Source organism: Mus musculus, chromosome Y, assembly GCF_000001635.26.
Source record: "Mus musculus strain C57BL/6J chromosome Y, GRCm38.p6 C57BL/6J".
In the NCBI taxonomy this organism is placed as follows: Eukaryota; Metazoa; Chordata; class Mammalia; order Rodentia; family Muridae; genus Mus; species Mus musculus.
This window is the reverse complement of record NC_000087.7, coordinates 83,741,283-83,813,371: the sequence shown is the minus strand read 5'-3', so window position 1 is coordinate 83,813,371 and position 72,089 is coordinate 83,741,283. Positions and strand designations below refer to the sequence as shown.

General features: G+C 37.6%; 1 protein-coding gene across 1 annotated transcript; it reads left to right on the top strand.

Moving 5' to 3' along the window:
• Positions 1-22,805: 22,805 nt before the first annotated feature.
• Gm20862 (predicted gene, 20862) lies at positions 22,806-23,489 on the top strand. The gene has a single exon (XM_017318774.2). It carries the CDS (start codon positions 22,806-22,808, stop codon positions 23,487-23,489), a length of 684 nt encoding a protein of 227 aa, XP_017174263.1.
• Positions 23,490-72,089: the final 48,600 nt, after the last annotated feature.

Here is a 72,089-nt window from a genome sequence, read left to right as displayed (position 1 = left end):
CTTGAAACTAGGTCTCCTTGGCATTTGTCCTTTGCATACTCCAGGCAAGCTAGCCTACAAACTTCAAGGGATAACCCTGTCTCCGTCCTCCTCCCATGTCACAGGAGAAGTGATAGATTGCAGATTCTTATGGTGCTGTGTTTGGCTTCTAATTGAGTTCTGAGCATCCAGACTCACACTTATATGACTAGGACTTTTAATCACTGAGATGTCTCTCCCAGGCTGGAATTGAAAGAGGTAAAAGCTTGTATAAATCAAAAATAAGTTAGAACTCAACTCCTTTCTCAGGAGTCGGGATTCCTTTTTAAAAATGTATTTCATATGTTATTATTATTGGGACAGCTCTGGGTGTGTCAGTCCTCTCCTTCAGCTTTGTGTAGACTCTGGAAATGAACACAGATTGTCAGGCTTCTTGTGCCGGGCCATATCACTGCAGCAGAACACAGAATTTCAAAGTGTTCATTTCTCTCATGTGACTGAGTGATGATGCTTCAGGGATTCTCTGTGAGAACTGCCATGTGTGTAGAAAGCAGAGAGACAGATATGTGAGCACTGGAGCTGCTTCTGGGGGGGGGTGAGAAGTAGCTAGGTTTCTAAGTCATTTTATGTGTACAACAGGACACCGTGCTACTGAGGCTGTTGTCCCCTATCCCAGTGGTGATATTTGAGACAAGTAGTCCATTGACATACTGATGAGCATTCCTGATCTCCTAATGATCTCAGCAGTTAAGTGCAGTGAGCTTTGGTTAGTACTTAGATGAGAGAGTACTGTATCCGTTGCACAGCCATTGTATACAATGGCTCGTGTGCTAGAGTAACTTTTGGCTTGAAAATTTATGTCAGCAAGAACTTAATCACTGATTAATCTGTACTTATGTCTCTATATGTATCAGCACTAGAACATATTCTTCCATGTATTATATGCAAATATGTTTGTGTTTGTCCCCATGTATGCACAAGAATCCTCAGATCTGTGTGCCTTCACATGTTGAAACCATAGGTCAACGCTGATTGTTTTTATCCATTACAAATTGCCTTAATTTTTGAGAGAAGCTCTTCTTCCTACTGAACCTGGAGCTCACCACGTTGGAAAGCTGGATGGCCAGCAAACCTCCAAGGTCCCCCTGTGTGCTGCTTCTCAGAGCTGATGTCACAGATGTGCATGCGCTGCCAAATCTTCCCTTTCATGTGAATGCTGAGAATCCAGATATGGGTCCCAATATCACATGGCAACTACTTTTCCAGTGGAGCCATACCTCCGACCTCTTGCCTCTTCTTTCTAAAGTGCACTTCTTGAATCACTGCTAGATCTTAGTCACATCCTTCCCATTAATACCCATCAGTGATTAAGGACTTTATTATTAATGTGGGGGTCATAGAGTGATGTTGTATTTTTTACCCAGTACTGGTTCACTTAGCAACTCTGCCCCAGAAAGAGAACTGACCCTAAAATAGTGGTACTCAATGAAGGAAGTTTTATTTTGTAGGACACATTTGTCAATGTCCCAAGACATATTTGTTTATTGTATCTCAGATGTTGCGGAGGTCAGCAAAACTGTCAGATAACATCCAATCCACAAGACAGCTCTCAACAGCCCAGGAGAAACCACGGAATCTCCTAAGTGCTGAGATTGAGAGTCCATAGAAGACAGGTATTTGTTTCCAATCAACTTCACTGAAACTCATTAACCTCAATATAAAGCAGAGGTCAGGATTCATTTCACAAGTGTCACTGTGTAGTTATACTCAACAGAAAAACAGTGTTCACACTGAATTGTTGGTTTGGGATATTTTAAAGAAATCACTTTTTTTGATGATGTTTTCAAGTGAGTGTGTGGTCCATTTGATTAGGTTGGCTCTCTCTACAGAAATGACTACATACTGATTATTTTGACAATTTTTAAATATAGGGTATAAGAACACCAGGATGATGCTTATAAATGTTCCTGAAATAGAAACTATGCATTGAGTGTCTGAAAAGTAATCTCTTTGGTGAAGAATCAGATCCTTGAGAATGGTTACAGTAATAACGATGAATTAACGAACCATCTCTAAAAACATGCAATCTCTGTGTAATCGTCTTTCTGCCTGCATATGTGCAAAGGCTCTCAAATAAATGTAATATTATAATTTAATAGTCAACTTTAATAGTATCTCTATTTCTTATGACAATTTCTTTAGTTTCATTTTGCCTAATTAACCATTGTATGCTGTCTTAATTTTTATTTCTAAGTCACATCAAATTTTCTTAGAGATCGTTGACTTATTTTATTTGAAATTGTTTTTAGTTTGTTAAGATTCGTTCAGTGACTATATCATTTTTTACAGAGTACTGACAGGCTGAAAGATCATAAAATATAAACTTAACTGACCTTGCATGTGAAGATAACTTCAACTTGACATGAAAATCAATAAAAGCATGCTAAGCAATGCTAAACAAAGCAGAACAATTACAAAGTACAGGAACATAAAAGTAACCCAAGTATATCTGACTCCTCTTTGTGCAGCAGAGAATCATAAAGGGTCTAGGATAAAGTTGGCTACTGAGTTCTTAATGACTAGGAAAGTCAGAAGACAGAAACCCCAAAGGAGCAGAGTGAAGGAAGAGCAGAATTAACCAGCAGTAGCTAAATTCAGGTTGCACTCGGTGTTTGAGGTCAGCCATCACTGGCATCTTGTTTAAGAATCCAGGCTAAGTCAGGAGCTGTGTGTTTCAATTCTGATTAGTAAAATCCAAGAAATGTGGCGAGCGCTTTAATACAACTTGGAAAGGTTTGTCTCCTTTTTAAATGGAAAAATGATAAGCAAATGAGATCACACCTGATGAATGATATTATAGGAACTTTCTTGCTCTACTGTTAAGACTTTACTTCTCCATTGTATCCTTATACAAACAAACAACCAGCAGAAAGGAAAAACATTTTACTGACAAGACGGTCAGATGTAAATGGAGAATTAATATGCAACAAGTACAGAATCATGTTTAAGGAAGTAATTTTCTTACACAAGGTTCAAAATGCCAATATTCTATAGCTTGCCCTGTGTGTTTATATTAGCATGATGTGATCGTGCACGTTTGCAACCATGCAGCATGAAAAATAATATTTTCTTTTGCCATTGCATCATCTACCCTTATACTGTGGAAAGACACATAGTAAGAGCTAGGTGAATATTTGCTGAAACTATGGAGGAATGAAATGACCCATTGTTATGAATGCTATACAGCTTTTGACCCCTTACTCAACAATCCCTTAGCTTTATGGAAATTAAAGGTCTTTTTCTATTGTGTATGCACCAAACACATTTTGTGTATTTATGTGGAAATATATTCAGCCATTGAAGTGCTAGTAAATTCAGTGATGATGCCTGGGTGGTAGTCATTTGTTAGGGAAAGTGAATTTAAAGGAACCTAGACAGGAGAGCTAGAAGGAGAGAACGCTATTAAGTACTGCAATGGTATGGTGCTGATTCATACATTGCCAAATGAGCAGATTCGACAATGTTGCAATTTATATTTATGTATGTGCCTGCAGTAATGGAGAAGGATCTACCATTTAGATCTGGGCTGTGGACTCCACCTCATCCATCTCTAAATTAGACTCCTGTAGGATTGCTCTGGACATCCTGTGCCTGCTACTCAACATAACCTAACATGCTGACACTGAAGAAAAACTAACACATCCCAAAATGACACATTTTCCTACCGCTTTTCTTTAAACAGTGCAAAACCTACAAAGAGGCAAACATCTATACTTTCAATCAAATGGGAGGATGGCTAATGCTTGTCGTTGGCGGAACTCAGAATTCCTTGTTCAGTATAGTGACTGGAAACCGTGTCATGTCACATTCTTCACTGAATGGCACACACATTCTTTTTTTGCACGCGCAGTCTTTAGTCAAAGCATGTTTTTTTGCTAACTGCACACCAGAATGTTGGTAATTGGGTCATGCAAATTTGTTCTGCAACTAAGAACAAGAGGAGGATTTAGAAGTTATTTTAGTGTAGCAGTACATTTATATTTAAAGTACAATAATATACATGTCACTATCATGTATTATTCATATGCAGTGTTTGAAGTGGAGGCCTTTCCAAATATATTAAGAAACTCCGCTTCACAATAGCCCAATTACTTCTCACACCCTCCCTTTTCTGCTTTGAATAACTGTGAAGCCTTGGGTGGGTGATATCTCAGGTTCTCAACCAGCATCCCCTGGACCAGATCCAGCCAGTGATGCATTTTGTTTGGCCCACACAAAGTTTAATTTAAAAAAATGTATTTTTCAGAATTTGAAAATAGACAGCTAGTGCTAAAAAACAATCAAGATTTTCAGTCTTGGATTTTTTGGGTGTTTTTTTTGTTTGTTTGTTTTGTTTTGTTTTGTTTTTTTCCTAGAAGAGTTAGCAACTATAGTGATAACTGGCTATAGCCAGACAGACCTGCAGGGGGCAAAGATGGTCCCTGATTACACCCAGTCCCCACCAAAACGACTCTGTTACAGAGGAATTCTAGGGACACCTAGGAATATTTACTGGTGCTACCCACGACATTCTGACACAAATCCCAGTTCAGCTTGATAACGTCGGTTTTAGCTGTAGTTGGCACAACTAAAGAGTAATGGCTGGATCAGGAGAAGATAGCTCTTAAAGATGAAAGGGAGGCTAATCTGAGCGGCTAGGTAGGTGCACTAGGTATCCTGTACATAGCCCACATTGATGCATAAGGTTCCAATCCAGTTTTAACTCACCACCCCATTTAAAGCAGAGTTTTCACAAACTGAAATGTTTTACTCTCATAGACTTGCTTTACAAAACATTTTAAAGGAAAAAATATGAAATCACTACATTAGGGATTATTTATAGTTGTAATTTGGGTTGAAATTCGCTATTCTATTTTATGTGCATGTGAATGAGTTTTACATAGTAAAAGTATTCGCTTATAACTATAAACTACTGGGTTTTTGCAGGTATTATAACACATACTATATTATATATATATACTAAATACCGTACAAGAATCAATAATACTAATAAGCAGTTTACATGCAGTTATTAACGAGTATTAAAATTTTGCTGATTGGTTTGTTTAGTAGTCCCCTCTGCTTTAATGAATTAATGTTCAGTGAGCATACATTATGTTTTGTTTTCTTACACATGCACATAGTATGGTCAATATGTTCTGATCTGCCAGCATCAGGACTAGTATAACTTGAGATAATTATAAAGCAAAATAAAGGTTATTTGAATACAAGCAATATAGACAACTGATGCAAAAACATTGACAACTGCTGTTACGGTTTGTAAATTAACTAATATTCATGTTGCTGAGACAAAATGCCCGGCAGGAGCAGCTTCGGATCAGAAGGGTTTATTTGGGCTCACAGTCGAAGGTGCGGTCTCTCACTGTGGAGAAATGGCAGCAAGGAGAGGCGGCTGCTCACACTGAGTCCACAGTCATGAAGCCTTGGCGCTGGTTCTCAGCTTGCTTTCCCTTTTTTATCTAGACCAGGTTGCCAGCCTGTGAAATAGCACTGTCTGTGGTCAACGGTAAGCCTTTCCACCTTCACTACCTTCATCTAGATAATCCCACTCACGCGAAGAGGTTTGTGTCACGTGTGATTCTAGATTCTGTCAATCTGGCAGTCTTATCAGCCACCGTAGTATTAAGCCTTAATGTCTGTCCGATGGTTACATGTTGAAGGCTTGGCTTCCTGTGCTGTAGTGTTCATACGTGGGACCCTTGGAGAAGACTGAATTGTGATGGCTCCTTTGCATACTCCTAAATGTAACTGGGGAGTGGTAGAAACTTTTTGAGGGGGGCCTTGCTGGAGGAAATAGAAGGTGCTTATCTTTAAAGCATATATTTTGTCCTCAGCCCCTTCCCTCGCCCCCCTTTGCTTCCTGGCTACCATGATAAGGGCAGGTTTTATTTGCCAGATGCCCTGAACCATGGATTCTGGGTTATGCACAGCCTAAATGCAATGCAATGAAACAACTGTAGACCGATATCTCTGATCCAGGTGCCAAAGTAAACCTTTCTTTCTCAACTTTATGTCCCTCATGGCTGAGTTCAACAACAAGGACATACCAGACAAGAGGATGAATCACATCTCCTTCAAAAGAGAGAAGAATTGCAACCAAAAGAGGCTGCACTTGAAAACAATATATATATATATATATATATATATATATATATATATATTTTCTGAAAACTTTACTATCAGACAGTGGATAAGCAATCAGTGTAAAAGAGCATGACGGATAAAAAGGAGATTACTTTCCATTCTGTTTTCTCAAACTCGGAAACCATGAAAATTCTGTAGTGTTGCTTTCCCAAGTCTATTTATAGAGATTAAATGTCATGATCATGCCAGGTTGCCTTTTAAAGGTTTACTTGATGATAATTGCATATCTGTTAGCTCTATAGTGTGATTTATTCTGAGAAAGTACATGTCAGAGTCATGATCCTTATCATTTCAGCATTGTGGGTTAAAAAAAGTGTGGGCAGGTGGTAGGTCAAAGGATAACAGAACGTAATCTACTAACAGTTCATTATATTAGGTTACATTCATACGTTAATGGTACATTTTGACTCTTCACCCTTCTAAAAGGATTCATTTAGTTTTTTTTTCCTTTAATGCTGTATGTGTGTATTGTTTCGCTTTTGTCAACTTAATACAAATCTAAAAAAAACCCCAGCAAAATATCAATTGAGGAATCACCTCTATCACAATATCAGGAGACATATCAGTGCAGCCTTTTCTTGATTGCAAACCCACTTGTAAGAGCTGAGCTCACTGCAGGTGCCACCATCCTTAGGCAAGTGGGCCTAGTCTCTGCTTCACTTTCTGTTTCTTGCTCCTGCCTTGAGCTCTTGGGCTGGCTCCCCTTGATGACTGACTATAACCAGTAAATTCAAATGTGTATTATCCTCATCAAGTTTCTTTCAGTGAGAGTGGTTTATCATAGCAATAGAGACCAAACTAGAATAATATAGATATGGCTATGTGGAACATGTGCACACCAGTGCATGTACCTATGGATGCTAGTAGAGGAAACCAGATACATGTGGGATGCAAAGACAGGAAGTTATGATTCACCCAGACATGGTTGTTGGGGGCTGAACATGCTCTTCATCACTGGGCCATCTACATTTGTAGATGCATACATGTGTGAATATGTATATGTGTGTAAGCATAAATAGATGTAGTGTCTTTCTTCCTTTCTTTCTTCCTTTCTTCCCTGCTTGCTTGCTTTCTTTCTTTCTTTCTTTCTTTCTTTCTTTCTTTCTTTCTTTCTTTCTTTCTTTCTTTCTTTCTTCCTTTATTTCTTTCTTTTCTTCAAATTGTGTCAAGACAGGACTTTTCTATGTCCCCTAGCTGTCCTGGAACTTACTTTACAGACCAAGGTGTCTCTAATTCAGAGATCTACCTGCCTCTGCTTCATGAGCGATGAGATCCAAGGTATGCATCTCCTCCATACTTGGCTCAAAGTGGTTTTCTTATTAAATTTGCTCAATGTTTAAGACAATTGTGTTATGTGTGTTATGTTGTTTCTTTTGTTACTCTTATAATATTTAATAAAATTCTGTGGATACTTTAGGAAGAATTGAATTTCAGATTTAACCATCCTTTTCATTTCATCATTTTTGTGAGGGCAAAAACATTTACTAAAAGGCATTGCAACTTTTCAAATCAAGAACAATGCCTCATCTTAGATGTCTAGGGCACTGTGGAGTCATCTCACAAAGGTCCTTTTACTGGAATACTGTCAAATCTGTTGGAAAATGGAGAAACCATGTCAGGGCTAAGACTGATGACTTACTTACAAAGTCCACATGCAGCGCCGGTTTCTATAATGTGTTTTGTACTGTTTTCTCTACTTTATCTTAAGCACCTTATTTCTTTCTATGGATACAAAGTATCCTAATGAGTCAGTTGTCGTTGCTTTAGTAGCCTTTGTCAGTAGTTACATTCAACCAGAAAGAACTTTTTAATAAATTCTAAACTTAGGGGGAACAAACACATCAACGGCTGGAAGAACTGGTCATAGTTTCATAATATGCCTGTGATAAATAAGTATGATATTCTGAAGGACTTCATGCCTGTCCAATCTCAAGGTCATCTCAGAAAGCCAAGCCTCAGCAGATAAACCAGTTGTATTTTTGTGCAAACACACCTGGTGTTTCAGCTGGTGGGAACTTGGCTTGTGGACAGCCAAATTCCACTTCACACAGAAATATTATCTGAAGCACCAAAAGTAAACGAAGATTCATCAACACAGATGAACATCAGAAACAAAGGCCAACAAGCAGACTCTATAAGACCAGTTGAAGTAGTTGATAGTTGTATTGTTAAAACCAGTTAAAGTAGTGAAAAGCTATATGGTTAAAAACCATTTAATTCAAGCAGTTTCTATGAAACATGGAAACTAATTTGCATGTTTAGGAACAGATGCACGCTGGAAGATCACTGGGGAAACTAAGCAAATGATGAACACATAATTAAAAATTATGGCAGTGTCCAAAGAGGGTTAAGAGAGAAGGGCCCAGAGCACTCTATATGGTTTTGCTTCTTAAACTAGATTCATAGAATCTGTGTGTTTCAGTTGTGTGTATGTTTTATACACATGCTATAAACAAGATAAATGATAGTAGTAAGTCACACATTTTCGTGTGCTTCATGTTTAATTTATAAAACTAAAGCAAAGGGCTGGTCCTTGTGTTTTGGTCTTTGATTTCTTTTTGTGTAACTTTTGAACTAAAGTCCCATTATTCATTTTCTGCTGGCCATTTACTGCTCATCTTTCCCTGCTTCCCAACCAGTTTCATCAAGCTAGAATCTAATCCCCATTGGCCCGTACTCAGGACCAGAGTCTGCCTGCCTAGCAAACAATGGATCCTGAGTATATTTATTAGCTGGCTCAGTAAATCATATAAAATTTATCAACAAATTAGTATGAGGTGGTAGTATGATATAAACATATTTCTTTTAAGGGGTACAGCTTTGAGATATATTTTCTTGGGGTGATATTTTCAGAGAATTAATTGATTTTCTCATCAACCTTCTCTGTATGTGAACCATAGCTTCTCCTCATACAGCCAACCACTGACTTCTGAGGTTCCATTTCCTCACAGGAGGGAATTTGAGTTTTGAGAGTTACAGAGTCTTCTTCACATGACAGGATAAAACATTAGGAAGCACGCACGTTCTCTCATCTACTGTTGTCACTGAATAGGAAAATTACTCATGCTTTCTGAAGGGTATAATCTTATCCCTGGAAACTGCCTGAAAAATAATTTGCTTGTATTAAAAGAATCACTTTTCCTTGTTAATTTCTTAATGAAAAACAGTGTAAAAACTATTACTTAAATGGCATGCAAAATCTGAGAGTACTTAATCTACAGGAAGGCTAGAAAAATGAAATGAACTGAAACAACAATTATAAAACCAGCTAAGACACTATTACACAACACTTCACAGCCATTTTTTGAAGTTTTGCTTTTACTCAAGTTTATCTCATTTTAATTACTTTAAGCAAAACAAATGATGAGGCTTGAGAGAAGAAATTAAAATAAATTCTTAATATTACTCCCATATGTATATATGTATTTTACTTCCATATGTATATATGAGAGTAATATTAAGAATTTATTTTCATATATATAATCACAAATCAATTAAAATTATTTAGCTTCTAAGTGAACAACTAGGGAGAAGAGAAAAAGTTAATTTGAAGGTTATTCCTTTCTTCGATTTATTTTTCAAATTTATTATTTTTAATGAAATTGCTCATTTTAAGTGCCGGGGGTGGGGGTGGGGGGTCTGAACAACAGGTTATCAGCATTGATATCTGAGAAAAAGTGATAAGACTCTCAGTAATTTGCTGCCACAGGCAGCTGCAGAGCCACCCTGTGGGAAATGACCTTTTGCCAATAATGTAAATTTAATAACTTAATTTATCTTTGTCTTATTTCTTCATCAATAAAATGGGTATAACAATTTATATTATATCTATAAGATGACATGAATTTTAGAAAGCAACAAAAATAATATCTATAAAATGCTTAGACACGAACCCAGGTTATAATATATTACCTAATACAATTTCCTTTTATTTGTCTAAAATATGAAGTTTTCTATAGTATTTATTTAAACTGTACTTGTGACAAATGATGACTGAGACAGGCAATGATAGGAGATGTTTGAACTCCCTGAGACACTACTGGGACACTGCATAAGCTCAGCATGGAATATACTGCTTAACAGCACAATTTATTCACTAGTATGTACTATGTTGTCTATACACATACATGCTTCCTTCCACACAGCTGAGCAACCCCAGAATTCCTTACAACCCAGCACCTATCAAGCTGCATATACTCTCACTTCTGAACAACAACAACAACAACAACAACAACAAAAATGTTTTCCTTTCCCCACTAAAGTGAAATTTAAATAGTTGTATCCTCTAGTACATTGTTAGGGAAACCCACTATTTACCACCTTATACCTATGCATTATGGGAAGAGCTTTTGATGTAAGAAAAATAAATACGTGAACTAATATGTCAGTCAAAATAGAGAATTAAAGCTTTAGTAACCAAGTCCTCTTCCTTCTAAATCTCACGAGAAGAGTCCCTGAACCATGGGCAGCGACCTGGGGCCGGGCAGGGGCCTGGGTGAGTACACTTTTCTTTGTGGTCCCTGGTCAATCTTGACAGTTGTCTCCTTCTATAATGTCCAACACTTCTTTGCTCTAAGTAAAGTTACCTTCCCACTTTTGTAAATCTGTTTAGGCTCTTATTTATTAGAGGCGAAACACCTGGGGAATGCCCGGCCTAGACCCTAATCACATGAACAAGACAAAATTAGAAACATACACTAAAGCTTTTCTTTAAGCATTTAATATGTGTAGACAATTTAGAAATGCCCTTGACATATTAGCTCTAATGTGCATATAAAGGCATCTGTCAAAAAAATCTTGTATTAATTAAGTACATCAATTAAAGTATGATAAAATTTCAGTTGTCAAAAATTACACAGGTCTTTAAACATGCTCAAAGTGCATAATGTATAGCATGGTATCTTGTAGTTATCTCTAATTCTAATGGGAAACAAGTATTTATGAGAAGGAGAAGCAAGCCAGAGATGGGGAGACGGTTGTAGCAAATGCCTTATCTGAATGAGGACTCTTATCTAAAGTGAAAGCAGAACTCAAATTTCATCAATAAAACAAATTGTTTATGAGGAGGAAAAAGAGCTGATAAGCAGGTATGAAAGGAAGACCTGTAGTGAGTTAGCATGCATGTGAAGAGTTAGGAAAATAAGGTTGGGACACCATTAGGATGTTCAAGAATCCATCACAGTAGCATCACTAAGTTATGCTCAGGATAGCAAAAAAACGTTTCAGCACTGGCAGGAAAGTCAAAGAGTCCAGCTGCTTTACAAGACATTTTGGCGGTTTATTACCAGACCAAAAGTGCTCTTGCAGCATGAGCTGCCAATCACATCTCTGGTACATACCCGAGAAGATAGAGGCTTAGGTTAGTTAGTTCAATGCAGAAATTCTGCACACGTTTATTTACTTCACTTTATTCATAACTGGTGATACTTCGAGGCAATCAAGATGTCCTTCAGCCACTGAAAGGATGCTCCGGTACCTTCAGACAAGAGAGCCTTAGTTTGTTCTCAATAAAAAAGAACTATCAAACCATGAAAAGCAACGGAAGAAGGTTAAACGCTTTTTGCTAAGGGAAAGAATCTGCCCTGAAAATGCTACACTCTATGATTGCTGGAAAGTCGGACTAAAGACCAAAGCAAAACAGCCAGGGGAAAGCAGGGCTAAGTGGAAGGAGCAGACAAATGCAATGGATGCTTAGGGCACTGAAACTATCCTAGGTTGCACTGCCTTGGTAATTTGTATGAGTGTACATTTGCTGAAATTGAAGGATTGTGCACCAAAAGGAAACCCTAAGAATCCTTGGACTTCCGTGGAGAATGATGAGTCCGTGTCTGCCTCCTGGAAAAGTAAACCAATGGCAGGATGTAGGGCAAAGGCTGTAAGAAACTCACTTACTTTATGGTCCCTTTTATAAACAAAACTTCTCCAAAAACTTTGTTATTTCTTTTTCTTTTTTTTCTTTTTTTTGAGACAGAGCCTCACTATGTGGCCCCAGCTGAAGAAGAAGAAGAAGATGAAGAAGAAGAAGAAGAAACTGGAGTAGGAGGAGAAGGCGAAGGAAAAGGAGAAGCAGAAGGAGAAAAGAATAAGGAGGAGAAGGATAAGGCAAAGAAGGAGAAACAATAGAAGAAGAAGGTAAACAAGGAGAAGAAATGAGAAAAGATGAGAGGCATAGATAGACAGACAGAGACAGAAAGACAGAGAAACTTAGACATACAGAGTGAGACATGCACATAAACATTCACACAGAGACACACAAGTAGGCACAGAGACAGAGAAAAATATACATAGAAAGAGAGACATGCACAGAGACATTCACAGAGTTACACACATTCACACAACTTAATTAAGAAGTATTTAGAAAAATATATCTATGAAATCACGAGGATATTAAGTACTAAATTATGTGAGTAATGAGGAGGAATGAGATCCAAAATAAATTTTGCAAGTCCTCCAACATTCTCCATGCTTCCACACAGCTTAAGCTGTGGGAGTATCAGTTATAGGGCTGTAACTTTTGTTTTCTTCATTTATAATTTACTGTGAATCTCCTTTCTCCACCATTCAATATGGTCAGTAGTTTCCATGTGGAAGGACTTTCCAAAGCATGGCATCTAGTGACAAAGAGAAAACAATTTAAAAAGAGTCTCTATGCTAGAGCCAACTGTACAAACAATTCGTAGTTATTCTCTAAATGCAGGGCTCAAAGAACACAGAGGCTCCTCTAGCTGCTACACAGATCTTAAGTATGGCCCCACAGCATCACTGGGAACCTATTGACAATTCTCACTCAGGTCATAAAACTATGGAGCATTCCAATTTCTTGAGTTCCAGAAAAAAAGCCATTTGGAAGCTTATCTCCATAAAAGTAAAGATTGCACTGAAATTTATGAAATGTGAGAATAATTTTAAACGTGAAAAATCATTCCACACACACACATTAAAAAAATACATGTAGGCAAAATTGACAGCAATCTATTTGACACAATACCCACCCACACACCCACACACCCACACACCCACACAGAGAGAGAGAGAGAGAGAGAGAGAGAGAGAGAGAGAGAGAGAGAGAGAGAGAGGAAGGGAAGGAGGGAAGGAAGGAAGGAAGGAGGGGAGAGGGGTATGGGTCTGGGAAGAGGTGGAGAGACAGATGTACACTTACAATAATTATTTTTAAGTTAAGTTGTCAAAACTCCTGACACAATGAATGTACAGGAAGAGATGTATATGGCAAAAACTCACCAGGGAAAGACTGGCATGATAAGGACAGCATAGTAGGAAACAACAAGTTCATCTGTGGCATTAAGAGCCTGAATAAGCCCTTCTCACATTTGGTTGGATTTAGAAGCCAAGATTTAGGTCAGAACTAGCCAGTTCCCTCCTTCTTGCGCCAGTGACCTCCTTCTGCTAGTGCACAGTCACAAAGGTTCCACAACCTTTCTAGAGAGTTTTTCCAGTTTGAGACAACTGAGAATGTGGGAGAAATCCCTCCCACCCCACAATCTTAATTAAACTAAGCCAGGCAAGTGCAAAACATTTTGAAAACAGTTTAATTTCAATTTTGAAAAGAGAACAGAGAGCTCTACTTTGAAATGGACTAAATTAGTCTTTAGGTTCCATTGTGCACACTAAATGAAATACAATGTAAAAGATTCCGTTTACTATGTAGCAAATGGGGCTGAAAAGAACACACTTATGGAGATAAAATGCAAAAAAAAACTGGGATATATAGTAACAATTCAAACTGACAGTGTGAAAAACAATCTATTTACTTAACTGTCCTGTTGACCACAGTGTCATTCATCATTGTGTTAGGGGATACAATCTAGTGATTAATCATCAGGGTTTGACAGTAAAATCCTTAGGCTCAATACACCAGACATTAGCTGGAAAATGATTTACAAGAATGTAATGCCCTTTGGTGTCTTCTCTGTGAATCTGTTGTATGGATGCCCTGTTGTTGGTTGTTTTAGTTGTTGGTGTTGTTTTAAAATAAAAATATTGATTGCAAAAGCAAGTGACAGGTGCCCAATAGGTCTTTGCATCCTCTCTTTCTCCTTCCCATAACTTTTTAATTTTCCCAATCCCCATATTCATTCAAAAATTCAGAAGTTCAAAAAATACAGAAACTCATTTGTCATCTTTACTTTGTCTTTGCATGCTGGTTGCAATCATCTTGTAAGCATTAAAATCAGGCTAACATACTGCGTATGTTCTACAGGGTTTCATTGATGTGAAGAGACATCATGACTCAGGAAAGAAACTCTTATAGGGAAAATTTAATTGAGGTTGTCTTACAGTTTCAGAGGGTCAGTACATTTTGATCTTGGTAGGAAGCATGGCAGCATCCAGGTAGAGGAGGTGCTGGGGAAGGAACTGATTGGTCTATATCTTAGTCTGAAGGCAACCAGGTGGAATCTTGTGGCCATAGGTAGCAAAGAAGAGGATCAATTTTTGTCACTGGGTAGAGATTGTGCACTACATAAAAGCAAGCCTACACAATGATGCACTTCCTTAAACAAGCCAACACCTTGTAATAGTGCCACATCCCATGGGCAAAAGATATTCGAATCAACACACTGCATCATAGGAAAGTGGCAGAGAGACATAAAGAAAGATACTGCATGATTGCATTCCTCTAGTCACAGGTGCTACATATCTACATGCTTATATGCACACACATGTGCACACACACACACACACACACACACACATATCCTATCTGATATGTATGTCCATCCAAATTTATTTGTCTATTTATTTAATTACTTACTTATTTACTTTGTTTTAAATTTGTTTGTGAAGAACTTTCTACATACATGTAAATGAGTTTGAGCAAATCCATCACTATCTTCTCCTCCTTGAAATGTTCCCCACTTCTCCTGTATCACTCTTATCCTTAAGTCCATGTGCATTTTTATATAGATAGCTGAGTCCATTTAGTCCTGACTACATATGTGTGGGTAGGGACAAATATATACTGGAACACGGGCAACCTTTCACTAGCCAAATCCATGAAGAAAACTGGCCCTCTCACCTGAAGCCATTAATTTCCAATAACTCCTTTGTTGGGGGTGAAAGTTTCTCAGTCTCCCCAATCTATTCTTGGATTTGTCTGTGAAAATTTTGTTGATGGAAACTTAGCCACGGTGAGTAACACACAAACACACACACACACACACACACACATACACACCAAATTTTAAAACCAGAGGATTGTTTAAAAGTTTACACAACGTCCAAAATTCAATTCATTTTTGTTGAAACATTTGAATTCCATACGAGATCTTAATACTATCTGTATAAAATTAGATTATAACAATGAATATTTTAAAATTCAGTGGATCTTTATGTGTTAAATAGCACCTACTGAACAAAATCCGTTAGTGCCAAAACACTGATGGCTGCACAAAAAAAAAGTGTAAATCAGTGTCCAAAGGTAAGAATCCACAAGGTAAGGGGGTTGTCAGAGATTAAGGGCATGCAGGATAGTGTATGGAAGCTCTGTAGACCAAAACAGGTATACCGTTAGCAAATAGCCTGGAAAATCTGCCATTCATTCCTTCACAATCTTATACTAGGGAAAATTCAGGTGTAAGTACCCACAAAAGTGGGAGTAAGAAAACTTTAATATACTCCAGGTCTCTTGACTACTAAAAGGAGTGTGGACTGATATCTACAGTGTGAAAGAATTTAGAAATGGCAATGTCCGTTTTTATCTTTTCTGTGACAAAACTTTGTTATTGAGGGGCTGGAGAGATGGCTCAGAACCCTTTGCACCCTCCCATCTGTCTCTAAGTCTGGGAGATCTGACTTCTTCTTCTGGCCATTCCAGGTACTGCAGCCATGTGGCATACACAAAACCTACTTTATATATTTTAAATGAGATATTTAGTTGTTATTAGTGCCCCAAATTTTGAGACTCTCTTATAAACATCATCTGTCAATTAAATAATGTGTATGACAAATGAGCTGAGGAAGAAAATATGAGGTGAGACTTTTCAAAAAGAGAGTATTCTATGAAATATTAGGAGAATAAACAGATTCAGGGACAGATGCTGGCACATATGCTAAGGGAGATATTTAGGAAGATGCTAAGTAAATAGATAAAGGGGTAACTAAAAATGAACAAAACATAAAATATTTTGAATGTGTTAAATACGTTATTCTGGGAATAAGCCACAGTTTGTGGCCCAGGCATTTGTTAATAAGTAGTCTAAGACAAAACTGTCTTTTTTTTTTCCTTACAAATTTTATTTTCTCCTCATTATTGTCATACAAATTTGTAAGATGCTAACATATGGACATCATGAGTAGGGAATACAGGAAATTGCGAGTATCCTAGAGAATTCTAAAATAAATGTGTTTTTTTAATTTGAAGTTGGTAGATTTTTTGTTTTTTTTTTAATTTACATTTTTAAGTTTCAGTATATTCTAAAATATATGTGCTTATATGCACTGTAGAAAATATCTATGTGATGTAAGGAGACATTAATCAAATCTACTAAATTGCTTTCTGGAATTCAGTTAGCTTTAGACACTGACAGCTGTGATGATTTAAGATAGGCAGCAGAGTGCTCACAGTATCACTAAGAGATGAACATTTTAGCCACACTAAGCCTTAAAAAAAAAATCTTGCCAAATACACTGAGAACAACCCTACAATCATTTAAAAACCGTAAAAAAAAACCCTAAAACAATAAAGCAAAACCTAAAACCCTAAAAAACCCTAGAATTATTAAACAAACACTAAATGACCCAAAAAAGCTATTTTTTAAATTCTTAATTAACATTTTTAAAACCCTAAAATTCTATAAATAAGAAAACACAAGAACTCTAAAAAGACCCTAAAAAAATTATAAAACCCTAAAAAAAAAATCCAAAAACTCTACAAGTCTAGATCCCTAATGAGACAATAAAAAAGCAATTAAAAAAAAAAAAGAAAATGAAAAGATACAAAACCACCACCCCAACAACTACAAATTCTTCTGCCTTAAAAAATCGCCAAAAACACTGGAAAAGAAAATCATTTTCCAAACCTTATTAAAAAAAATGCTTAAAACAATTTTTAAAAATTCCTTAATTAAATTAAAAACAAAACAAAACTAAAAAATAAAGAAATACCCTAAAATTATTTTTTTTTCTTATAAAAGAAAACATTTATTTGGGGGCTTGCTCACAGTTTGAAAGGGTTAGTCCATTATCATCATGGTGGGAAGCAGACAGGCATGGTGGCGGAGAGGTAGCTGAGAGCTTCGAATCCTGATCTGAAAGCAGCCAGGAATGAGAGTGAGGGGGAGAGACAGAGAGAGACAGAGAGAGAGAGAGAGACAGACAGAGAGAGAGAGAGAGAGAGAGAGAGAGAGAGAGAGAGAGAGAGAGAGAGAGAGACAGAGACAGAGACAGAGACAGAGAGACAGAGAGAAACAGAGACAGAGACAGAGACAGAGACATAGTTTCAAAGTCCTGGTATGGACTTTGAAACCTTAAAGATCACTCCTTACTAGGAGTGATCACACCTGTTCCAACAAGGCCACACCTCCTAATCCTTCCCAAACACTTCCATTAACCAGGGAATCAAGCAGTCAAGCATATAAGCCTAAGTGAGGTTGTCTTATTCAGACCAAGACACTCATTAAACCTTGTAACAAAGCCAAGTTGAAAAGCAGTACTGTACAAGTGTTATGAGAAAAGTTGCTGGGACCAGGCTTACATTCCAATGCAGTGACCTGGCAACTCACTCAACAACAGTAAAAAGACCCACAAGAACTGTAAAACCATAAAAAAAAGTTCCTTTAAAAAGTTTTAAAAACACATCAAAACTCTGAAACTCAAAATAAAATCCTTGAAAACCCGCTTAAAAAAGCAAAACAAAAAAACAAACATACAAACAAACAAACAACAACAAAAAAAAACCTACAATACCCTGAAACCCTAAGTAAAATCCTGAGACTATAAAATCAATCCTACCCTCCCCCAAAATACCTACAAAACCCTGAAACATTAACTAAAATCCTAAGATAAAAAAATAATCCTAAGCCTATAAAAAAAAGCAAACACACACACAAGAAAACAAAAAATCCTTACAAAATCCTAAAACCCTATAAAACACTAAAAGTATAAAAAGAAACAAAAACAAAACAAAACACAACAACAAGAAGAACAAAATCACACAAAAAACTACAATTATCCTAAAATTATTTATAAACACTAAAAAGCCCTAAAACCCTGAAATACCTTAAATAAATAAATAAATAAATAAATGAATAAATAAATAAATAAATAAATAAAATAAAAATAAACCTCAACCCTACCCAAAACAAACAAACAAACAAACAAACAAAAAAATTATAAGGACAAAAAACCTACCAAATTTAAAACCATTAAAACCCTAAAACTCTAAATAACACAAAGGGCTTTACCCTCCCGCACACCCCCCCTCTAAAAAAAAAAAAAAACCTGAAAACTGTAAAATACTAAAAAGCCCGAAAAAAGCCTAAAACAATAGAAAAAGTAAATCAAAAGAAAAAAAAAATCTAGAATCTTTAAACAAATACTGAAATAGTCCTAAAATACAAAAAAAAAAAAAAGAAAAAGAAAAAAAAGAAAAAGAAGAGAAAAATAAAATTCTGAAAACACACCTATTAGCTAGGCAGTCATTCAACTTACAGAGTTTAGCCTGCTTCTGAGTGCTGGTATTAAAGGGGAATAAAACTATACTTGACTCCTTTTTGTTTGTATAATTGTTTTCTAAAATATTTTTTTTCTCTGTGGGTGAGTATATGTGTGTGTGCGTGTGTGTGTGTCTGTGTGTGTGTGTGTTGTCCAAAGAGGTCATCAGATCGTCTAGAACTAGAATTGCAGGTGGTTGTGAACAACCATGTGGGTGTTAGAAATTGAACCCTGGTCCTGTGCAAAAGCAATCAGTGGGCCTAAGCAGTGAGCTATCTCCTCAGTCCTTTCTGCTTGCTCTAATCTCTACTTCACTATTCATCTTGCCTAAATATGTCTTTATTCCTACTTCTTCTGTCTGTTTTTATGTGATGAATTCTTGTTTGCTTTTCTCTTGTTTCTCCAATTACAGCACCAAGATTCTTCATTTCCTTTTGTTTTGGAAGATTCTCAAGGAATCTTAAATCCAGACTTTAGGGCAGTTATTTAAAATTCACACCTGGGGATTAATCTTCAGAAAATTATTTTTGGGAAAAACATGTGATTATTTCAACATCTATAGAAGTGTGGGGGCATTATTCTCCCTACGTCATGTACACTTAAGATCTTTAGATACCTCCTTCCCTGTGACAGCCTTGCAGCTCACTGAGTAACATGTGCATTTGATGATAAATGATACACAAACTTTGAAGCACCTTACCATATCCTGTCACCCATATCATGTTCAACATAGCAAGAACCACAAGTGAGTTGAAAAATACAAATACATTTTTTAGTGTCTTGAAGCTAAAATCCCCAAATTAATCAAAATATTATTTGGACTCTGTTACTTTATACCAGTGTTTTTTTTTAAGTGTACAAGTCGCAGGCCTTTTCTGTGACCCTTTGCACAGGTTTACAGTGTCCTTTTACCATCTTCATCCTCCCCACTATCCTCCATTGCTATCAGATCTCCCCCCTCCTGCTGCGCTTACTCTTCCAAAATACCTCCTATTTTTTAATGTCCCTTATTAAATTTATATTTTTACAATAGTCATTTTGAGTTTTACTTGTCTAACCTAATATATAGTATTTAACCATTCCATCCATTTTTTTTGAAAACAAAGCGCTGCACTAATACACATAGATGAGAAATATATTTCTCTCTCTCTCTCTCTCTCTCTCTCTCTCTCTCTCTCTCTCTCTCTCTCTCCTTCTGTCTCTCATTTTTAAGGCATTCATCCAGTAGTTGACATCTTAAATCACTCCATAGCATGTATGTTTCATACAGTGAGGCAATCAATATTGATGATATGGATATGTAGTGGTCCTTCTTAGATTTTTTTTTTTTGTGAACTTAAATCAACCTAGGAAGATAGAATCTCAGATAAAGATCCTCCATCACATTGGCCTGTGGCCACACCTTAAGGAATGATTTTTTTTTATGACTGTTGTTGAAGGATCTAGCTCTCTATGGATAGTGTCATATTCTATGAAGATGATGTACAGGGTACGGTGGGGACCGTGGAAGGTACTGAAAAGGATTTTTTTTGAAGAACTGAAGATCTATGTGCCATGAACAATTAAAGTGTCCTCTAATTTGTAAGTAAATTTTATACATACCTGTGTCCAGTATTCTGTCTACACATATTTCAAAAGTAAAATTACCTCATCTATTTCATCCTGTTTTACTGCATTTAATCTATGAAATTACTTTTAATCAGAAGTGCTGGTAAATTTTAAAAACCTTTAAAATATGACTGGGAGATATCAGGTTTTTTTTTTTTAATTTTATCACAACTTTGTAAGCATGCCCAAGATCTATGTTGTCCTCTTACTTTCCAAAGAATCCATAATTCATGATTGCCATTGGTTTCAATACATGTCATTTAACTCTGTCAAATTCCAGGTTTGTTTGCATAAAAATAGTCCTCCTCTAACTGTGGGTTTTCATAAAGTGAAAATTGGTGTGCTATCCAGTGTGCTGCCTCAAAGAATCTGGCAATATTTATGATAAGAAGCACAGCTTAAAGATAACCAAGGGAAAGGTTGGAACATGAAAAATAACCACCATGGATGTTGTCAAGGCAGAAACCGAAGACTTTCTCAGAACGAAAATAAAAACAAAAATGAAACAAAACAAAACACAAACCAAACAAATAAATAAAAATTCAACAACCAAACAATAAAAACCATGCAAGGGTGTAATTCTTTGGCAGAATATTACTCAGATCATCAGGCCTTTCAGTTGGGATTTCATTTATTATTTCTAGGAGGCCATATGAAAAGGTAAATTCGAGATGCTGAATGTTTCTGAGTGTAACTAGGGAAGGAACCAGCCTGAGAGGGGTTCTATGATGTAAGCTGAACTAGGGTGATGTCACAGAGCACTGGCTGGAGGTTGCGCATCTATTCCACTTGGAGGCGCTAGAATCCATTCAAGGTGAGTTCACTATCTTCACAGTGGTGTGTCAAAGCCAGGTCATTTTTTCCCACAGGCTTTTGGTGCCTGGTCTGTATCAGGAGATCTTGACGACTAGGATATTTTTCTATGGGTAAGTACATTTATGAAGTAATTGGGACCCTCATAGCTACAGAAAGCTAAAAATTTTCTCTCCTACAGTGAGTTACTGTACATTCTACTTTCCCCATGTTTATTAGCAAGGTAGATGAATGGTCTAGGTTAGTTTATCTCCTGAATTTATTATCCTTGCTAACCATATCTAGATCACAATTCCACTAAAATGCCAAAGCTCCTGTTTGTCCATGTGCATGTTAGAAGTTATTAGTTCTAAAAGGCTGAAATTGCCTCGACTTTTTGAGTTGTTCTTGAGTTCAGTGATGCAATGGCTTCATCGAATAATTCTGAAGCTGGGTCAGGAGAAACAATAAAGAAGGACAGTGGTGTGCTGTGTCCCTGGGAAGATATTTGTGAATGCAAGAACTTAGCTCAGAGCTTACGCGTACAAGAGAATCATGGTGACCCCTCTGGCCTTTTTTTTTTTCTCTTCTTCTTGATCATTGGGGGTAATTGTCATAGCACCACCTAAATTGACATAGAAATTCAAGGAGAGGATCCTCATCAGAGACAAATTTACTCAGGTCTGAAGAAATAAATGTTATCTGAGTATGTTATTCTGAGCTCTAGAGAATTACTTGTTAATTACACTATTTTTATTTCCTTGTTTCCCTTGTTTCTTTGTTTCTTTGTTTGTTTGTTTGCTTGCTTGGTTAATTTTATTTGAGTTTCTGTATGTTTAGATTTGGCTGTCAGGAAACTCACTGTGTAGACCAGACTAGTCTTTCTCTCACTAAGGTCTGCCTCACTCTGCCTCTTGAGTACTATGATTAAAGTTATGGGTCACTACCACTTCCTATTAACTTCTCCATTTGATTGTTTGTTTTGTTATTTTTTTGTTTGTATTTCTGTTTTGTTTGTTTTTCGTTTGATTTTCGTTTGTTTTCTTTTACTTGATGTTGTTGTTGTTGTTGTTGTTGTTGTTGTTGTTGTTGTTGTTGTTGTTGAGACAGGGTTCCTCTCTATAGCACTGACTGCCCTGGAACTCTCTTTGTAGACCTGGCTGGTCTCTAATTTAGAAATCTGCCTGTCCTTGCCTTCTGAGTTCTGGGATTAAATGCGTGTACCACCATGGCTGACTTATTAACTTCTTATTTTTATAAAATTAATTTTAGGAGCTCAAAACTGTTTAGCATAATCTTCTTCACCTGCTCAGAAGTTCTCTTAGAGAAGAGTCTTGGTCCAGCATTCACTCCCAACCCATAACCATTGCCCATCAGGAATTCATATATATGACAGAGGCAACAGCATTGTGTCTGGTTTAAACGGGCAAGATCTTCAGTCCCAGGCAATGAGCAAGTATGATATTTGAAGGGAATGGAAGCCACAAGACAGTGTGATCTACCACAACAGGTCTACAGCCAGGTAGAAGACAATACATCTGAAGAGTCTGAGCATGACATCACTCAAGAAGAAGAGTAGGAGGAAGCCTTCTTCCCAGGCCCTGGGGAATATTGTTGGCTGCAGAATTTCTCACGGGTGGAAGGAAGGTAATGAGCCTGTCACCCATTGGAAGGCCATCATTCTAGGTCAACTGCCAACAAACCCTTCTCTTTATTTGGTGAAGTATGACGGAATTGACAGTGTCTACGGACAGGAGCTCCACAGCGATGAGAGGATTTTAAATCTTAAGGTCTTGCCTCACAAAGTAGTTTTTCCTCAGGTGAGGGATGTCCACCTCGCAGGCGAACTGGTTGGCAGAGAGGTACAACACAAATTTGAGGGGAAAGATGGCTCTGAGGACAACTGGAGTGGGATGGTGCTAGCCCAGGTGCCATTCTTACAGGACTATTTTTACATTTCCTACAAGAAGGATCCGGTCCTCTACGTCTATCAGCTCCTGGATGACTACAAGGAAGGTAACCTCCACATCATTCCAGAGACCCCTCTGGCTGGGGCGAGATCAGGTGATGACAATGACTTCTTAATAGGTTCCTGGGTGCAGTACACCAGAGATGATGGATCCAAAAAGTTCGGAAAGGTTGTTTACAAAGTTCTAGCCAATCCTACTGTGTACTTTATCAAATTTCTCGGTGACCTCCATATCTATGTCTATACTCTGGTGTCAAATATCACTTAAATTGAAAAAAATCACAAAGTACAGAAAAGTAAACTTATAGGATTGAAAAAAAATGTTTGTTTTCCTGTGTTGGGTACCTATGGGTCTTTGACAACCTCAGTATCTTTGTCAATAAAATTTGTTTTGTTCTAAAAATTAATACGTGTGACATGACATGCTTTTAGTGAACACTTTGTTGGAAGAGATGGACTATGGTAGAAAGAACATCAAAGGAAGATGAAAGTTGCAACGCAGGCTATGAACAGTGCATACATCTAATATCACACAGGCTAAAATGGACAGGACTTAGATTCTGTGGTCTGCATAGTGAGCAAGGAATTGGAGATATGACTTAGAGGAGCAGGGATGGCAGCAAAAAATGGATTTTTAGGAAGAAGCAGAGAAAGACAGGACATAGATAGAATCTCTGGTATGAAGTCTGAGGGAGAAACAACAAGTTGGGGAAAAAGTGATAGATAAAAGGAATGTGGCCTTGTTACACAAAGTGCAACCCAGAAAACTGATCCAAAGAGATTCAGAAATCAGACAAAATAAGGTTTCATTTGAATAATGAAACCAAATGAAACTTGTCTCTCATTTTAAGATTTATTATCTTTATTTATATGGGTGGGAGTAGGGCATGAGCTTGAGAGTATAGGTGACCACAGAGACATGAGTTGTCAGATCCCATGGAGCTGGCATTAAAGCTGATTGTTAACCATTGGATATGAATTCAAGAAAACAAATCCAGGTTTTTGCGGTACAGTAGTGCTCTTGACAACATGGTCATCTCTCTATTCCCATTAAGATATCTTTTTAAGAAATCCAATATTAACATGCAGAAAAGAGACCAGGTAGAAGTTAAGAAAGATTAAATTGATGGTGACCTTTAAAAACAATAAAGGACACACAAAGGACTAGAGGACACTGAGGGACAAATGAATTCTAAGATGAAGTTCTCAAAATGTGAAGCAGGAGACCCAGGAAGAATAAAAATTTTATGCAAATAGTTAAAATTGGGCATATCCACATTAGGTTCTTTGGTTTCTTAACAAATAGCCAGCTGATCAGATCAAAGAGTAATTTAAAAGAGAAAATGAATAAACTGTGAGATAATATATGGTGGGGCGTGGATCCTGAGTTCTTTCCCTGTGCAATCTTTGCCTGGGATGAATCCTGTGATCTTTTGGAGGTCTCTGTTGAGTGCCCCAGATGACCATCAAAAAGCTCACCACTGGCCTGTTCCCCTGGCTCTCCTCCAAACATCTGACTCCCAACATACCTATGTACCATTTCAGCCTGTCTATTCCCTATAAATTCCTGTCTCAAATTTATGTGTGACCTCCTTCTCATAAAACAGTGAAGGTGTACTCAATGCATATGTGCTGATCTCTTTTCTATGCCAGTTCTCATGGGTTTCAAACTCTATGAGGTTGCCCAATATGTTGGTCACTACTCCTGAGTAGCCCCTGTGCTTCATGGGGGTCTTAATGGGTCCCATATGCACTCTGAGTGTTTCTTTTGTTTGTTTGGTTGGTTGGTTTTATTGTTGTTGTAGGTTTTTTTGTTTGTTTTTGTTTTGTTTGTTTGTTTGTTTTTTGTTTGTTTGTTTTTGTATTGTTTTTTGTTTTTGTTTTTAGTCAGGCTTGTCATGGACTCAATCATTTGTGTTTTTTCTCTAGAATAAGTTTGAATGCCAAATGACTTGAAAATACTCTCTATTGTTGATTAATTTTGATATCTGGGAGAGTTTCTATGCTAGCTGGATGTCTTAATTAGGGTTTCAATGCTGTGAAAAACCACTATGACTAAGACAACTCATTAGAGACATTTCATTAAGGCTTTTCAACATTTCATTGCAGTTTCAGAGGTTCAGTCCACTATCATCAAGGAAGTGAACATGCAAGTGTCTGGGCATATGTAGTGGTGGAGAGGAAGCTTAGAGTCTTCTGCATGCAGGGATGTTGTCTTCCACACTGAGCAGAGCTTTAAAGCCTCACAGTGATATGCTTCCTCCAAAAAGGCCACACCCACTCCTACAAGGCCACACCTCCTCATAGGCCAACTACATTCAGAGTGCCATACTGGTTTCATAGCAACTTGAAAAGATCTAGAGTCTTGCAAGAGGAGGAGCCTCAGTTGAGAAAATGCCTCATTAAGATCAAGCTTTTAGGAATTTTCTTAATTGGTGGGAGAGGACCCAGTTCATTGTGGGTGGGGACACCCTTGTGGTGGTAGTCTTGTGCTCCTTATGGAAGCAAGACTTAAGGAGCATGTCAATAAGCATCACCACTCCATGGCCTATGCATGAGCTTCTGGCTCCAGGAACCTGTGTTGTTTCAGTTTCTTTCCAAACTACTTTGATGATGAACAGCAATGTGGAATATAAGCTGAATAAAACTTTTGCTATGGAATTAGCTCTTTGGACATGGTATGTTCTTACAACAATAGAAACCTTAAGTAAGACAATTTCTTAGAGGAACAAAATATCTAATACTACCACTGTCACTTATCCTATAAGGACAAATAATGTGTAGATATTTTATTTTAATTTAAAGGTAAGATATTCTCATGTATATAATGACATGCAATTGTTCTAGTTTGCTTCTTTCTCACACTGAAGAATACTAACATCAAACATAACTTGGGAATACAAGGGTTATTAGCTTACATGTTACAGACTATTACCAAGGAAGGCAAAACAGGAACTTGAAGCATTACCAGGAAAGAGTGCTTATTGCTTGACCCTATCTTAGTCATTGTTCTATTGCTGTGAAGAGACATCATGGATAAAACAACTATTATGAAACAAAGCATTAACTGGGGGCTTGATTACACTTACAGAAGTTTAGTCAAATATCAAGTCAGTGACCGCAGCACTGGAGCAATAGAGAACTATTGATCCTTAAACAGAAACAGATATTCTGCCATTACATTGGTTTCTTGAAAACTCAAAGACCACCCTTATTGACACAACCACTTCCTCCAATGAAGCCACATCTTCTCTCATTCCTTCTAATCCTTAAACACACTGCCAATCCCTGGTGACTAAATATCCATATATATGATTCTATAGGGTATATTCTTATTCAAACCACCAAAAATCATGTGGCTTGATCGAATATTTTATTTTAAATACAGAGTAAAAGCTTTCCTTTTATAAATGACTACTGATGAGCTTACCCACAGTTGCCTACCCTCACACATCGACCACCAATGAAGAAAATGTCCCATAGACTTACCCAAAAACCAAGTGAATAGAGACAATTCTTCAATTGTTCTCTCTCCTAAGGTGACGCTAGATTGTCAAGTTGGAGATAAATAAAATCCCAGCACATTAAGGTTTATCCTGCTCCATAACCCACACAAACATTACTCATCACAATCTCCTCATTCTGCCTAGGTGTAGACCCACTTCCTTCCATGGCAGAAGTGAAGGGTAAGTACCTCCAACAGCAAGAATACTCAATAATAGGTGACAAGTAGTGAATATGCCTTATAGCCTCACAACACCTACATTCTAATTTGTGTTACACTTTCTGGGAGACACCCCAGTCTGTCCAACTTCCTGCCAACTCAGCTTTGACCAGAAAAATTCTCATCAAGAAATCCAATGACTTTTAATTGATTTCTTTCTCCTGAGGGAATGGAGTGTAACCCCTTCATGGATGTATTGGTGTCTGATTCATAAGTAATAAAACCCACTACTATTAACAGCTAAATCACAGGTGCTATGACAAATAACAACTCACATGAGAAGCATCACATTTGGTTAAGCCTTTTCAGAAGTTTTATTGGAGTTTGATTTATATACTAAATAAATCCATTGATTTATTTATTTTTAAGTGTGTAATTTAATGATTCTAAACACATTTCACCACTGTCATTTTTCACTCATTTTCTGGTACTTCATATGATATTGAAATCTACTAAAATACAATAGTGAATTCAGAAGAAAGACCAGTGGTGTGGGTAGCAGCAAAGTTCTTGAGTCTCAAAGACAACAGATACCATGGCTGAATATTCCAACTACAACAACTAGGTAACATTGGTTCTACACTTAGCATGCCGTTTCTAGAAAAAAAAATTAAAGAATTAAGCAATGTTTCCTCTGAACCTGTCATGTTACTATCACAAATGAAAGAAGGATCCATGATCACATGAATATGAAAGGGGCATGAAGCAGCACAATTGTTCAAATTATTGGCAGCTAGTCAGCATTAACACAAGAAGGGACCAAAGACAATAAACAGCTTTGAAGACATGTCCAAATGACCGCGTTCATTTACAAGTTTCTTACCCATTCCTTGTATATCCATTGATTGATTAACTCATTGATTAAAGCCCTCAGGTTCCAATCACTTTTCAGAGTGCATATTGTACTACCTATGAACATTGTACTGTGGACCAAAGCCTTCATCTAAGACCCATGACTGACATTTCAAAACAATTTAACCACAGAATTCTTTATTTGAAACAAAGTGATAAGATCCATCTATCTCTTCAAGGATATCTCTGTTTTGTTCAAAAAGGAGAAAAATGCAATCCAAGTTCAGGATCTTGATCCCTTATCCATGCATCTTAAACCCATAGGGGCTAGCCAGAATGTAAGGTCAGAAGTCTAAACTTCACCTATACTACAACTAACTCTGAAGATATCTAGCAATCTCCAGTTCCTTTCTGGTACTTACCCACACCAAGTCTGCATTAAGGAATATGGTCTAGTGTGAGATAGTGCCAGCAGTTAATTGCAAAATCCCACTATGAGTTGAGTTGTATATATACTGAGACATCTGTAATATAGACACACATGCATATTCACAAATACTCACAGAAAGAGGCAAGAAGTAGAGGAGCTGAAACTTAGAAATCCTCAAGGAAGAGAATGAAAATCTTGTAAGGCACAGAGGTAAGAGAAAACTGTGTCTTTCTGCACAAAATCAGGACATTCTGTCTTCCATCACTGAATGGGAAGGCTCACTATCCCTTATCGCTATCTGATAAGGTATAGACAGTTGATGAAGGATGAATGGTAAGTTTTCATCAAAGGTATTGACTTTGAAGGTTATAGATTGTTCATGCTCTACTGGAAGCCAGATGTCTAAGAGTTTATGGGAAACACAAATGATTTGAATGGGTTGTAACAAAGGGGAGAAGACGAGATATGAAGTTGGCAGGAGGAGTTAGGTGGGAGTGGGCCAGGTTTTGTTCTGGGAGGAGTTACTAAAATAATTGGAAAGTAAATTCCATCAAAATATTTGTATGCAATTCTCAAGGTATTAAGGAAAGTAGTTCTTAATATACCATGTACTGAACACACACAGACCACTTATATTGCCATCTTCTAAATAACAAATTCTTATAGAGCAGTTTCATTACATTGAGGGCAAAAGACATCCAGAGGTTATTTAAAATAAAGAAGAATCTAGGGAGATGGCCCAGTGGTAAAGCCAAGTGTTTGGTCAAACATTCACCTAAACACCAGTGCTTAGGAATTGGAGTGGCAGAGACAGAAGAATGACTGTGGCTTCCTGAATGTCAGCCTCACTCCTAGCTCAGCAAGAAACCCTGTCACAAGGGGAAAATTAGGGAGTGAAATAGCAGAAAACAGTATACCCTTCCCTATCCTCTGGACTTACCTGTATAATTCTGTATGCATACACACATCAATATGATAACTGTATAAAAGAGGTTACTTTGCATAAATTATAGGCAAAAGCAATGTTGTTTTAACCTAGAGACCTGAAGACTTTTATATATTAATGGTCCTGGAGAAACTCTCCATATATAGAGGATTGATATATCTTCTTCCTGTGCAAAGGAAACCTAAGTTAAGTGTGTGTGTCAGTGACTTTAAACACCTTTCTTCCTCTAGATTCCTATTTATACCACAGAATGGTCTGTAAATAATGAAAAGATGAAAATAAGACTTTTTCATGGTGTTGCCTTCTTTTAAAATCATATTTATATTTTACTAAATCAATGGAAAATCTTCAGCTCCAAGGAACAATGGATTCAATATTGTTGACTTCTGTATTATCCATTATGAATAGGAATTAATTATACATCAACATTTCCCACGATTTGAACTAAATCAGGAATAAGGGATATGTTTCCATAAAAATAAGTAATGCCAATATCGTTAATCAAGTAGAAATGTGTGTGTGTGTGTGTGTGTGTGTGTGGTGGGGTTAGGATGCCTTTGGATTATTTGAGAATGATTGCTGATCAGAAATATGTTATGCAAATAACCCTAACCTGAGAGAAATGAAAAGTAATGATATAAACTATACTACCAAGTGTCATGGCCACTTATTAGTTGATATCATTTTCTTTTTCATTCCTTTATTCGTTTGAATAATTGTGTGCCACAGATGATCACACGTTCAAATGTGTTAGTTTTCCGGGTGATGGGCTGTTTAGAATGAATTAGGAGTTGTTTTATTATTAAAGGAGATTTGTCACAGAGCCTTGAAATATCAAAAACCCATCAGACTCTCTCTATCTCTCTCTCTTTCTCTCTTTCTCTTTCTCTCTCTCTCTCTCTCTCTCTCTCCTCTCTCTCTCTCTCTCTCTCTCTCTCTCTCTCTCTCTCTCCCTCTTTCATTACTCTCTGCCATCTCCATCATAAGTTGTTCGCTCTCAACTACTGCTCTACATGTTTTGCCTCTGTGTTGCCATAGTGTCTACCATGATATCCTGGACTTGCCCTCTGGAACTCTAAGACCACAATTAAATGTTTCCTCTTATAAGTTTGTTTGGTCATGATGTCTCTCACAGCATAGAACAGTAACCAAGACATACATTCTCCTGTTTATTTTTTGAAACATTCTTTATTTCTTTCATTAAAGTTACCTTTTGTCCATTGAACAGTTTTAAGAATAATGTTAATGGGCCCAAATAAATAGTGCCAATAGGTGTGGCACTCTCAGGAAGTGTGAAATAGTTTCATGAGGTGTGACATTGGTGGAGTAGTTGGGACACTGATGGAGATGTGTCTTTGTTGAGTTGGTGTGATCTTGTTGGAAGAAATGTAACAATGTGGTGGTAGGCTTGGAGGTCTGCTGTCCTTAAGCAATCCCCAGTTTGACACAGTCTCCATCTGCTTCCTGTATATCAAGACCTAAAACTCATCTCCTTCTCCAGCACTTTGTCTGTCTGAAGGCTACCATGTTTCCAGCCATGACAATAATGGAGTAAACCTCTGAAAAAAAGTTACAAAGTGTTCAAGATTTACTATGATCCTGGTGACACTTCATGTCAATAGAACCCATACTAATACTCACATAAACACTCAAAAACACATTTGATGTTGAGTGGGAACAGACTTTAATGCCCTCTGCCTACTGCCAGGAAGCTATTCATTTCCAAGCAGCTATCAGATGAAGATGTAGAACTCTCAGCTCCAAATGAACCATGCCTGCCTGGATCCTGACATATTCTTAACTTGATGATAATGGACTGAACTTCTGAACCTGTAAGCCAGCCCCAATTAAATGGTTTTCTAATAAAACATGCATTGATAAGTGTGTCTGTTTACAGCAATAAAATCCTAACACACACATGTACATATTCACCTAGATATACTGAGTCACAGACACACACACATGGAAATATTCACACACACACGCACACACACACACACACACACACACACACACACACACACACACACATTCATTTACAGGGACTTTAGATTCAGCCAGTACCCATGCAATTTAATTGGGGTGTTGAATACATGTGTTTGTGGAACATGACTATTGCTCTTTCTTTTAGGAGTTATGTGGACAAAATCTGCACACTCACTTCATTCCTCTTCAACATCAGAAATCTCAATTTAAAGAAAGTGAGATAATGAGAAGTAGTTTTAGATACCTCTCTTTTTTTTCCTGTGAGTAGCTTCCACTTCAAATCACCAAAGAAAAATAAACATAACAGGAAAGAAATTCATATTCAAATGCTCTTGACAAGCTCATAATACATTCTCCATAATGAATATAAACTTTTATTTAGAATTCTCAAGGAAATGAGACTTTTGAAAAATCCTTACTTTCAGATAGGCTTTGGTATTTCATTTCCCTGCAAAAGAACACCAATGTAAAAAGACAAAATGTAGATTGCTTTGTGCACAAGTTGAATCAGAAACATTTGATAATGTGCATACAGGGACTCACCACATTTTTACAAACATATATATATTATATATATATTATACTATATATATTATATATATTGGGAGGGTGAAAGGAGACATCTGGAGAACAATAAGACCCTCATTAGCATTAAACATTCCTGAAGTCAAGTAATAACATCTAACAACATCAATAACAACAACAACAAAAACAACAACAAGAATAGATGTTCATTAGGAAGAATTTTTTAAAATAACCTTCCATTAGCCACATAAAGAGGGGGCATGATCCATCTGCAACACTTTATAGATACTTATTACAATTACCACTAAAATTTTTAAAATAATACGGATTTTTAAAAATGAAATTGAAGTAAAATAGATTTTTCAGCTGTTAAAATGGGGAAAATGTGTTCTAGAACGAAATAAAGAGTGTAAGAACTAATTGATTTTTTAATAAAGAACATCCTTATAACTCATGTGTCAGTAAGTATCAGGATTATAATGCAGTTGATTTTCTCATTGTAGAATAATTTTAATGTGTTTGAATATTTCCAGTTGTAAGAAAGGATCTCAGAATTTTCACAGGACAAGAAGAAGACACCAAGTAGTTCCTCACTTTTGTTTCAAAATTCTTAATTCCTTTTTTGCAGAGTCCCAGACATTCCAGGGAAGGGTTTGAAACATTCAACAACTTCTGAGACCATAACCTCAGAGAGAAGATACCTTTCTCAGTAAATGGAACTAGGAAAGCTGAAAAGATCCATCAAATCGCTTTAGAACAAAAATGGCAGCTGGTTCACAGAACAAGGTATCATTTAGCAACTCAGCCAAGAAATAAGAGGATTTGAAATGATAATAACACAGAGTAATAAAAACCACTATGCAGTTGTAATTTAATCGTATATATATACTTTGGACAGAGAAAGCAATCAAATCTTGAGATCTCTCTGCTCAGCCCAATGAAACTCTGGGTCATGCTGCAGATGTTCCAAGTTCATGGCTCATCACAGATACTGGAAGTCTCTGGGAAACTAGAACTACATCACGTAAGTGCTGTGAGTCCAAAGACATGATTTCAGAAATTGTTCAAGTCCTCATCTTGCTTGAAAAAAAAAATCACATAGCACCAGAAGTAATAAGAAGTTCATGGTATCAATGTCAACAGGTAAGCACTACTAACAAATATCTGTTAAGCATTGGATTGTTACCAACTCAAATGAGGAGATGATTTTTAAATTTAAATGCAGTTACATTTTAATAATTTGTAGTAATGTTAAGTGTCCAGTGTGAAACTGTGGGTGTAGGGCAAGTTGGTGAAGTGAGAGAGAACATGGATGGCAGAAGGTTCTGTGCTCTGTGAAGGCTGACATGGGAGGAGTGAAGGATAATTACCATGCATACCTGATTGTGCATCTGGCTGTGTAAATCCACTGAAACTACACGGATGGGGGTGAACTAGGGGAAGACAATGGTACCAGATTCTTTGTCTCTGGCATCCCATATTGGGCCTAAAAAACATAGACAGTCTAATGTTTTAGAGCTTTATTTTAGACAGCAAGGAGAAAAAAAAGAGTAAAAAGATTGTTAGACTTGCCATGGCCAAAAGGAGAGATGGGGAAAGACATAGAAGGAAAGACAGAAAGCAAGTTAGAGAGTAAGAAAGTTGAGCGCTTAGAGAAAGAGGTAAAAGTTTACAGAGAGTAAGGATTGTAAAAGTTAGAGAGAGAGAGAGAGAGAGAGAGAGAGAGAGAGAGAGAGAGAAAGAATGAGAGACTGATGTAGGGCCAAGTAGCCTCTCATATATTGGGCTCGTTATCTTGCTGTTGCTAGGTAACTAGAAGTTATCTAACCTGAAGATCAGAACCTTTGGTCATTTTGTATGTGACTGCTAGCCATTAGCCACTGCAGGGCGGGAGTGCTTGTGGGTATGGTAAATTCACCAGGAGCCAGGGTTCCAGAAATACGGAGGAAATGCCTTCCTTCCCATGTAGGTGAAAATTACGACCCATTAGGTTTCATCAGGTTTAAGGACTTCAGCATGACTGGAGACCAGACATTTGGTACATAGCACAATGCCCCAAGCTCAATGATCAAATTTAACTCTAGCCTCCAGATTTTGTGGTTTCTCAGGCAGAACACTATCAGAGAGGATGTGAGTTTGAAACTCTGGGGACTTCCACCAGAAGAAATCAAGGCATGGAGGTGGGGTGGGGTAAAATGATCTTAGAAGAAATCTGTAAAACAGTGAAAGGACAATTGAAAAGACATATGGAAAAGACCAGTAACAGGGGATGCCTCAGGAGACCATCCTTGTCTTCATAGCTTGGCAAGACAAAATTCAAATGACCAGTAGTACTGGAGGAGAGTCTGTGAATGCATCAGGGAGGGTAGGGTAAGGGTAGGAGGGAGTGAGGGAGGGTGAGATAGAGAAAAAAGTAGAAGGAGAAAAAGAAAGAGAAGGAGAAGAATATGGAGAGGAAGAGGAGAAGAAGGAAGGGAAGAGGAATGGGTGGAGCAGAACGACAAGGAGAAGGAGAAGGAAGAAGAACAAGAGAAGTGGAAGAGGAAGAGCAAAAGGAAGGAGGAGGACTTGGAGAAGTAGAAAAGGAGAAGGTTAAATAAGGAGGAGAGAAGGAGAGAAGAAGAATGAGAGAAGGAAAAGTCAAAGGCATAGAAGAAGAAGAAGAAGAAGAAGAAGAAGAAGAAGAAGAAGAAGAAGAAGAAGAAGAAGAAGAAGAAGAAGAAAGAAAGAAAGAAAGAAACAGGAGTAGGAGGAGAAGGCGAAGGAGAAAAGAATAAGGAGGAGAAGGATAAGGCAAAGAAGGAAAAACAATAGAAGAAGAAGGTAAGCAAGGAGAAGAAATGAGTTTAGATGTGAGGCATAGATAGACAGACAGAGACAGAAAGACAGAGAAACTTAGACATACAGAGTGAGACATGCACATAAACATTCACACAGAGACACAAAAGTAGGCACAGAGACAGAGAAAAATATACATAGAGAGATATGCACAGAGACATTCACAGAGTTACACACATTCACACAACTTAATTAAGAAGTATTTAGAAAAATATATCTATGAAATCACGAGGATATTAAATACTAAATTATGTGAGCAATGAGGAGGAATGAGATCCAAACAAATTTTGCAAGTCCTCTAACATTCTCCATGCTTCCACACAGCTTTAGCTGTGGGAGTATCAGTTATAGGGCTGTAACTTTTGTTTTCTTCATTTATAATTTACTGTGAATCTCCTTTCTCCACCATTCAATATGGTCCGTAGTTTCCATGTGGAAGGACTTTCCAATGCATGGCATCTAGTGAGAAAGAGAAAACAATTTTAAAGAAGAGTCTCTATGCTAGAGCCAACTGTAAAAACAATTCGTAGTTATTCTCCAAATGCAGGGCTCAAAGAACACATAGTCTCCTCTAGCTGCTACACAGATCTTAAGTATGGCCCCACAGCATCACTGGGAACCTATTGACAATTCTCACTCAGGTCATAAAACTATGGAGCATTCCAATTTCTTGAGTTCCAGAAAAAAAGCCTTTTGGAAGCTTATCTCCCTAAAATTGAAGATTACACTGAAATTTATGAAAAGTGAGAATAATTTTTAATGTGAAAAATCATTCCACACACACACATTAAAAAAATACATGAAGGCAAAATTGACAGCAATATATTTGACACAACACCCACCCACACACACCTACACACACCCACACAGAGAGACAGAGAGAGAGAGTGAGAGAGAGAAAGAGAGAGAGAGAGAAAGAGAGAGAGAGAGGGAGGGAGGGAGGGAGGGAGGGAGGGAGGGAGGGAGGGAGGGAGGGAGGGAGGGGGAAGAGGAAGAGGTGGAGAGACAGATGTACACTTACAATACTTATTTTTAAGTCAAGTTGTCAAAACTCCTGACACAATCAATGTTCAGGAAGAGATGTATATGGCAAACACTCACGAGGAACAGACTGTCATGATAAAGAGAACATAGGAGGAAACAACAAGTTCATCTGTGGCATTGAGAGCCTGAATGGGCCCTTCTCACATTTGGTTGGATTTAGAATCCAAGATTTAGTTCAGAACCACCCAGCTCGCTCCTTCTTGCCCCACGGATCTACTTCTCCTAGGGCACAGTCACAAAGGTTCCACAACATTTCTAGACAGTTTTCCCAGTTTTAGACAACTGGGACTGTGGGAGAAATAACCCCCCCGCAATCTTAATTAAACTAAGCCACACAACTGCAAAATATATTTGAAAGCAGTTTAAATTCAATTTTGGAAAGAGAACAGAGAGCTCTACTTTGAAATGGACTGAAATAGTCTTTAGGTTCCATTGTGCACCCTAAATGAAATATATTGTAAAAGATTCCGTTTTCTATGTAGCAAGTGAGGGCTGAAAACAACACACTAATGGAGATAAAATGCAAAAAAAAAAAAAAAAAAACAAACAAACTGGGAAATATAGTAACAATTCAAACTGACTGTGTGAAAAACGATGTATTTATACACGTTAACTGTCCTATTGACCACAGTGTCATTCATCATTGTATTAGGGGATACAATCTAGTGATTAATCATCAGGGTTTGACAGTAAAACCCTTAGGCTCAATACACCAGACATTAGCTGAAAAATGATTTACAAGAATGTATTGCCCTTTGGTGTCTTCTCTGTGAATCTGTTGTATGGATGCCCTGTCGTTGGTTGTTTTAGTTGTTGGTGTTGTTTTAAAATAGATATATTGAATGCAAAAGCAAGTGGCAGGAGCCCAAAAGGTCCTCTCTCTATTTCCTTCCCAAAACTTTCTAATTTTCCCAATCCCCTCATTCATTAAAAATTCAGAAGTTCAAAAAATACAGAAACTCATTCATCATCTTTACTTTGTGCTTGCATGCTGGTTGCAATTATCTTGTAAGCATTAAAAATAAGGCTAACATACTGCCTATGTTCAACAGGGTTTCATTGATGTGAAGAGACATCATGACACAGGAAACTCTTATAGGGAAAACTTAATTGAGGTTGTCTTACAGATTCCGAGGGTCAGTACATTATTATCTTGGTAGGAAGCATGGCAGCATCCAGGAAGAGGAGGTGCTGGGGAAGGAAGTAATTGGTCTATATCTTAGTCTGAAGGCAACAATGTGGAAGCTTGTGGCCACAGTTAGCAAGGAAGAGGATCAATTTTTGTCACTGGGCAGAGATTGTGCACTACATAAAAGCAAGCCTACACAATGATACACTTCCTCAAACAAGCCAACACCTTGTAATAGTGCCACATCCCATGGGCAAAAGATATTCTAATCAACACACTGCATCATAGGAAAATGGCAGAGAGAAATAAAGACACTGCATGATTGCATTCCTCTGGTCACAAGTGCTACATACCTACACGCTTATATGCACACACAAACACACACACACACACACACACACACACACACACACACACACACACACACACACACACACACACACACACAAATGCCTATTGGATGTGCATAATAATAATGTGCAGTCTAGGGTCCTGGGCAATTTGATTGGACCAGGCGCTGTGTTCCACCCACCAGAGGTCTTAGGATCCCGTGGAGGATCCTGTGTGGGTCCTTGTGGGTGTCCACAGAATCCCCCGGTCCAGGGACCATGGTGCTGCCTTGATCTACTTCTGTTGTCCAATTGCTCTGGCTAGGATTTCAAGTGATATATTGAATAGATAGGAAGAAAGTGGCAGCCTTGTCTAGTCCCTGATTTTAGTGGGATTGGGTTTAGTTTCTCTCCATTTAGTTTGATGTTGACTACTGTTTTGCTATATACTGCTTTTATTATGTTCAAGTATGGGCCTTGAATTCCTGATCTTTCCATGACTTTTATCATGAATGGGTGTTGGATTTCGTTAAATGATTTCTCAGCATGTAAGGAGATGATCATGCGGTTTTTGTTTTTCAGTTTGCTTATATAGTGGATTACGTTGATGTGTTTCCTTATATTAATCCATCCCTGCATCCCTGGGATGAAGCGTACTTGATCATTATTGATGATCTTTGTGATATGTTCTGAGATTCAGTTTGCATGGACTTTATTGAATATTTTTTGCATCAATATTCATAAGGGAAATTGGTCTGAAGTCCTCTATTTTGTTGGGACTTTATATGGTTTAGTTATCAGAGTAATTGTGGTATCTATAGAATGAATTGAATAGGGTACGTTCTGTTTCTATTTTGTGAAATAGTTTGAGAACAGTTGGAATTAGTTCTTTTTTGAAGGTCTGATAGAACTCTGCACTAAACCCATGTGGGTGGTCCTGGGCATTATTTGGTTAGGAGACTATTAGTGACTGCTTCTATTTCTTTAGGGGATATGGGGCTGTTTAGATCTTTATTCTTATCTGGATTTAACTTTGGTACCTGATTTCTGTCTACAAAATTGTCCATTTTGTCCAAGTTTTCCAGTTTTTTTCGTATAGCCTTTTGTAGTAGGATGTGATGATGCCTAGGATTTCCTCAGGTTCTGGTCTTATGTCTCCCTTTTCATTTATGATTTTGTTAATTAGGATACTATCCCTGTGCCCTCAAGTTCATCTTGCTAAGGGTGTATCTATCTTGATACTACTTTCAAAGAACAGGCTCCTGGTTTGGTTGATACTTTGAATAGTTCTTTTTGTGCCAACTTGGTTGATTCCAGCACTGAGTTTGATTATTTTCTGCTATCTACTCCCCCTTGTAAATTTGCCTCCTTTTGTTCTAGAGCTTTTAGGTGTGCTGTCAAGCTCTTAGTGTGTGCTCTCTCTTGTTTCTTTTTGGTGGCACTCAGAGCTGTTGGTTTTCTTTGTGGGACTACATTCATTGTTGTCCCATAAGTTTGGGTATATTGTCCCTTCATTTTCATTAAACTCTAAAAAGTGTTTAATTTCTTCTTTATTTCTTCCTTGACCAAGTTATCATTGAGTAGAGTGTTGTTCAGCTTTCACATGAATGTTGGCTTCCTATTATTTATGTTGTTATTGAAGATCAGCCTTCCTCCATGGTGATGTGATAGAGTGTATGGGATACTTTCAATATTTTTGTTGAGTCCTGTTTTGTGACTGATTATATGGTCTATTGTGGAGACGGTACCATGAGGTGCTGAGAAGAAGTTATATGCTTTTGTTTTAGGGTAAAATGTTCTGTAGATATCTATTAAATCCATTTGTTTCATAAATTCTTTTATCTTCAATGTGTCTCTGTTTAGTTTCTATTTCCCCGATCTTTCTATAGATAAGAGTGGGTTGTGAAGTCTCCCTCTATTATGGTGTTCAGTGCAATGAATGATTTGAGGTTTACTAAAGTTTCTTTAATGAATGTGGATGCCATTGCATTTGGAGCATAGATATTCAGAATTGAGGGTTCATCTTGGAAGATTTTGCCTTTCATGTCATGATCATTAACTGTCCCTTCTTGTCTTTTTTGATAACTTTGGGTTGGAAATTGATTTTATTCTATATTAGAATGGCTACTCCAGCTTATTTCTTCAGACCATTTGCTAGGAAAATTGTTTTCCAGCCTTTTACTCTGAGGTAGTGTCTGGTTTTGTCCCTGAGGTGGGTTTCTTTTTTTTTTTTTTTTTTTCTTTTTTTTTCCATTTTTTATTAGGTATTTAACTCATTTACATTTCCAATGCTATAGCAAAAGTCCCCCATATCTACCCACCCCCACTCCCCTGCCCACCCACTCCCCCTTTTTAGCCCTGGTGTTACCCTGTACTGGGGCATATAAAGTTTGCAAGTCCAATGGGCCTCTCTTTCCAGTGATGGCCGACTAGGCCATCTTTTGATATATATGCAGCTAGAGTCAAGAGCTCCGGGGTACTGGTTAGTTCATAATGTTGTTCCACCTATAGGGTTGCAGATCCCTTTAGCTCCTTGGGTACTTTCTCTAGCTCCTCCATTGGGAGCCCTATGATCCATCCATTAGCTGACTGTGAGCATCCACTTCTGTGTTTGCTAGGCCCCGGCATAGTCTCACAAGAGACAGCTACATCTGGGTCCTTTCAATAAAAACTTGCTAGTGTATGCAATGGTGTCAGCGTTTGGATGCTGATTATGGGGTGGATCCCTGGATATGGCAGTCTCTACATGGTCCATACTTTCATCTCAGCTCCAAACTTTGTCTCTGTAACTCCTTCCATGGGTGTTTTGTTCCCAAAACTAAGGAGGGGCATAGTGTCCACACTTCAGTCTTCATTCTTCTTGAGTTTCATGTGTTTAGCAAATTATATCTTATATCTTGGGTATCCTAGGTTTGGGGCTAATATCCACTTATCAGTGAATACATATTGTGTGAGTTTCTTTGTGAATGTGTTACCTCACTCAGGATGATGCATTCCAGGTCCATCCATTTGGCTAGGAATTTCATAAATTCATTCTTTTTAATAGCTGAGTAGTACTCCATTGTGTAGATGTACCACATTTTCTGTATCCATTCCTCTGTTGAGCGGCATCTAGGTTCTTTCCAGCTTCTGGCTATTATAAATAAGGCTGCTATGAACATAGTGGAGCATGTGTCCTTCTTACCAGTTGGGGCATCTTCTGGATATATGCCCAGGAGAGGTATTGCTGGATCCTCCGGTAGTACTATGTCCAGTTTTCTGAGGAACCGCCAGACTGATTTCCAGAGTGGTTGTACAAGCCTGCACTCCCACCAACAATGGAGGAGTGTTCCTCTTTCTCCACATCCACGCCAGCATCTGCTGTCACCTGAATTTTTGATCTTAGCCATTCTGACTGGTGTGAGGTGGAATCTCAGGGTTGTTTTGATTTGCATTTCCCTGATGATTAAGGATGTTGAACATTTTTTCAAGTGCTTCTCTGCCATTCGGTATTCCTCAGGTGAGAATTCTTTGTTCAGTTCTGAGCCCCATTTTTTAATGGGGTTATTTGATTTTCTGAAGTCCACCTTCTTGAGTTCTTTATATATGTTGGATATTAGTCCCCTATCTGATTTAGGATAGGTAAAGATCCTTTCCCAATCTGTTGGTGGTCTTTTTGTCTTATTGACGGTGTCTTTTGCCTTGCAGAAACTTTGGAGTTTCATTAGGTCCCATTTGTCAATTCTCGATCTTACAGCACAAGCCATTGCTGTTCTGTTCAGGAATTTTCCCCCTGTGCCCATATCTTCAAGGCTTATCCCCACTTTCTCCTCTATAAGTTTTAGTGTCTCTGGTTTTATGTGAAGTTCCTTGATCCACTTAGATTTGACCTTAGTACAAGGAGATAAGTATGGATCGATTCGCATTCTTCTACACGATAACAACCAGTTGTGCCAGCACCAATTGTTGAAAATGCTGTCTTTCTTCCACTGGATGGTTTTAGCTCCCTTGTCGAAGATCAAGTGACCATAGGTGTGTGGGTTCATTTCTGGGTCTTCAATTTTATTCCATTGGTCTACTTGTCTGTCTCTATACCAGTACCATGCAGTTTTTATCACAATTGCTCTGTAGTAAAGCTTTAGGTCTGGCATGGTGATTCCGCCAGAAGTTCTTTTATCCTTGAGAAGACTTTTTGCTATCCTAGGTTTTTTGTTATTCCAGACAAATTTGCAAATTGCTCCTTCCAATTCGTTGAAGAATTGAGTTGGAATTTTGATGGGGATTGCATTGAATCTGTAGATTGCTTTTGGCAAGATAGCCATTTTTACAATGTTGATCCTGCCAATCCATGAGCATGGGAGATCTTTCCATCTTCTGAGATCTTCCTTAATTTCTTTCTTCAGAGATTTGAAGTTTTTATCATACAGATCTTTCACTTCCTTAGTTAGAGTCATGCCAAGATATTTTATATTATTTGTGACTATTGAGAAGGGTGTTGTTTCCCTAATTTCTTTCTCAGCCTGTTTATTCTTTGTATAGAGAAAGGCCATTGACTTGTTTGAGTTTATTTTATATCCAGCTACTTCACCGAAGCTGTTTATCAGGTTTAGGAGTTCTCTGGTAGAATTTTTAGGGTCACTTATATATACTATCATATCATCTGCAAAAAGTGATATTTTGACTTCCTCTTTTCCAATTTGTATCCCCTTGATCTCCTTTTGTTGTCGAATTGCTGTGGCTAATACTTCAAGTACTATGTTGAAAAGGTAGGGAGAAAGTGGACAGCCTTGTCTAGTCCCTGATTTTAGTGGGATTGCTTCCAGCTTCTCTCCATTTACTTTGATGTTGGCTACTGGTTTGCTGTAGATTGCTTTTATCATGTTTAGGTATGGGCCTTGAATTCCTGATCTTTCCAGAACTTTTATCATAAATGGGTGTTGGATCTTGTCAAATGCTTTTTCTGCATCTAACGAGAATATCATGTGGTTTTTGTCTTTGAGTTTGTTTATATAATGTATTACATTGATGGATTTTCGTATATTAAACCATCCCTGCATCCCTGGAATAAAACCTACTTGGTCAGGATGGATGATTGCTTTAATGTGTTCTTGGATTCAGTTAGCGAGAATTTTATTGAGGATTTTTGCATCGATATTCATAAGAGAAATTGGTCTGAAGTTCTCTATCTTTGTTGGATCTTTCTGTGGTTTAGGTATCAGAGTAATAGTGGCTTCATAAAATGAGTTGGGTAGAGTACCTTCTACTTCTATTTTGTGAAATAGTTTGTGCAGAATTGGAATTAGATCTTCTTTGAAGGTCTGATAGAACTCTGCACTAAACCCATCTGGTCCTGGGATTTTTTTGGTTGTGAGACTATTAATAACTGCTTCTATTTCTTTGGGTGATATGGGACTGTTTAGATGGTCAACTTGATCCTGATTCAACTTTGGTACCTGGTATCTGTCCAGAAATTTGTCCATTTCGTCCAGGTTTTCCAGTTTTGTTGAGTATAGCCTTTTGTAGAAGGATCTGATGGTGTTTTGGATTTCTTCAGGATCTGCTGTTATGTCTCCCTTTTCAGTTCTGATTTTGTTAATTAGGATTTTGTCCCTGTGCCCTTTAGTAAGTCTAGCTAAGGGTTTATCTATCTTGTTGATTTTCTCAAAGAACCAACTCCTCGTTTGGTTAATTCTTTGAATAGTTCTTCTTGTTTCCACTTGGTTGATTTCACCCCTGAGTTTGATTATTTCCTGCCGTCTAGTCCTCTTGGGTGAAATGGCTTCCTTTTTTTCTAGAGCTTTTAGATGTGTTGTCAAGCTGCTAGTATGTGCTCTCTCCCGTTTCTTCTTGGAGGCACTCAGAGCTATGAGTTTCCCTCTTAGAAATGCTTTCATTGTGTCCCATAGGTTTGGGTACGTTGTGGCTTCATTTTCATTAAACTCTAAAAAGTCTTTAATTTCTTTCTTTATTCCTTCCTTGACCAAGGTATCATTGAGAAGAGTGTTATTCAGTTTCCACGTGAATGTTGGCTTTCCATTATTTATGTTGTTATTGAAGATCAGTCTTAGGCCATGGTGGTCTGATAGGATACATGGGACAATTTCAATATTTTTGTATCTATTGAGGCCTGTTTTGTGACCAATTATATGGTCAATTTTGGAGAAGGTCCCGTGAGGTGCTGAGAAGAAGGTATATCCTTTTGTTTTAGGATAAAATGTTCTGTAGATATCTGTCAGGTCCATTTGTTTCATAACTTCTGTTAGTTTCACTGTGTCCCTGTTTAGTTTCTGTTTCCACGATCTGTCCTTTGAAGAAAGTGGTGTGTTGAAGTCTCCCACTATTATTGTGTGAGGTGCAATGTATGCTTTGAGCTTTACTAAAGTGTCTCTAATGAATGTGGCTGCCCTTGCATTTGGTCCGTAGATATTCAGAATTGAGAGTTCCTCTTGGAAGATTTTACCTTTGATGAGTATGAAGTGTCCCTCCTTGTCTTTTTTGATAACTTTGGGTTGGAAGTCGATTTTATCCGATATTAAAATGGCTACTCCAGCTTGTTTCTTCAGTCCATTTGCTTGGAAAATTGTTTTCCAGCCTTTCACTCTGAGGTAGTGTCTGTCTTTTTCCCTGAGATGGGTTTCCTGTAAGCAGCAGAATGTTGGGTCCTGTTTGTGTAGCCAGTCTGTTAGTCTATGTCTTTTTATTGGGGAATTGATTCCATTGATATTAAGAGATATTAAGGAAAAGTAATTGTTTCTCCCTTTTATTTTTGTTGTTAGAGTTGGCATTCTGTTCTTGTGGCTGTCTTCTTTTTGGTTTGTTGAATGATTACTTTCTTGGTTGTTCTAGGGCGTGATTTCTGTCCTTGTATTGCTTCTTTTCTGTTATTATCCTTTGAAGGGCTGGATTTGTGGAAAGATATTGTGTGAATTTGGTTTTGTCGTGGAATACTTTGGTTTCTCCATCTATGGTAATTGAGAGTTTGGCCGGGTATAGTAGCCTGGGCTGGCATTTGTGTTCTCTTAGTGTCTGTATAACATCTGTCCAGGCTCTTCTGGCTTTCATAGTCTCTGGTGAAAAGTCTGGTGTAATTCTGATAGGCCTTCCTTTATATGTTACCTGACCTTTCTCCCTTACTGCTTTTAATATTCTATCTTTATTTAGTGCATTTGTTGTTCTGATTATTATGTGTCGGGAGGAATTTCTTTTCTGGTCCAGTCTATTTGGAGTTCTGTAGGCTTCTTGTATGATCATGGGCATCTCTTTTTTTATGTTTGGGAAGTTTTCTTCTATTATTTTGTTGAAGATATTAGCTGGCCCTTTACGTTGAAAATCTTCATTCTCATCAATTCCTGTTATCCGTAGGTTTGGTCTTCTCATTGTGTCCTGGATTACCTGGATGTTTTGAGTTAGGATCCTTTTGCATTTTGTATTTTCTTTGACTGTTGTGTCGATGTTCTCTATGGAATCTTCTGCACCTGAGATTCTCTCTTCCATTTCTTGTATTCTGTTGCTGATGCTCGCCTCTATGGTTCCAGATCTCTTTCCTAGGGTTTCTATCTCCAGCGTTGCCTCGCTTTGGGTTTTCTTTATTGTGTCTACTTCCCCTTTTAGTTCTAGTATGGTTTTGTTCATTTCCATCACCTGTTTGGATGTGTTTTTCTGTTTTTCTTTAATGATTTCTACCTGTTTGGCTGTGTTTTCCTGCTTTTCTTTAAGGGCCTGTAACTCTTTAGCAGTGCTCTCCTGTAATTCTTTAAGTGACTTATGAAAGTCCTTCTTGATGTCCTCTATCATCATCATGAGAAATGTTTTTAAATCTGGGTCTAGATTTTCGGTTGTGTTGGGGTGCCCAGGACTAGGTGGGGTGGGAGTGCTGCGTTCTGATGATGGTGAGTGGTCTTGATTTCTGTTAGTAGGATTCTTACGTTTGCCTTTTGCCATCTGGTAATCTCTGAAGCTAGCTGTTTTAGTTGTCACTGTTAAGAGCTTGTTCTTCAGGTGACTCTGTTAGCCTCTATAAGCAGACCTGGAGGGTAGCACTCTCCTTAGTTTCAGTGGGCAGATTATTCTCTGCAGGCAAGCTCTCTTCTTGCAAGGCAGGTACCCAGATATCTGGTGTTCGAACCAGACTCCTGGCAGAAGTTGTGTTCCACTCACTAGAGGTCTTAGGATCACGTGTGGAATCCTGTGTGGGCCCTTGCGGGTGTAAGGCGACTCAGCTGGCAAGGTAGCCCGGGGCTCGAGTGGAGTGGAAGGGGTTTGTGCCCCAGATCAAGCCCGGGTAGCCTACTTCCCTATGTACCACAGTCTCAAGTTCCGCGCGATTGGATTGGAGCAGGCGCTGTGTTCCACTCACCAGAGGTCTTAGGGTCCCGTGGGGAGTCCCGTGTGGGCCCTTGTGGGTGTTGGGCAAGACTCTGCTGGCAAGGTATCCCGGGGCTCGAGTCTCGAGTCGAGGGGAAGGGCGAGGTGGGTTTCTTTTATGCAGCAAAATGTTGTGTATTGTTTATATAGACAGTCTGTTAGTCTATTTGTTTTTATTGGTGAATTGATTCCAGAATAAGGCAACTTCAGACCAACTTCTTTTATGCATATCAATGCAAAATACTCAATAAAATTCTCCCCAAACTAAAAGGGCTATTAGGTCATTTTCTGATAGTCAAAACTGCAATGAGAACTGCCAGTTTTCCTAGTGTCACTGGCTAATTGCTATTAGATAGTAACTAGGCTTTCTCCTATTCAGAGCACATTCCAAGAGGTTGTATAACAATTAACCAAAGGTCATCAGAAGGGAACTAATGATTTATTATAGGTTCTAGGGTAAAAGATAAAATATTGATTGGGTTTACCTATACAAAACTTCACTAATATCATAGTTATGTTTTGATAACTTCAGTGAACCTGTTGATCTGAGACTGTTGATGAACTTTGTAACATGAGGTCATGTATTCTGAAATATTTATAAGTGCTGAGGACAAAGAGACAAGGAAAATCGAGAGAGAAAAATTTTTTTTTTTTTGCCTTTCTCCACTTAGACTATTTTTTTTTTCCTTTTACTCACTTAGAAGAATTTTTCCCTTTCCGCACTTAGGATCTTTCTGCTTTGCCCTTATATAACTTTCATAAAAATATTTTTATAACTTAGTAATAACTTCTATAATCACTTCTCTAAATTCCTTCTCTTCCAGTGACACCTGGCTTGTTGGCTCAAAGTTAGAGCCCAGCAATTCCTGCTGAGCTAGAAAAAAGGCTGCATTGCTTAATCCTCCTCTGTTAGGCTACAGGTGTTAATCACCTAAGCCAGCCTACCCTCAGAAAAACCAAGTACTTTTTAGAAGTTATCATCAGCATTTCAGTACAATTTGAGAGCTAGAAAGCCCTGAGACATTTCGATTTTAAAGCCATTGCCAGGGTCCTACTCTGTGACTCCACTGCTATCCTGGCTCAGAGCAATCCTGGACCTCAAACTCTAGTATAGAGCAGTAGTGATAAAAAAAAAAAAACCTACATGGTATTGATACAGAGACTGACAGATGGATCAGTGGACTAGAACTGAAGAACCAGAAAGAAAACCACACATTTATAGACACTTGATATTTGGAAAGAAGCTATATATATATATATATATATATGATGGAAAAAAGAAAGGATTTTCAATAAATGGTGCTGTTCTAATTTGCAGTCTGTATGTTGAAAAATAAAAATAAATCCATACTTATCACCTTGCACAAAGCTCAGTTTCAAGTTGATCAAGATTATCAACATAAAATAAGATCCACTGAATCTAATAGAAGATAAACTCATTGACACAGAGAGGGAAATGTCCTAAAAACTACTCCCATGGCTCATGCTCTAAGATCATCAATTCATAAATGTGACCTCATGAAACTGGAAAGCTTCTGTAAGCAAACCATATAGGCAATGGTACTAATCATCAACCTACAGACTGGAGAAAAAAATCTCAACTAACCTCACATCTGATAAAGGGCTAATATCCAAAATATATAAAGAAATCAAGAAACGAAATAAACCAATCAAATATGGGGTATATATCTAAATAGAGATGTCAAGACAGAAGAGTCTAAAATGGCTAAGGAACACTTAAAGATATGTTTAAAGTCCTTAGTGCTCAGGTTAATTCAAATCAAAACAACCCTGAGATTGTACTTTACACCAATCAAATTGGCTAAGATCAAAACCTCAGATGACAGCACATGTTCGTGAAAATGTGGAGAAAAAGGAACACTCCTCCACTGCTGGTGGGACGGAAGCAGGTGCAACTTCTCTGGAATTCAGTGTGGAGATTCCTCAGAACATTGGAAATAGGTCTACCTGAAGACCCAGATGTACCACTCTTGGGCATATACCAAAAAGATGTCCCACCATGCCCCAAGGCACATGTTTTTCTATGTTCATAACAGCCTTGTTTATTATAGCTAGAAGCTGCAAATAACCCAGATGTCCCAAAACAGAAGAATGGATACAGAAAATGTGGCTCTTTTACACAATGAAATACTACTCAGCTATTAAGAAACGAAGACATCCTGAGTTTTTCAGGCAAATGGATGTAACTCGGAAATATCATTCTGAGTAAGGCAAATCAGAACCAAAAGGACATGCATGGTATATCCTCATTAATAAGTGGATATTAACCAAAAAAGTGCAGAACACCCTGTATTCATTCCGCAGAACTTAAAAAAGTTATCAAGCCACAAGTCCCAAGTGAGGACACCTCAATCCCACTTGGAAGGGAGAAAAAGAAATCACAGAGCGAGTGGGGGTGGTGGGAGGGTCTCAAGTGGGGATGGGGACCAGGAGTACTAGAGAAGAACATGATCAGGTATTGGTTAGGAAAAAAAAAAAAACTGAAGCCCTGAGGTACAGCAGAAAGAATGAAAACAGGCAACCTATGGAAGTATGGCGTTGGGGACCTCCCAGAATGTACCAGAGCCCTGGGAGGTGAGAGACTCTCAGGACTCAAATAGATGAAATGCCCTACAGTGGGGAGTAGGAACTTGTAGATGGGAAGCAGGAACTTGTAGAATCCACATCCAGTAGAAAGATAAGGAAGGCATGAAGTGAGTGATGGGGTTGCCATCCCACGTCAAAAGCTCTGACCCAGAACTATTCCTGTCAAAAAGAACTTCAAGAACAAAAACAGAGAAGAGCCTGATGGAAATGAGGTCCAGTGAATGGATCAAGGTGGGGCCCAGCTTGGGGAAAGGCCCCAAGGCCTTACACTACTACTGAGGCTATGAAGTGCTCACAAAAGGGGGCCTATTATGACTGTACCCGAATGACCCAAAAAGCAACTGGAAGAGTCAGGTGCAGATATTTACACCCAACCAATGGACAGAAGCTGCTGATCCCTCTGGTTCAATGAGGGAAAAGCTGGAAGAAGCTGAGGAGGAGGGCAACCCTGTATGAGGACAAGCAGTCTCATTTAACCTGGATCTCCAAGACCTCTCTGACACTGAGCCACCAATCAGGCAAAATATACAAGCTGACATGATGCCCCAAACACACATACAGCAGAGGACTGCCAGTTCTAGGTTTAGTCAGAGAAGATGCACCAAACCCTCAAGAGACTGGAGGCCACAGACAGTCTCTTGGGTAGTTCTGGTGAGGTGGGGGTTGAAGACAATTTTGTGGAATTGGTGGGCGGTGGTATGGAATGTGGAACAATCAGAGGGGGGACCTAGAGGGGTATAACACCTGGAGTATGAAGAAAAGATTAAATAAATCAAAAAAGATAAATAAATAAATAAATAAATAAATAAATAAATAAATAAATTCTTAATGAACACTGGCTTTTAAAGGTTTCTTTCTTTTGAGTACATTCTCTCTCTCTCTCTCTCTCTCTCTCTCTCTCTCTCTCTCTCTCTCTCTCTCTCTCTCTCTCTCTCTCTCTTTCTCTCTCCTTTCTCCTCTTCCTTCTCTTCCTATTTCTCACTTGCTGCTTTGCTCCAGAATATTTATCAACAGTCACCTATTATTCTACCTATGTTTAGAAGGGGTGAGTCTCTGCCTCTTTAAGGTATCTAAGGGAGTTTTTTTTTTTCCTACAAAATTAAAATGAGAGTATTGTCCTGGAAATTTCCCAATGCTTGTTTTGTAGTGTGTAGCACTTTCCTGATACTTACAGAGGAGTTCATATTAATTGAAATTTTTGCGTCTGTGTATCAGAGGGAGAACAATAAATGGAGAAAGAGAGGATAAGGTGGGAGTTCTCATTGTTTTCTATTTGCTGAGAAATAATCTATGCACTAGACACACCAGTGCTTTGGTCATTTTCCAGATAAAACACCTGCTTTTAGCTATCAATGATTACAAACAAATATAGTAAAAATATGTAAGTATATTTTTGTGAGAATATGTTTTCCATTGATTTAATTATCAGAAATAATATTTTTCAGTCCTGTACTTAATTTGTTTAGCCCCTAGATATGAATCCCTGAAATATGTGTTCTTGGGCTTTTGAAATATATTGAGATAGCTATCCAGGCTCTATTCTAATTTATCAGAACAATGTATGTCAGTTATAATAAGTATATAATATCCCTAACATAATTACTGAATAATATATAGATAAAGCAAGACATCAAACTTTATCCCTTAGAGATGCCCAGACAAAGATAGCTGATAATAAATAACTCTAAAAAGATAGTTAATAAAATTTATATTTGTCCACTTTGGTGAAGTAAAACCCCTCTGCACAGATATTTCTTTCATGATATAGAATAGAGGTCCTAACTGTCACAGGAACAGATTTATATAGTTTGTCAAAGAATTCTTTACAAGATTACAAAAGAGGTCGAATATAAATGACATAGTCTTTAGTTGAATTGACCTTTTATAAATAGAAATTTGACAAAAAATAATATTTACTCTATGGGTGCTTTCAAAAATAGAATGGTTTGCATGGAACAATTTAGTATTGGAAGGATTAGAAGTTCGAAGCTATCCTTGGTTACATTCTAAGTTGGGGCCAGCCTACGCTATATGACATCCTGTCTGAAAATATGAAATTACTGGAACCAGTAGTTTATCTTTATGAATCCTCTACTTTGGATACTGAATCATGAGCAATATCAGAAGTACAAGGTCTATCAGTACCAGAAAGTATAAAAAGAATTTCCCCAAACAAAAATAATTTAAGAGTTATTTTTAGGGGCATGATTATGTTGCCAGGGAATAAAAGCACTTTGAGTTTAGAGTGGTCAGTAATGAGGAGTGAGTATTGCTCTTACACAGGACTCACATTGGTTAGCTCACAGTCACCTTTACCTTGAGGTTCAGGAGGCCTCTGGAAACTGTGGGCATGTGCATTTCCTTACATACATATGTACGTACGAACACATACACACACACACACACACACACACACACACACACACACACACACACACACACACACATTTAAATAATAGGGAAAAGTACTTTGCTTTATCTATCAGTTTAAAGGAAGTTTGAGTTGAATGTACTTAAAAGAGGTGCCTCATAACCAAAGTATGAAATCTGCTAGTCTTCCACAAATTAGGTGACTCAGAGCCACTACTCAAATAAATTACACCCTATAAAATCAAATAACCCCATTTAAAAATGGGGCTCAGAACAGAACAATGATTTCTCACCCGAGGAATACCGAATGGCAGAGAAGCACCTGAAAAAATGTTTAACATCTTAATCATCAGGGAAATGCAAATCAAAACATCCCTGAGCTTCCACTTCACACAAGTCAGAATAGCTAAGATCAAAAATTCAGGTGACAGCAGATGCTGGCGCAGATGTTGAGAAAGAGGAACACTCCTCCATTGTTGGTGGGATTGTAAGCTTGTACAACCACTCTGGAAATCAGTCTGGCGGTTCCTTAGAAAATTGGACATAGTACTACCAGAAGATTCAGCAATACCTCTTCTGGGCATATATCCAGAAGATGCCCCAACCGGTAAGAAGGACACATGCTCCACTATGTTCATAGCAGCCTTATTTATAATAGCCAGAAGCTGGAAAGAACCCAGATGACCCCTCAACAGAAAAATGGATACAGGAAATGTGGTACATTTACACAATGGAGTACTACTCAGCTATTAAAAAGCATGAATTTATGAAATTCCTAACCAAATGGATGGACCTTGAGGGCATCATCCTGAGTGAGGTAACCCAAACACAAAGAATCTCTCACAATATGTACTCAGTGATAATTGGATATTAGCCCAGAACCTTAGGATACCCGATACAAGATATAATTTGCTAAAAACATTAAACTGAAGAGAACGAAGACCAAAGTGTGGACACTTTGCCCCTTCTCAGAATAGGAAATGAAACACCCATGGAAGGAGTTACAGAGACAAAATTTGGAAGTGTGACGAAAGGATGGACCATCTAGTGTATTCCATATCCAGAGAACCATCCCCTGATCAGCTTCCAAATGCTGACGCTATGGCATACACTAGCAAGATTTTGCTGAAAGGACCCAGATATAGCTGTGTCTTGTGAGACTATGTCAGCGCCTAGCAATCACAGAACTGGATGCTCACAGTCAGCTATTGAATGGATCACAGGGCCCCCAATGGAGGAACTAGAGAAAGCATCCCACGAACTAAGGGAACTGCAACCCTATAGGTGTAACAACAATATGAACTAAGCAGTAACACGGAGCTCCTGTCTCAAGCTGCATATGTATCAAAAGATGGTCTAGTCGGCCATCACTGCAAAGAGAGGCCTATTGGACTTGTACACTTTATATGCCCCAGTACAGGGGAACGCCAGGGCTAAAAAGGGGGAGTAGGTGGGTAGGGGAGTGGGGGTGGGTGGGTATGGGGTACTTTGGTATAACATTGGAAATGTAAATGAGCTAAATACCTAATAAAAAATGGAAAAAAATAAATTACACCCTAGACATGTGCAGCCATGAGGTCCACTGGTAAACTGTGGATAGAGATCAATGGTAGAGCTATTGGATTATGTAAGGGGAGGCTTAAATAAAACTGAGAGAGTCACAGTCTCATGTGATATAAGCTGGCTTTTGTTTGTGTGTTGGTATTATATAGTATTATAATCCTTACTTGCTTTCGAGATATATTCCATATAGTTCAGACTGTCCTTTATCTCACTTAATAGCTCAATATGACTATGAACCACTGATCCTCCTGCTTTCATTTTCCAGAACAGCTAGTATTAAAGAGAGGTACCAGCATGCTCTACTTGATACAGTTTTAGAGATAAAACCCAAGGCTTCATGCATGAGAATAAAGTACTCTACCAAATCTACTTCGGCAGCTGCAAGCCTTCCTGTTAATGATAAGTCCAAGACAACATTTCTTACCCTTAACACATCATGCCTATGGCTATAATCATTAATGTCCTCTTCTGTCTAAATCAATATCAACTTCACACAAGCCAGAACCATTTGAGAATATTGAATTTCAATTGAGAAAATAACCCCACCAAACTTTTGCCTGGAAAAGGCTTTGTTGAATTTTATTAATTAATGATTTCTATAGAAGGATATCCCAGTTGGCAGTATCAGCTCTGGACTGATGGTACTGGATGCTATAAAAAAAAAAAAAAGTAGGATGATCAAAACATGGGGAATATGCCAGTATGCAATTTTTCTACATGTCCTCTACTTCAGGTCTTACCTGCTCCAAATTCCAGTCTAGGGTTTCTGGTGTGACTTTCATGTATGATGAATTACAAACTGAACTATGAACCAAAACATTTTCTCTCCCAGTTGATGTTGTTCATAATGTCTTATCACCTAAATACAATCCCTTACTAAGGCAAGTTAGTATGCCAATGTAGCTCATATGGAATACCAAGTACTGAATGTTCACGGTGGTCCAGATAGAGCATAGAAATAATGAACTTCACTGGTCATGATAATGCATACCTAATATCTATGTACGTGAAAGACAGGAGGATGAGTGTAAGTTCAATGCAATGCTGAGCTACATAGGGAGGTTCTGAGTCCAAAACAAAACAAAACAAAAACAAAAACAATATCAAAAACAAAACAAAAAAAAAACACAAAACGGGAGGTTAATGAGATGCTAAACAAATAAAGCACTTGCTAAGCAATTGTGATGGCCTTCATTCCATTCTCAGAACATACATGAATGTAAAGAGGGAACTGCATTGAGCAAAGTGATGCTCTGACTTCCACATGTGCTATAGATCACATATGCTACCACATAATAATAATAGTAGTAGTAGTAATAATAATAATAATAATAATAATAATAATAATAATAATAATAAATGTGTTTAAAAATGAAAAGAAAATTTATACAGTCATATTATATTAGGCTTATAAAAAAACTAGCACTGAGGAAGAGAAATTGGAGTAGTATTGAAAGTTTGAGGCAAGCATGAACTGCATTAAGAATGTTAGCACCTTATAACTTTCTGTAGGTATCCTGCCCAGAACAAGATACATGAAAGTTTATTTTACACACAAAGTCAGACTATAGTCCATCACTGTTGGGGCATCAGTGCAACAGGAAGTAGCAGAAACTTGACACAAGTCAAGAGTATAGATCAAGGAATTGATGCGTGTATGGTTACTAGAACTTAATTTGCTTTCTTTATTCTCATACACTCCAGAATCCCCATCGTAAATAATGGTGCCACAACAAGGGAAGTTCTTCCCATATAAATTAAAAGTAATCAAGATGCAGGCACACAACCATGCTCACAGACTAAGTAGTATAGACAATCCTTCATTCTGATTTTCCTCCCAGGCAATTCTATATTGTTTTATGTATATAACATTAACCATCACAGCTTCATTCATTGTTAACCGGTCACATAGACACATCACATTATGTTTTAGACATGAACTACCAACCCTTATTTCCAAAGTTCTCTGTGTGTTTAATAATGCAAAATACAGTTCAACTTTAAAAGTCCTCATAGTCTTTAAAATTTTTACCACATCAAAAAATGTATTGTGATATCTTGTAAAAAATTATGTTATTGCTATGCGTAATAGAATAATGTAAAAATTATTATCACAAAATAAAAATAAGTATTAGGAATAGAAAGTGATGATTATTCAAAAAGCCAAAATCAAGCAGAGAAACGAAATCCTCCATTTCTGGGGCTTTCCATGGAGAAATCAGCTTTGGTGTCCCAATTCCTCTACATATGCTATCTTCAGCACACACAGAATTTCTCAGCATTTAAACTGATTCCATTTCTCACCTTCAGATGTCCTTGTCCAGATATTAGATCATGTCCCATCATCCTGGCCTTTCTAATACTCTGGAATCTCTACAGTAGCTTAAACTTTACCTTCATAACTTCATGCAACAGCCTCTTGGGGCTTCTTTGCCAGGATTCAAACTCTGTCACACAGTTCTGGCCTCAGCTGTTCTTAAAGACTGTCTTAGTATTGCATCTTTCATATATTAAATTTAGAAAAATGTAGACATTGCCACCAAATTTCATGACTGGCCCAAGAGGTAACCTAGTTTCACTGGACCATAGCTGTAACATCATATCTCAGTTAATGTATCTGAAACGTTTGACCATGTTTCATCAACACTAGTATCATTGGCGAATGTAAAACATACAGAGTTCCCAAAGCTTTTTAATCATTCCCAATTCTAAGGTATGTTAATTTATTTTTAAACAAATTCAACATATATATTTTTGGTATGAACTTCATTGTACAAAGTTCCATTTCAAGGACTTGTGACTTTGTGATTAAAAATATGAACATAAGATGTTAAAAAAAACATAAAATGTATGCACAATGAAATGTTTTGTCCACAGACATCCAAATTCTCTCAATATGTCTTACATTTTCTAGCCTCCATTCTCCATTTAATGTTGCCTTAACTCAAGGGGATTAATGATAAACACCTTCTTTCTGAAAATATTTTTTTCCAAATTCGATAAAATAAAAGCCAATTCAGTTTAAAAAAATGCATTTCTGTTTGATGGAAAACTCAAGTTGATCGTGCTGTGCTTTAAACTATTTCGAGTATTTGATATGCTCTCTACTTTATAGAGTTTGACTCACATTTAAGGGTACCCTGAGAAGTTCTGGTAAGTAATTTTATAATATTCAGTCAAGTTCCTACAAATCCAAAGTAACCAAAATATCTTTAGAAATCTGCAACCCTTGAAAAAACATATTGTCTTGCAGATTTTATAGTATATAGACCTGTACTGGCTAGTTTTATGTCAACTTCACACAGCTGGGGTTATCACAGAGAAAGGAGCTTCAGTTGAGGAAATGCCTCCATGAGATCCAACTCTAAGACATATTCTCAATTAATGAACAAGGTGAAAAGGCCGTTTGTGGGTGGGACCATCTGTGGGCTGGTAGTCTTGGGTTCTATAAGAGAGCAGGCTGAGCAAGCCAGGGGAAGCAAGACAGTAAAGAACATCCCTCCATGGCCTCTGCGTCACCTTCTGCTTCCTGACCAGTTTGAGTTCCAGACCTGACCTCCTTAGTGATGTAAGCCAATAAATCTCTCCTTCCTCCCCAAATTGCTTCGTGGTCATGATGTTCTGTCCAGGAATAAAAACCCTGACTAAGACAACACCCTATCCTGTTACATATATTATGCTATTTTTTTCTAAGCCCAGTTCATAGAGATAATTATGTCTGACAGAAAATAAAGCTCATTAATTTGAACAAAGAGTTTCAATAACAGAATTTACTCTAGTTTTGGAGGGTTAACATGGTGAGTCAAAAAATGAGATGAACTGCCTTGTTGCTGCTCTAAGAACTTAAGAGGTTTTTTTGCAATGATGATTTGTGAGAATTTAAAAGGTATACATAACTACATGTGTATTTGTGTGTGTGTGAGAGAGAGAGAGATTAGGATAAAGTAATTTGTATTATTATTATTATTAACAATTTTTCATACAATATATTTTGAGCATGTGTCCCATCCCTGAATACCTTCCAGATTTTTTCCAACCATCATACCCAATTTAATGTTCTTTCTCTTTCTTTCTCTCTCTTTTTCTTTCTCTCTCTAAATGCAAAAAACAAAAAAGCCTGAATCAACAACAACAAAAAATCATGAAATCAAAAAGCCTCAGAAAATCACACACACACACACACAAAACACACACACATATACACACAGAGAGAGAGAGAGAGAGAGAGAGAGAGAGAGAGAGAGAGAGAGAGAGAGAGAGAGAGAGAGAGAGAGAGAGAGAGAGAGAGAGAGAAAGCCAAAACAAACAACATCAAAGAAGTCCACAAAAATAACATGTGTTGGTCAACTCTCTGTAGGTATTAGTCAACTCTGGAATTTGGTTGACATGCACAGCAATATTCCATCAGAAAAAAAAGAGTTCTTTCATATGCCTGAGGGTCTCAATTTAGAACAGAGTCTATGTACATTTCCCCATCTAAGTGTTGGGATCTCATCTATCTTGAACTTGTACAGGTTTCATTTGTGCTACCACAGTCTTGTGAATTCTTATGTTCAACATCATTTTGTCTGGAAGAGAATGAAGAGGAAACCATATTTTTATGAAACTTAATAAATAAGTTTTCTCCACTTAAGAATAAGAACAAATTTGTTGTTAGAGTTATAACACCTCTCTTTTCAAAGAGACCATCTCATTACAGACATGTGTTCATTCCAACTACGAAATAACTAATATAATAATGTAAACTTTTAGTTATCTTCCAATATTGGTAAATACTTACAATTCAACTGATTTGGTAAATCAATTCAAAACTGACATTACCAATTTGAAAATTAAATAACTGTTTATTAAAATTACTAAGGTATAAAAGTAAGTATGATTGCTATCAGAAAATATTGCCTTAATAAAATTAACATAAGTGAAGTAACAATTTTACTTAATATAGATTGTATCTCATATTCATCAATACTATTTTAAGATATTATAGTCTTCATTTTATGCATCTGGGATTAGATGACATGCTGAATTTCAGTGCCTGAAATAATAACTAGAGATGTTAGATGACTGGGAAGAAACTGGATTTGATTTTTATACTTATTGTGTTTTTATAATACTAATATTAAATCAATTGGTTACTACACTAAAGCTTTTTGAATCACTTTTTTTCAAATTTTAAAATCTTATGCTACCTCTTATACTACATAGCAAGGCATTATTCAACAGATTCTTAATTTGTTAAATTGTTCTTTGTGAATGACAATGATGTGTAAGAATATTAAAATCATCAATATACTCACCAAATAACTACAATGTTTTTAATATGTTGAAGGAATTTTTATATTCTGCATCTGTTAGAAAAATATCTTAATGTTCATTAGACACAGCCCTGGAAGGAATTAGGGTAATTTTTTTCTTTGAGCTTAGAGATGGGTGAGTCCTTCAGTAACATTTAGAATTTCTTTTTACCATGAGCATTCTTGAATCTCGACAGTCCTGACCCATGAAACAATCGAAAAGGGTCTGAGAAACCACCTAAGGAGAGAATGGGGAACAAGAAACACAAAGAATGGACAGCAAGACAAAAAAAAAAAAAAAAAAAAAAAAAAAACAACAACAACAACAACAACAACAACAAAAAACCTGATCAAGCTGACAAATTTTGTTTTTCCCAGGCAGGTTTTATACCAATAGAAACAGGAAATGGGGAGTGAAAATGATGCGAAATCACTTTGTTTCTGGGGGAAAGCACCTGTTCCCCAAAGCAGGATATTGACTAGGTAAAAAAAGTTCAGCAGGAGGAACAAAACAGAGTGGGTTGCTAAGTACCTGTCCACAAGATCTATAGCTATTTGTTCTTAACTGGGACTAGTACTTTCCTATACAGGCCTCAACTTTTCCCACAGAAATCTCAACTAAGATAGGACTTTTCCACTAAGGCCAAAACTTTGTTAGTAAGGACTTCTGGCTGACAAGGCAGTTAACTTCACCCACAGTCATTCCCAACACTTGACTATAAATACTGCACCTGGAAATTAAAAATAATATTTGTTTGCATGAGATGCAAGCATGAACATGTCTTGATTGGATTAACAACTTTTGGATTAGAATGGCTAGAAGATAAATACAACAAGACAAATTAAAATTAAGTTAACTATTGGGTAAGTAAACCTAATTAATATGCTTTATTGGCAAAACCAGAAACTAATATTGAGAAAACCAGCAAAGTTTCAACATTAAGGTCAAAAGAGCTATGAAACAAAAAACCTTTTTAAAAGTAGGGATGTGAAAATTTTAATTTCTCATTTGTTTAATGTTGCATGAGACTGTAGAAAAAATAGTGACAATGGGATAGAAGTCAACATAAGATTCAAAGTCACACAAAACATTAAAATAGACAGCATTTGCTAAATAAAAGTGTAATTTCAAAACTTAGTGAAATATTTATTAATAAAAAACTATTTGAAAGCATGTGGCAATGAGCAGACTAAAGCCCACACTAAAACGTTAGCTTATCTTTGGAGTTATTAATAGTATGCCAAAATTGGAATGCCTTCTTTTGAGACACGGATGCATTTAATGAAATCATATTCTCTCTAAAATTTTCATAACATCAACACTGCTGACAAGTATGAAGAAAGCAATGACTTGACTAGCTATTGATGCTGCAGTAAGTTTGTATTTTATTTTAATTTATTTACATTCCAAATATCCCACCTCCTGATCCCACTTCCTACAGTTCTTCAACCCATTCATCTTCCCCATTTCCTCTGAGAGGGTGTTCCACAAGACACCCACCCCATCTCACCTCAACATATCCCACACCAGCATCCCTGATGCATCAAGTCTCTCCAGGATTCAGTCTATCCTTTCCCACTGGGCTGGAAAAAGCAATACTCTGCTACATATGTGCCAGGGGCCATGGACTAGCCCAAGTATGCTCTTTGTCTGGTGGCTTAGTCTCTCAGATCTTCCTGGGAGTTTGGGTTAATTGACACTCTTGGTAATCCTATGGGGTTGTCATCTTCTTCAGTTCTTTCAAACTTTTCTCTAACTCTTCTGTATGCGTCCAATGATTAACTATAATTATCTGCATGTGTCTCAGTCAGTTGTTTTTAGAGACACTAGGGGCCCTGTCTATTAACTGGAGGTGGTCTTTCCAGGTTCCATCTCCGCACTGTTGGGCATTTCGGCTAAGATCACCACCCAGTTCCGGGAGCCTCTCACATCCCAGCTCTCTGGGACTTTCTAGAGTTCCTAAGAGCTCCCCACCACCAGATTACACGTCTGGTACATGGATCAGACCGCCTGAAATTGGAATCATGGATGATTTCAACTTACAAAGAATGTGTAGAGAAACAAATGTTTTCTCTGGAAGAGTACTGGCTATCACTCCTAACCACTGAGCAATCTCTCCAATTCAAGAATATTATTTCTTTAAGACAAGATGTCTTTTCTTGAAGTTCTTATATTGGAAATTATAGATAAAATCTTTTGTAACATGATGCTAATTGTCTGAGAATATGTTTCCCATCTGTACCTTAAATACTAGATTAATTTAAAATGTTAACTGTCACTAAACAACATTAATAACTATTTTTCATTTCATTTTTCATGCAGGTTATTGTAGACTAAATAAATAGTCTGATGTTATGCTGGGCATGGTTGTGCACGCCTTTATTCCCAGCACATGGGAGGCAGAGGCAGGTGGATTTCTGAGTTCAAGGCCAGCCTGGTCTACAAAGTGAGTTCCAGGACAGCCAGAGCTATAGAGTGAAACTCTGTCTCACAAAACCATAATAAATAAATAAATAAATAAATAAATAAATAAATAAATAAATAAATAAATAAATAAATAAATAAATAAATAAATAAAATAAAAATTAAAAAAATAAAAAAGAAGTCTGATTTTATTGTGTGAATTGATGCATTTAAAATTAATGCAAAATATAACATATGATTATTCTCACAATGAAGATATCCATAAGATACCTTATGTGATAAAATGTTTTAGCAGTGAACTATATTTTAACAGAGAGATCATTGAAAAGCCCTTAACTTGTGTCCTTTATTATCTGAAATAGGGTGTATTATGTGTATGTATGTATATATGTATGTATGCATTGTATGTGTGTGTCTTTCTGTGAGTGTATTTGAACTTTGTGAGGGTGCGAAGAGAAAGCGTTATGAACCAAGCAGTCCAGGAAGGTTAGGTTGGGGTGTCTCCTCTGGAGTTATACACCCCAGGATTTGGCTATATTTGAAGCCAGCAAACTCTAACAATAGTATTGCTAATATCCCCTTCTAAATTTGAATCATATCCCTACACCCATTGCCCAAATTGTTGCTGTATGAACAATATGGATGCTGTAAATTCAAACTCTGCCCTTGTCATTCAATAGCAATCTCAGTTAACTACTAAGACATCTCTTTAAATACTCTTTTGTGAACACAGACAAATAATAAAATTCTTCTAGTTTTAGACCTTTATGATAGCTATGAATTTCAACAAGATATCATAAGGACCTATTAATGGTTAGAGGTTTGGCAAAGGTAAGTGCTTGATCATGGACCATTTTCCACTTTGGTTAATGCTTCACATGTTGAATTATACCATATCAGAATATACATGAATATTTGTCTTAAGCATTACACAGAATAAGAAAATAAACAGAATAGGAAAGTGAATGGAAGATAGTTTTGACATTACTAATTAATTTACAAAATTATTTTTAAAATGGAATTTAAAATGAGAGATAGTAATTGTTAGTGAAGTTGTTAAAAAACGAAATTTTTGTGGAGAAAATAATTTTCTACACTAGATCTTTAGGCTAGTCTGTTCCAATAGGGGAAAGTAACTGGTATTGGTAAGACATAATTTTTATTTCCAGTATTCAGTAGGCTAATGCAGCAAAATCATACTTTCCAAGGAAATTTGAGCTATGTAGTGAGATCCTATGGCTTAATAAGTGTTCTATTAATACAAGATACCATCACCAGGAAAATATTGTAAACTGAAACCATTTAATCATGACTTGCTTACAGTTTCAGAGATTTAGTTCATTCTTACTGTGGTGGGAGTGCAGTAGCATGTAGACAGACATGTTAATTGAACAGTAGCGAGAGAATCTTCAGGTAGAAAGAAGAGAGAAACTCTGGTCTTGTAATGTACATTTTGAAATATCAAAATAATACCCAGTGTCAATACTTCCAAAAATGTTATATCCATTTCAACAAGGTCATACTTATTCCAACAAGGCCATACCTGCTTACTCTTTCAATTATGTTACTCAGTACTTATTCAAATATATGAACCTTATGGGGGCCATCCTTATTCACACTGTTTCTAAATACTTTCTTTTTAATTGGACACTTTACTTATTTGCATTTCAAATGTTATCTCCATTCCATGTTTTCCATCTACAACACCTATATCCCATCTCCCCTTTCCCTGATTTTATGAGGGTGATCCTCCAACCTCCAACCCACTCCTACCTCACCGCTCTAGCATTAGGCATAGAGTGTGGAATAACCACGATACAACTCATGAACTACATGAACTTCAGGAGGAAGTAAGACCAAAGAGTGGATGCTTCCATCCTAATTAAACGGGGAACAAAATAATCAAGGGACGTAGATGATGGGAGGGAATTGTGAAGAAGAGAAGAGGGGGGGCAAAAAAGAGGGGAAGAATCAGGAATGGGAGAAGACAGGAGAGTTGTTCAGAGGGTAAGGACATTGAACAGGGGTGTATAGCAACTGGGGGATGAGGAACTGGTTGTAAAAAACAGAAAGTCCCAGATGCTAAGAAAGCAAGAGCTTCCCAGGACTCCAGAAGGATGGCATTAGCTAAAATACTCCCACAAAGGGGATGGGAAAACCTGTCGAGACTAAATATATTATTTAAAGAGAGATAATGAAGTATTCTCTCCCTCTTTCTCTGTTTCTGTCTGTCTGTCTCTGTCTCTGTCTCTGTCTCTCCCTCTCCTTTCCTTCATCTCTCCCTCCATCCCTCCCCCTCGGTTGTGTGGTTTGGTATGGTGGTGGTTGTGGTGGTGGAGATTGTGTGTGTGTGTGTGTGTGTGTGTGTGTGTGTGTGTGTGTGTGTGTGTGTTTGTTTGCATGTGAACACACACATGCCTGTGAAGAAATGCCATGGTGTGCATGTATAGCTCAGATGACATCAGATGTCACTTTTATTTCTCTACAATATAGGACATAAGAGTCAAACTCAGGCTGTCAGGGTTGGCAGGAAACACTTTACCAGTTGAACCATCTCTACTGCCCATAACATAAAGGTCTATATCTAGTTTTGTTTAGTCTATGTATAGTTTAGCTGACTATGGATTTACTTTCTTGGTGTATCCTGGCATAAAGACATTCTTCATATTTCTTTATACTTTATACTTTAGCAAGTAGTATAGTAGTGATGTTACTTTCAGAAATGTACTATGGTTATTTAAAGTATTACTATTAAAGAAAAAAGAGATAAATGGTATATGAAAACTTTATCCTGACAATGTTTCTGCATATATAAAAATAATCTAAAACAAAAATTGAAGATTAAATAATTAAGCTTGAGGTATTCTTTCCTTTTATGAATATTCAGTAGGGACGTATAATTTAGGAGAAATAACAGATGTTTCAAGCCTTTGTTTCATAAGGCTTCTGCTACTCTGAAAATGTTTATGCAAACTAAAACGCCCAAAATAAAAATCAGTAAAGAAAATTGTATTTGAACACTGACATTCTTATTATGAACCACACATATGTAAAAAAATTAAAATAGTAACATAGATATTTATCTTGCTAACATTTAAAATATTGAGTAATGAATATTTGTGCATATTTTACTGTCTTGAAAGAGAATCTCAACAATTACCTTAGGCTTTTTTTTTTTAACTCAAAGGTCTTCCAATTATGGCTGTAGCTATGAGTATTAACTACCATACCAGCAAGAATTGTTTTAGATATTTACAAGAAAACTATTAGCTGGGATATAGGTATCTGCACCGTAGATTTTGTAAGAAAAAGAAGAATAAAATATTAATAAAATAGAATATGTTAAAAAAATTCAGTTTTGTTGCACATTTCCTGAACAGAAAAAAAAATATCATGATTTATATACCATATATCCAGGATTATGTGCATAAGCTTATGTGTATTTGTGTGTGTGTGTCCGCACACACATGCACATGCACACACTTGTGCACGTATCTAACTTATTTCTAAACCTATAGCTTACTATAACTCTTCAAAATAAAATATGTTAACTCACAAAATGTCATGTTTACATGATATTAGTTCAATTTTTAGGGTAGAAACCTAGATGTCAGAAAAGTTAGTATTTTTTTATTTTTATATTATGAAGATAGTTGTATACCCCTGTGTATGTTTTACTTTTTCCCTTTAACATAGAAATGAATAATGGTTTGAAAATTTGGTACTCTTTTTCAAACTTTTTGTTTGATCTTCCTGAGTTTTAAATCATGCACCCAGTCCCACTTATCTCCTCATCACCTTGTATTCCGCTTCCATCATTGCAACCACCCCACCAGAATAAGAATCTCATCCTGGAATTTATAATGTCACAGTGTATATCCCACAGTGTGCACTTTTATCTACACTTCTTTGTTTCCAAGTTGTTCATTTTAATGAGTCTTAAGAGCTCTCTGCCTTCTACTATACTATCAGTACTAATGCATAACTGTAACTCCTCTCAGATATCCTGTTGTTGCCCTTTTTTATGGAGATCCTGTAGTATGGGATCTGTAGGGTGGCCATTTTAATCTACTTCAGCAGTTCACCAATGGGGGTCAATGTTGTGGTGGGGCAATTCAAACCCCAGGATCTGGGCCTGAGAGAGATCTGACTAATCAGACCACCAGCTCTGCCACACTACCACCATCTGGGAGAGATTTCCTGCCCTTCCCAAGCTTCCCTTTCCAAAGTTGCAGCCAAAAAGGGGCAGAAACAACTTTCATGCTACCATACCCTCAGTGCTCTCTCATTTGTGCCCCTGCCATCAAAGCCAGCTTTACTGTGCTTCCCAGACAAGGTAGAGGGGTCATACTCTACAGTGCTACAGCAGGTAAGGGATGGAGCCAGGTCTCTAATTCTCACTCCCTCTGAGCATGCTCACCAGTAACCCCCCAAACCAGGGCCAACTCCCTCCCTGCTGCTCAGATGAGGTGCATGGCCTAATCTCCCAAGTGCTGCAAGAGGTGATTGGGCTCATGGCCCCATCAGGGACAGCTCTCTTGCCAAGGGTGGTGAGGGCAGAAGGGATGGAAAGGGTCTCTCCTTTGTCCAAACCACTGCACATCAAACAAGAGGCAGGACCAGGTACCCATGCCCATGCCCACCAGGCAGCTCATCAGAAAGCCCCAAATCTAGGGCCAGCTCTACTCTGCTGCTCAATCAAGGAAGGCTGTCACTAGAGGCAGGTTTTGAGATCATATATGCTCATGTCTGGCCAGTGTGTAGACAGCCTCTTTTTGCTGCCTGTGGATGAAAATTTATAGCTCTTGGCTTCATCTCCGGCTCTAACAAAAATCTTCCTGAAAACTACCATGATTCTTGGCAAGACAATAATGAAATTAACCTCTGAAACTGTAAGTCAGCCCCAGCAACGTTCTTTGCTTTATAGGAATTATTGTGGTCATAGTGTCTCTTCATAACAACAAAACTGAAATTTCGAAACCTTCCATCCTTACCCTCCAATTCATTCTCTAAATTTCTTTCTCACATTCACATTTTATTTTATACTCTATGATAATGATTAAAACGTCCAGGTAATAGTAAATAAACAGTAAATTACTAAGATTTCTTTTTGTGAATCTATTCAACATTTTATCATTTTTATCATAAATGTAACACTGTTCTTGTTTCAAATACAAATAAAATCTCAAAGAAAAATGAACTGTAATAAGAGGATATTAGCCAAAGATGTACAGATTTCCTAAGATACAATCCACAGTACTCAACAAACTTAACAACAAGAAGGGTCCAAGTGAGAATGCTTCAATCACACTTGTAAGGGAGAAGAAAGAAATCACACGAGGCAGAGAGAGAGAGAGAGAGAGAGAGAGAGAGAGAGAGAGAGAGAGAGAGAGAGAGAGAGAGAGAGAGAGAGAGAGAGGGAGGGAGGGAGGGAGGGAGAACTAGGTGGGAGATGGGAGGGGGAGGAAAAAAATGAACACATTCAGGTATGGGAAGGCAGGAGAGAGGCCGTGAGGGTTAGCAGCTCTCCCAAGTCTGCCTGCCCAGAGCATAGGAGGAACTCTGGCCAGATGTGGGCTATCCTTCCTACCCTTCCTTCCCCTGCCCTCATTAGTTTCCACATATTTGGTGCTAAATTTTCATTTTTTATGAAGTCTATGACAATCCTAGAACTAAGGTATCACAAAACTGGTTCATCCTTGTTTTCTGCAATGATCACTTTTCATACTATTAAAAGAGCTGGAGTCCTATTCATCCCTCCATGTTAAAATTAACTAGGTCCTAAGATTGCTGTTTTTACTGACTGCATGTGCTGCTGTTCCCATTCCATGTCTCCATTCAGAGATCAAAAACCAGCAGCAGCCTTATGACTTGACTAGGACAATTGAGAATCCTGAAATGGGTTATTGGGTCCAACTGGCTAATAAAGAAAAACCACTTGGGATGTCATGATTTCCATATTTAACGTTTGATCTGTGCCGGCTGGCTGATAACTCATGGCCTGACTCCCAACAGACTTTACAACATTCATACACTAAGTAGACTTAGGGAGAATTTTGTATATGTCTGGGGAAAAGAGAACTGTGGCATATGGGGAACCAGAACAATTCTATTATGCTTTTTGGGATTGTGAAACATCGGGATAGAAGGCATCAATGGAAAATTTTATTACAGTCACCTGACAGGGGAGGGAATCTGAAGTTCAACTAAAGTTCACCAGCCTAGGAAAGCAGGAAAAGGGCTGGGAAACTGGGAAACCTTGGGGCCTCCGATTTTATATTATTGGGGGGAAAAACCTCAAACTCATTTTCACAATTAGGCTCCTGATAAAACCAATAGTAAACCCCCTGAATGTGACTGTAGGACCAAACCGAATTTTGGCAAACACTAAACCTATACCAAGAGGTCTTGCCCTGAAAAACCTATGCCAAAGTCTATTCTCAAACCAGTGTTTGTTGACCTCCCAGTCCTTCCCCAGCAGGCTCTGCGCCCCCGTAGATCTGCTCTGGTCAAGGATGCTAAAAACCTTTCAGATTTTGACCAGTTCCCAACCAGAGCTAACCATCTTCTGCTGGCTGTGTTATTATGCCAGAAACCCTTTTTATGAAGATGTTGGTTTTATGTCTAAATATAATGAGTCCGAGAGAGACACTGCATGCATATGGTCCCAAGAGAAGAACCTTAACCATACAGACCATATCAGGACAGGGGACCTGCCTGGGAAAAGTTCCCTTGTCACATCAACATATTTGTAACCAAAATACCCTCATGGTGCATTCCAAATGGGTTATTTCCCCCTGAACAGGCATGGTGGGCCTGTTCAACAGGGTTGACTCTGTGTGTGCATGGAGAGGTTCTTAATTCCCCTACTGCAAAGGAGTTCTCTATTCTAGTCCAATTGGTGCCATCCATAACCTATTATTCAGAGGAAATAGTGCTGAAGAACCTAATAGGGCATGTTGGGGGAGACCTCAAAAGACAGAAGAGAGAAACTATTTCCCTAACGTTGGCTATAATTTTGGGAGCAGGGCTACCTAGTGCAGGCACTGGGATAGCAGCTCTAACATTGTAAGAGAATAACTATACAGCCTTATATTAGATACAGATCAAGACAGCCAATGCTTAGAAAAATCCATTGCACACCTAGAGTGAAATGTAGATTCCCTGGCTGAGATAGTTGAACAGAACATACAAGGGTTAGACTTTGTCTTCCTGCATTAGAGATCCACTTAGACTTGAACTACTTTTTCTTTCTTTTCTAGATATATTGGATTTTTTGCTAATATTCATTATAGAACAATATGTGAAATGTTCATAAAAACATTCCTAAATGTTCCATAACCTTCCCAAACACTGTCTCTACCTGGAGACCAACTGTTTAAATATATTAGCCTACTCAAAATATTATATATTCAAATCATAATAAGACTGAAGCTATGGTGACAGCTAGAGGTGTAAATTGCTTCTGAGTAAAATTTTCACACTAAATGGACAACTGTGACCATAGAAAAGGCACTGAGTTAACATGTCAGTGGTGGGCATAAATATACCACCTCCTGTTTAAACGTGTACACTGTGTTTAAACTGTAAGACAGAATTTGCAACACCTATTCCCTTGTTTGTCTTCCCAATATTTTAGTATTGAATAAAGCTTACTTGTCTGAACTTTATTACTTGTCTATTTGGTTGTTATATAGGAGATAGGTTGCCAGGCATATTACTTCTATGACTTCTACCTTTTTGATTGCTAGTCTTAGTTGTTAACTTTACTGAATATTGAATTAACTGAAAGTGAAAAGCACTGGATATAAGTGATTTTCGGTTCATTACCTCATTTGAGGTCTAAAAACCTATCCTAACTCTGGGACACATATTCTTGTGCTAGCCTATGTAAAGCACATAGAAGACCCCTTTGGTTTTTGCCTTTTTGTCTTCATTCTCACAGGTATGCTTGTTCTTTTGAAGGTTTTAGAGTATATTTCTTTGAGAGCCCAACATATACTGAAGAACATCTGGGAAACTCAGTCTTGTGGACAGAAGATCTATTGGATTCCTTTACTATCTGACCATAGACATCTATTTTTAAATACCTGGGCTGGACCACAGTGTATAAATCCCTCTACAAACACACACACACACACACACACACACACACACACACACACACACACACACACACACACATAATTATTCCAGTTTTTTCTTTAAAGAATTTTGACTACCATACCTAAAATCTCTAAAATTAAATTTATCTTCCTATATCCAATTACTTTCATGCTCCTGTTTTGAAGATATTCTAAACTATATCATACTATCAATTTTACTAATTATTTTATTTATTTATATTTCAAATGTGATCCCCTTCAGCATACTCCCTCCATGAGGCCCCTACCACACTTCCCTCCATTCTCTAAAATGTTACTCTCCCACCCACCTCTCTAGAATTCAACTTTTCTGGGGACATAAAGCTTCCACAGGACAAGCACACACCCTCATCGCACTGAGGCCAGACAATGCAATCCTCTGCTACATATGTATAGTAGGGGTTATGTACTAGTACATGTATGCTTTTTGGTTGGTGGCTTAGTACCTGAGAATTCTGGGAAATCTAGTTTTTTCATGGTGTTGTTCTTCCAATAGGGTTGTAATTCCCTTCAGTTCCTTCAGTCTTTGATCAAACTCTTCCATAGGGGTTCCTGGGTTTAGACCAATGATTGGCTGTAAATATCTGCATCTGTCTCAGTCAGTTGATGGCATAGCCTCTTTTAGGACAGTCATGCCATGTTCATGTCTGAAAGCATATCTTGGTCAATTAACAAATGGGACCTTCTGAAACTGAAAAGGTTCTGTAAGGCAAAGGACACTGTCAATAGGACAAAATGGCAACCTAGTAATGGAGAAAAGTTCTTTACTAACCCTACATCTGATCGAAGGCTAATATTCAAAATATACAAAGAATTCAAGAAGCTAGACTCCAAAAAAAAAAACAAAAAACAAAAAACAAAAAACAAAAAACAACCTAATGAAAAAATGAGCTCTAGAGCTAAACAAAATTCTCAATTTAGGAATCTCAAAAGCCTGAGAAGCACCTAAAGAAATGTTCAACATCCTCATTTATTGTGAAATAAAAATCAAAACCACGCTGAGATTCCATCCTAAACCAATCAGAATGGTTGAGACCAAAATGTCAGGTGAAAATAGCTGCTAGAGCAAATGTAGATAAAAAAGAACACTTTATCTTTGCTAGTGGGATTGCAAAGTGTTTTCCAGATTCCATAATCTGGAAAATATTCTGGCATTTCTTCACAAAATTGGAAATAAGTCTATCTGAATATTCATATATACAACTTCTGGGCATATACCCCAAAATGATCTACCATATCATGAGTAAACCTTCAGTGTTTACAGCAGCCTTAATTATAATAGCAGGGGTTAAGGGACTATGCCGAACTTAGGAAATTAATCTGAACAGGTAAGAGAGTGCACCACAGAACTGGACAGCTTCTGGGACAGGCGGAGCCACAGAACCACTGAGGCAGCACGCTTATCAGGCAATAGAAAGCCAGCCACCCTCCCAACCAAAGGACAGGTATCTGCCTGGTTAGGAAGGCCTCAGCCTCAGGAGCAGCAGATGCCACTTTAGTTCTGGGACGCCACCGAACTTAGGAACTTAGTCTGCACAGGTGAGAGTGTGCACTTCTGGGACCTGCCAAGCAACACAGCTTCTGGAAAAGGTCCTGTTTTTGGCCCACTTCTTCAGCCAGGAGGAGGTCCAAACACAAGATAATCTGTGCACCTTCCCTGTAAGAGGAGAGCTTGCCAGCAGAGAGAGCTCTGAGCACTGAAACTCAGAGGAGAGAGTCTGTCTCCCAGGTCTGCTGATAGACGGTAACAGAATCACCAGAAGAACAATCTCTAAACAGAGTCAACTATAACAACTAACTCCAGAGATTACCAAATGGTGAAAGGTAAATGTAGGAATCTTACTAACAGGAACCAAGACCACTCACCATCATCAGAACCCAGCACTCCCACTTCGCCTAGTCCAGGGCACCTCAACACACCCGAAAACCTAGACCCAGATTTAAAAGCATATCTCATAATGATGGTAGAGGACATCAAGAAGGACTTTAATAACTCACTTAAAGAAATACAGGAGAACACTGCTAAAGAGTTACAAGTCCTTAAAGAAAAACAGGAAAACACAATCAAACAGGTAGAAGTCCTTACAGAAAAAGAGGAAAGCACATCCAAACAGGTGAAGGAAATGAACAAAACCATATTAGACCTAAAAAGAGAAGTTGACACAATATAGAAAACTCAAAGTGAGGCAACACTGGAGATAGAAATCCTAGGAAAGAAATCAGGAACCATAGATTTGAACATCAGCAACAGAATACAAGACATGGAAGAGAGAATCTCAGGTGCAGAAGATCCCATAGAGAACATCGGATCAACAATCAAAGAAAATGGAAAATGCAAAAAGATCCTAACTCAAAATATCCAGGAAATCGAGGACACAATGAGAAGACCAAACCTACGGATAATAGGGGTGGATCAGAATGAAGATTTTCAACTCAAAGGACCAGCAAATATCTTCAACAAAATTATTGAAAAAAACTTCCCAAATCTAAAGAAAGAGATGCCCATGAACATACAAGAAGCCTACAGAACTCCCAATAGACTGGACCAGAAAAGAAATTCCTCCCGACACATAATAATCAGAACAACAAATGCACTAAATAAAGAGAGAATACTAAAAGCAGTAAGGGAAAAAGGTCAAGTAACTTATAAAGGCAAGTCAATCAGAATTACACCAACTTTTTCACCAGAGACTATGAAAGCCAGAAGAGCCTGGACAGATGTTATACAGACACTAAGAGAACACAAATTCCAGCCACGGCTACCATACCCAGCTAAACTCTCCATTACCATAGATGGAGAAACAAAAGTATTCCACGACAAAAACAAATTCACATATTACCTTTCCACAAATCCAGGCCTTCAAAAGATAATAACAGAAAAAAAAAAAAACTAGGAAGGGAACCTTGCCCTAGAAAAAACAAGAAGGCTATCCCTCAACAAACCTAAAATAAAACAGCCACAAAAACAGAATGCCTACTTTAACAACAAAAATAAGAGGAACCAACAATTACTTTTCCTTAATATCTCTTAATTTCAATGGTCTCAACTCCCCAATAAAAAGATATAGACTAACAAACTGGCTACACAAACAAGACCCAGCATTTTGCTGCTTACAGAAACTCATCTCAGAGAAAAAGATAGACACTACCTCAGAATGAAAGGCTGAAAAACAATTTCCCAAGCAAATGGTATGAAGAAACAAGCAGGAGTAGCCATCATAATATCTGATAAGATTGACTTACAACCCAAAGTCATCAAAAAAGACAAGGAGGGGCACTTCATTCTCATCAAAGGTAAAATCCTCCAAGAGGAACTATCAATTCTGAATATCTATGCTCCAAATACACGGGCAGCCACATTCATTAAAGAAACTTTAGTAAAGCTCAAAGCACACATTGCACCTCACACAATAATTGTGGGAGACTTCAACACACTACTTTCACCAATGGACAGATCAAGGAAACATAAAGTAAACAGGGACACAGTGAAACTAACAGAAGTTATGAAACAAATGGATCTGACAGATATCTACAGAACATTTTATCCTAAAACTAAAGGATATACCTTCTTCTCAGCACCTCATGGTACCTTCTCCAAAATTGACCACATAATAGATCACAAAACAGGCCTCAACAGATACAAACATATTGAAATTGTCCCATGTATCCTATCAGATCACCATGCACTAAGGCTGATCTTCAATAACAAAATAAATAATAGAAAGCCAACATTCACGTGGAAACTGAACAACACTCTTCTCAATGATATCTTGGTCAAGGAAGGAATAAAGAAAGAAATGAAGGACTTCTTAGAGTTGAATGAAAATGAAGCCACCTCATACCCAAACTTATGGGACACAATGAAAGCATTTCTAAGAGGAAAACTCATAGATCTGAGTGCCTCCAAAAGGAAACTAGAGAGAGCACACATTAGCAGCTTGACAACACACCTAAAAGCTCTAGAACAAAAGGAAGCAAATTCACCCAAGAGGAGTAGATGGCAGGAAATAATGAAACTCAGGGGCAAAATCAACCAAGTGGAAACAAGAAGAACTATTTAGAGAATCAACCAATCGAAGAGCTGGTTCTTTGAGAAAATCAACAAGATAGACAAACCCTTAGCCAGACTCACTAAAGGGCACAGGGAAAGCATTCTAATTAATAAAATCTGAAATGAAAAGGGAGACATAACAACAGATCCTGAAGAAATCCAAAAAACCCTCAGTTCCTTCTACAAAAGGCTATACTCAACAAAACTGGAGAACCTGGATGAAATGAAGAAGTGTCTAGACAGATACCAGGTACCAAAGTTGAATCAAGATCAGGTTAATGATCTAAACAGCCCGATATCCCCCAAAGAAATAAAAGCAAACCTTAAT

Bases quoted from the DNA above. Each gene is read 5' to 3' on its own strand.
- Gm20862 (XM_017318774.2), top strand. From the start codon at position 22,806: ATGACATCACTCAAGAAGAAGAGTAGGAGGAAGCCTTCTTCCCAGGCC.